Source organism: Vombatus ursinus, unplaced genomic scaffold, assembly GCF_900497805.2.
Source record: "Vombatus ursinus unplaced genomic scaffold, bare-nosed wombat genome assembly UNPS02014818.1, whole genome shotgun sequence".
Classification (NCBI taxonomy): Eukaryota; Metazoa; Chordata; class Mammalia; order Diprotodontia; family Vombatidae; genus Vombatus; species Vombatus ursinus.
The window spans coordinates 34,837,749-34,909,837 of record NW_020954596.1 but is presented as its reverse complement, the minus strand read 5'-3'; positions in this window follow the sequence as shown (position 1 = coordinate 34,909,837).

The following is a 72,089-nucleotide window of genomic DNA, read 5'->3' as shown; positions in this document are numbered from 1 at the left end:
TGGGATAGAAATCCCCAGAGTTAGGTTTGAACCTTGATTTAGGAAACATTGGAAAAACACTTTACAGCTTTTGGTATGAATGAGGGAGATGGAGTGTATGTTGGGTCCTAGTGCCTTCCTGATGGGGGCAATTCCAATATTCTAGGATCTGTGATGAAAAAATTCTTTCAGATTTGGTTTCTCTACTGAAGGTTCAAGGAGTATTCATGGTTGGGGAGATATGCTATTGGACTTAGGGGTTTTTTTTTTGGTTTTTTTGTTTTTGTTTTTGTTTTTTGTTTGTTTGTTTGTTTTTTACCAAATCCCTGATATCAACTTGTTTTGTTCTCTTTCACTGTTATTTGCTAGATGTGGAGTATGACCAGGTTTCTGGCAAATTGATAATCTTGGTGGGCCGAGTTCTAGTTAATTAAAGTTTGACTATGTGGAACAAGGTGACTCAAGAAGTCTGTCTGGATAGATGTTTTCATTGTATAAAGAACTCCTGGTATGTTAATTTCCTTCACTAATGCAGATCAACAACTCCTATAACGTCTAGCCCAACAGTATTACCTGGGGCACAGATGGGTTAAGTGACTTGTGCAGGGTCACAGAGCCAGTACCTGTTAGAGACAGTACTCCAGGACCTCTTGGCGCCAAGACTGATTCTTTATCCATTATGCTTCTGCGAGCAGTTAAGAAGGGGAATTGACACCATCCATTCCACAAAGAACTAGGTTCTTTCACCCTTCTTAGTAATGTGTTCCTTTCCACTGTTTCACAACCCTTAAAATGTTTTTTTTCTTCTGAGGTTTTGCCTAAATTCCCTTCAGGGTACAAAACAACAATCAGTGCCAGGTAAAAATAAAAGCAAACTTGACAGTGCTAGATGGAAGTGTTCTCTTATGCTGTGGATGTCTTGAAAAGGACTATTTTTTTTAAATTTATGAAATTAGTCATTTTAAAAGCCACTGGCAAACCCACTAGATCCTTTTGGGGCTGTGGAATACCCAAGAAGAGAAGTAGTGGTTGGGTTTAGTTCCTCATCTAACAGGGCATCAGAACAGCTCTAGGCAACCTATGAAGAATTGGATCTGCCTGTGGGTTTTCCTGGTATAGGCTGCGATGACACATGATACCAGGGCTGTTGATGGTTTTTTTTTTTTTTTCCAGCTCACTGGGAAAAATTAAAACTCTCCTGACTTGACAAAACTTCCTATGGCCTCTTGGGCCTGTGTTTCCCAGAGAGATGTCACTCCCAAACCATGGATTCTTAAGCTTTTTCGTGTCATGGATCCTTTGGCAGTCTGTGAAAGCCTATGTAGATATGAATATATATATATATATATACATGTACATGTATATAAACATATATACATATATGTATTATGTGTGTGCACACACTTGAATGCTTAGTCTACATTCATAATTAAAAGAGATGCTCACTTTCAGTTAGAGCTAGTAAAAAAAAAGTGTAATTTTTTTTCCCTTCCAAATTCATGAAAATAGAAATCTGTACATTGACTTCAGATCAAAAATGCGTAGTATACAAACTACCTATACTGCAAGTTCCTTAAGAGTTAGGTTTGGGTCTTTTCTTTTTCTGTCTTCCATTTCTGCTCACCACTCCTCCTGAAGCCGATGTAGTGCTCCATACATGAAAAAAAAAACCTCAAAAAATTTAAGTTTTTTAAGAAAAAAATTTTTTTAAAGAAAAACTCAGAAACTTAAGTTGTAGTGTCGACTGACCAACAGTATTACATGGATCCTATAGGTCAAAGGCTCTGGATGAATCTTACAGGGGCTACTATACCCAAATACTCTTGATAGCATTTTAATGAAAATTTAAAACACCTTTTCCCTCTTGAAAAGAATTCAGTTTGCTTAGATAGTGTAATCAGACCCAGATGTTGTAAAATTCATATTTGATCAAAAACCTCAACTCTTGATTTTTCTTGAACACAAATGAAGTATATGCCGGAAAAAAATAGGCATTCTTATTATGATGATCTATTTCAGATGAAGTTGGTGTTTGAAACCAGATTCCTACCCTAGAAAGCATCAATCTGACTTGTCTATCACTCCAATGAGATTAGTCTCTTTCCAGACAAGAGCTGGAATGTTCTGATGAAATAAAATGATGAAGGGATGTATGCCCTATTTTCCCCTGAAGTTTGCCAATTCTGTGAATGGATAAGGGACTCCAGTCTCTGGGAGAGAGAATAGTTTAAAGTGGAAAGAGAGCTAAACTTCCTGCCTCTGATACAAACTAGCTATGTGATGACAGCAAGTCATTTGATTTATCTCTCTCTCTCTCTCTCTTTTTTTTTTTAGGCAATTGGGGTTAAGTGACTTACCCAGGGTCACACAACTAGTAAGTGTCAAGTGTTTGGTCTGAGGCCGAATTTGAACTCAGGTCCTCCTGACTTCAGGGCCAGTGCTGTATCCACTGCGCCACTTAGCTGCCCCCATTTGATTTCTCAAAGCTTCAGTTTCCTCCTCTGTGAAATGGGATTAAAATATCTGTTGCATTTACTTCCCAAGATTGTTTGTGAGTCTTTAGTGAGATAATATATACAAAGTGTTTTGTAAACCTTGAAGTGTGGGATACAAATAGCAGGTATTATTTCGATGATACTAATACCAGAACTCTTCCACCAAAGGCCTGAGAAAATGCAAATCCCTCAGCAAAACTGACTATTCGAAGTTCCCTTAGTGCAGGCCTGCACAGCATAGGGCTGCTTTCATCCACCGAAGGATTTCAGGTGGCTGGTGAAAAAGTATAGAATCTAAAATAGGTCTGTACAACATCCAGCCCAAGGGCCACCTTGAGGCCTGGTCTAGATAGCCCAAATCCTGGGGGTGATCTGATAGAAGAGGTATTTCCTCTGTCCAGAGTTGAAATGATGAAATGGTATCAGCCCCTGTTGGAAGAATATATAAACTATGCACCCAACCCCAAAATGAGCCCAGTTCCAGACTGGCCCCGTTGGGGAGCCCAGTTCTAGGCTGCAGCTCCCATGCAATGCATGACTGCCCTTTTTGAGAGAAATAAAACATGAACTCGAACAATCTAATTCTGTTTGTCTTTCTTAGACCAAACACTGAGGTTGATATGACTATACCTAACAAAAATCTATACCACTGCTAGATGGGAAAATGCATTCTGATTTCTAGCTCAGAAGACCAACAACTTCAGTGGCTTTCCAAGTACTGGTATCTGAGGATTAGAACTCTAATAGAGGACTGGACTTGGGGGGGGCAGGGGAGAGAAGAGGAAAGGAATAGAGAATGTCAGGGTCCCACAGCTCCTGACATAGGCATATATAATATGACATTTTGTCAAAGAACTAGCTGTCATTGGCCTTCTGACTGTCATCATTGCCCAGTGGTGGTGTATTATACATCTAAGACTTCATCTAAACTTACAGCGAAGCTCAATGCACAAGTCTTCCCCCAGGGAAGCACACAAGAGTGGGGAATGGAAACACATACATGCAGCGGAAGCCACCCATGTAACCAGGCTCGCCCTCACCACACTGCTCTACCACAAAGATACCTCACCTGACTCTCTTGTTTGCTCTCCTTCCAAAATAAGCACAGCTCGATCACCAGGTGTAAAGGAATGGCCTAACACCAGCCTGAGAGGGTCAAGCTCTTCCTTCTTTCATAATATGCCTCCCAGGATCCTCATAGTGAGAAAGCCCTGACCTAAAGCCCTTTGCAGGTACTGAAAGGGCTATGTAAATGTTAGCTATTATTATTATCAAACATAACGGTGACAACTGCTAGCCTCCAGGAACACAAAATAAGCCAACTTTGCTGCTTTTCTAGATGTGGATATAGTAGGGCAGACAATCCCGGGCACTTATAACTTGTTAACAATCGTTCACCAAATGTTTTAAATCAAGAGACAAAAGGCAGCTGTTCCTAGGCTCTCCACTTGTCATCTCTCATCCCCCACCTCATTTGTAAACATAGGTCATTTGTAAATAGGATGTTTTATAAATTTGGGCTGGTTTCAATTCAATTCAATAGTAATATCAGTTGCTGTATGCAAAATATTGTACTCTGTGCTGTGGATAATATGAAAAAAATTGTAAGGTCTGACAATCTTTCTGACCTCAAGGAGATTGCATTCTGCTGGGGAAGGGATACAACATATTTACAGATAAATATTTTTCTGGATAAATTAAAGAAGGTAGGGCAGACGTCTTGAAAGAAGTGGCACCCGAGCTGAGTCTTTACAAAAAAGACAAGGATTCTGAGAGGCCGAAGAATGAGTGTGTTCCAGGCAGATACGTGTTGTTTTCTTAATAGAAATAATGTGTTTTGTAAGTGTGTCAGACACATTTGTAGTCTTAGAGACACATGAGAAAGAGTTCTTACAGAATCTTACCCGGTTCTTTAGGGATGTTTTCAGTGAAGTTCAGTCACTGAATCCATTCCATGGATTTAGTGTTTTCATACATCGACTCTAGATTTCAGAGCCTCATAGCAGTAACCTAGAACGTAACCAGTTTACATGGCCTGAAGTGTTCTCTGCAACATTCCATTTCTACTTCAGCTGAAGTGTTCAGACACAAGGCACCTGCTTACTTCTCATCTAATTGTACATCTGGTGAGACGAAACAGCCTATCTCTTGTTCAGTTGTGTCTGACTCTTTGTGACCCCATGGACATTCTTGGCAAAGATCCTGGAGTAGTTTGTCATTTTCTTCTCCACTGTGTCCCCATTTTACAGATGAGGAACTAAGGCAAATAGGAGTCAAGTGACTCACCCAGGGTCACACAGCTAGTAAGTGTCTGAAGCTGGATTTCAACTCAGATCTTTCTGATTCTAAGCCCAGTGTTCTATCCAGTGTACCCTAGCTGCCCCTTATCATCATTTCTTACTCCTTCCTAAATCCATACTTACTGATTTGGCTTGGATTACCCTTTTTCAGATATCAGAAAAGGAAAACCTTATTTATTTTGAAAATAAGTATGTATATACACATATAGAATATATGCACAATATGCATGCACATATGTGTATATCCATAGTGTATTCACTTATGTGTGTGAACATATGTGTGTACATTACATACATACATACACTATACACACACCTACATACACACACACATACACATGCATATTGGCTTATTTTGGGTCAGACTAAACCTTGCCTTGGAGTTGCATTGCAAGCAGAGAGGATCCAAGAATGACCCAAATTGAAAGAACAGTCCAAATCCAATGGCTAGGAATCTAGAAATAGAGGTGGCTATCAGGTCACAGAAACACATAACCTATTTTCAGTTCTTGAAGACCTGCAGGAGGAGGCGGCTAAGAAGGAGACATGATTTTTGAAAGATAACTTCATCTGTCTTCCATTTGTCAACTAGCGTAATGCCATTATTTACTATTATTCATCGCTGACAAAAATTTGCTGTAGAAAATTAGATTGAGTGTATTATCACAGAATCAACATTAGTATGTCATTCTGGGAGAACATAATCTCAGGGCAAAATTCAGAGATCAAAGCCAGGTGGACTGCTTGCTTTTTCTGTGCTTGTACTATTTGGTATCATTTCCGTATTTCACTCAGGGAACATTGCACAACTTCCACTCCCTTCATCATCAAAAAATATTTTTAGGCTTCTCCTTGACAGTAACTCTTTGGCATTGGTTGGTGTTAGTCATCTGGAGGAGAATGAATCCATGAATCTTCTGATATTAGTTGATCTGTAAATATTGGCCAACATATTGTGTTTTTCATTCTACCGTGGAGGTATATTAACTCTCACCCCAAGTTGTAAGGATGAGTTATTTCTGACATAACTTTAGAAAATCAGAGTATGAACAAAGGTTAAAGTTAAACTTAATTCTATAAACATTCATTATTTGTAGTTGTAATATCATATTAAGGGCTTTGGGAGAAGACTACTAATTGGTTAAAGAAGAAGAAATATATTTTCTGCCCTGAGGGAGTTTACAGTCACATTTAAACAAGGTAGCTAAGCATATGGAACTGTGCGCAAAAAAGCCGAGGAAATGATGCAAATTAGTACCAGCACTCCAGCATGCGTGCACACAAGCACACACACAACCCACACGCCCCCCCCCCCTTAGCCTTTGATCTCTGAATCTTGCCCTGAGATTTTTTTTTTAAGAATGACATGCTAACTTTCATTCTCTGCTTATATAGTCAATTCAATTTTCTATAGAAAATTTTCATCAGCCATGAATACTCTTTATTCTCAGAATTATGGCATTACCATGAAAGAAGTGGTCTCTCCTAGTATTTCAGTAAAATCTGAAGGTCTGGAGGGCTGAAGAACAGAAATATTGAAAGGTCAGAAGGAAGAGCTTCCAACAACATCTACCTACAGAACAAATCTAGTCCCTCCTTCACGTGACAGCCCTTCAAATACTTGACAGCTCTCATGTCCTCATTGAGTCTTCTTTTTCCCAACTAAATATTCAAGATTCCAACAAATCCTCATATGACATGGGCTCAAGACCATTTACCATGCTGGTTGCTCTCTTCTGAATGTTTTCCAGTTTGTTAATGTTCTTCTTAAACCATAGAGACAAGAACAGAATACAATACTGCAGAAGAGGTTTGGTGGGTGCAGAATATTCCCTTTTCCTGGAAGCTATGCCCCTCTTTATTCAACCCAAGATCATATTAGCTATTTTGGCTTCCATACCACACTGCTGACTCATATTAAACTTGCAGTCCACTAAAACCCCCAGGTTTTTTTTTTCTTTCAGAATAACTGCTATCTATCCATGCCTTGCTGCATCTAAACTTGTAAAATTGAAATTTTTTGTATATTTTTGTATTTTGATACCAAAGTACAAGACTTTACATTTATCCCATATTGTTAGATTCAGCCGGGTTAAGATTCTTTTGGATCTTGACTCTATTATCTACTGTGCTAGCTGTCCCTGCCCAGCATTGTGTCATCTGCAGATTTGATGAGCATATCATCTATGCCTTTATCTAAGTCAAATCTAAGAGCCATCTCACTACTAAAGAGAACTATTATTAATGCGTGTACCAGACACTTCTGGTGTCTGATACAAGAAATAAACACATTTGTCTTCACAAAGTTAGGTTTGCACAGAATCATGGTGAAACATAATATGGTGTTTCAGATTGGCAGTCAAGAAATCTGGATTCAAGTCTTAGCCCTACCACTCATTAGCTGGGTAACCTCCGGTAAGTTTCCTAATCACATTAAGCCGCAGTTTCTTCATCTGCAAAATGAAGAGGTTGGACTAAACAATTTCTAAGTTCCCTTATTAAGCTCTAAAATTCTATGCTTCTGTGGCATTTTTTGAGGGGGTTCACTTGGCCAAATGAATACCATCAATATTGTCTGCTTTTCCACTGGGAGCACTTTCAGAGAAATGGCTCCCGTTCCATAGGAAGAGCCTCTCAAACCAAGAGTTCATTGAGCAAAATCTTCCTCTGACAAGGGGGTAACCCCTGCACTTCTGCAGAATATTGAACTAGCATGACACATTATGAAACAGGCAGAATTCAAGCAACACCCTTCTTTCTCAGAGACTTAATAACCAGAAATAATTCCCAGTGTATTCCAATTTATAAAACACAAGAAGGGGTAGGGGTGAGGACTTGTTGGAGGAGGCTCTTCAAAGCATTAAACGCCACCTAAAATAATGGCAAATATGCCCAACACACAAACTATGGCTCTGGATGTCTGAGGGAGGGAGAAGAGAAGCACAGGGGTTGGGCTAAGGCTACATAAGTGAGGGAGGGAGACAGCCTTGCTCTGACAGAGAAAATTAAGGGAAAATCTGGAGGGAGGGAGCCTGGCAAGCAAACCTATTCAAGGACACTGAGCACCCAGTTTTTAAATATTGCCTCCCATCCAGTTATGTCTCCACCAAATATTTGTGTGGCATGGTCCATAATGTGGTTAATCGCTGAGTATATTTTATTTGAGACAGGATTAAAACACCTTGTAAAAGTCAAAATAGATTATATCTGCTCTCCTTCAATGTGCTAACACTCTGTTATGTAAGCAGATTGAATTAGTCTAATAGCACTTAGTTTTGACAGAACTGTGCCAGTACCTAGTCCTGATGGATTCAAGTCACCAGGCATAGACAGAACAGATGTCCTATACCCCAAGGTATCGAAGGAACTAGCAGGTGAGATCGCTGAGTCACTGTTAGTATCTCTGAAAGAGGATGGAGCTTGGGAGTGGTGTTGCCTGACTAGACTGATATTTTTAAAAAGAGGGGGTTAAGGGAAAGGGTATATGCAAATGATAGGCCAGTCAATTTGAATGTAATTTTTGGCAAAATTCTAGGATATGTTATTAAAGAAAGACTTTGGAACCATCTGGAAAAGGTGGGATTTATCACCAAAAGTCAGCATGGTTTTCATTCAAAATAGATCATGCCAGATGGAACTATAGCCTATGTGGATCTCAACTAAGCATTTGACAAAGATTCTTATACTGTGCTTTTGAACAAGGTAGCTCGAAAGATAGGGCATAACAGATAGAATGCTAGACCTGGAGTTAAGAAGATCTGAGTTCAAATATGGCCTCAGACACTAGCTGTGTGATCCTAAGCAAGTCACTTGACCTCTGTCTGCCTCAGTTTCTTCATCTACAAAATGGGGATAATGATAGCATCTACCTCCTAGTGTGATTGTGAGGGCAAAATGGTATAATATTTGTGAAGCATTTTGCAAACCTTAAAGTGCTACATAAATATTAGGTATTATCATTGGCAGCTAGGTGGCACAGTGGATAGAGTGCCAGGAAGACCAGAGTTCAAATCTGGCCTCTGACACTTTCGAGCTGTGAGATCCTGGTTAAGTCACTTAACCCCTGTTTATCTTGGTTTCCTCATCTGTAAAACGAGCTGGAAAAGGATATGGAAAATGACTCTAGTATCTCTGTCAAGAAAATCCCAAAAAGGGGGTCACAAACAGCCAGACATGATTGAAATGATTAAACAACATCATTGTTGTTTTTATTACCTTGAAGAGAAAGACTCAACTGAAGAAAGTGCCAAGAAAAAGTCTCCATTTTCTGTTCCTATTTTTGTATGTATCCACATATACTATAACGTCATCTGCTATTTCCTCATGCATATGTGTCCAGTAAACTGGGTTTTGCCTCAACCACAAAGAGGCCGGGGCTAACTAGATAAAGACTGATATAAATGTCAGATTAGCAAGAGAACCCAACTTCTACTTCCATGTTAAGAATTTTCCTAACTGGGTGCTAGGAGCGGCTGAGATCGAACTCATGATGTTTCACCTAAAATAATCTCACTAAAGCCAGAGGAGGGAATTGAAAGGACTGAAAGGACCTTGGGGTCATTTTATTGTCCCTAGGATTAAAATAAACTAATTCCTTTAAGAAGGTTTTACAAATTGTTAACACTTCACTCTCAGCTGCACTCCTAACTCTTTGAATTTTTCTACTTTCTCTCCAGTAGCCTTCCCACCCTAGAGATACCTCCCTTATGATGCCTTTTCCTCCAATAGGTGGATCCTTGGCCCAAACTACCATTCAGGTGCCCAGGCCTTGCTCACTTCACTTCTGGCTTGACTCCCGACTCTCTGGACTGTTCCAGCAGTCTTTTCACTTTGGAAGGTGCCTCTGATTTGTGACCCCTCCTGTGACTGGTCAGTTCTTAGCTTAGACAAGTATTTTATGAGGTGCCGAGGCCATGGTCACTTGACTCCTGGCCCCATTTCTGGACTTTTCTATCTCTTCCCTAGCCACCTTGACCCAATACAACTATCCTTCCCCCTTTCCAACTCCCTTTTATGTATTATCTTTCCCCTCTAAGCTCCTTGAATACATAGGGACTGTTTTTTCTTCTTGTATTTATATTCCCAGAATTTAGTGGCTCTATCTATCTATCTATCTATCTGTCTATCTATCTATCTATCTATCTATCTATCTATCTAATGTCTTTATCCTCAGGGGAAATTTTTTATTTTTCAATATAATGAAGCGTTACACCCATTGCAACGTAAAATATTCCTCCTTTATCTGAATGTCTTAAATAATGGCTAGAAGAAAGTATGCTTATCAGAGATGCCAATATCACAAAATTAGGATGAACTAGTGTGCATTTGGCAAGGAATATGTCCAAAGAATATGTTACCTGTGATTCCCCAATCAAATCAGCCAAATCAAGATTCAGAAAACTCTCTTCCTCTATACTATGGTATGCTAGAATGAAGTCAATAAAATAGAATTATTATATTAATTGATTCATTGAATTTTAGTGTTGGGGAAATCTTTACAAATCAAGAGAAAACTGAAACTTTGGTTAGTTAAATGACTTAGCTAAGGTCACACAATAAGTTAGTGGCAGAGTGGGAACTATAAACTATCTTTAGCTCTGAGGCCTATACTTGCAAAATGTAAATTCCTGTATTTTAGATTCAAAACATCAGCTGTACAAATACAGGATAGAAAGAAAACATAGCTTGGTAATGGCTTATAAGAGAAAGATCTGAGTGGTTTGGTTGACCACAAAATGAGTGTATGTTAATTATTTGATATGACTGCTAAAAGAACTAATGTAATCTTATATTTCAATATATCTGTAACATCATTAATATGGAATGTATTCCCTTGATCAATAATGATGACTACCCATCTACTCCTTATCATATGTGATTTCTGTCTATTTTCTCCCATAGATTCTTGACTAAGCATCAGTCCAGTGTAGTAGTGGCTTTCTTTTAGACTTTTTTAATTCCTGATAGTTTGACCTGTCTGAAAGGTCAAAGAATTTGGGCTGATTAGGGAGGTAGTGAGCTTCCCTCTCTAGAGGTCTTCAACCAATGACTAAGTGACTGCTTGCCAAACATATTACAAAGGAGATTTTTGTTCAGGAGCAGGTTGAACCAGATCGCTTCTGAGGCCCTTCAACTCTGAGATTCTGTGAAATGTTGGAACACATGTTCAAATTCCATATGGAAGAAGAATATATTATTTGTGATATTCGTTAATGGAGAACCAGAACCAATGGGTAGGAATTGCAGTAAAGAGGATTTTAATTCAATATAAAGAAGGATTTTTTTAGTAATTTTTCCAAAAATGGAATTGTTGGTGAATTAGACTGAATTCCTTGAGAGCAAGGACTGGTTTTTGCCTTTCATTGTATCCCTAGCATTTATAGCATGGTGTCTGGCATGCAACAGGAGCTTAACTATTTAATAAGCTAGTTGACTGAATGACCATTTGAAGTAATGAGCTCTGTATCACTGTAGGTATTTAAACAGAGGCATGGTAACCATTAACCAAGAAATGGTTCAGAAGAGATTTCTGTACTGGGTGGAAAGTTGGACTACATGACTTATAAGAATTCCAAAGATTCTTTCAGGTAATTCAGTGAATCAGAGCAATTATAAATCACTCTACAACCTGTCTTCCAATGGCCTAGAATTCTAATCCAAATGGCCATGTCTATAGTCCTTATGGCTTCCACTGCAATACTCATTTCATCTTTCCTTGAAACTGGTTCCTCTTCTGAACTTTTCCAGTTATATCACAGGTACCACCATGGGGACATCCTTAGGTTCAAAAATGTCAACTTATAAGAGAAAAGGTTTTGGACCAGAGAGTCAGGAGATCAGTGTTCCTGCCACGACTCTAACAACTTTGTGACCTTAGGGAAGGTCATATGACCTTTCCAAGATTCAGTCTCCTCATCTGTAAAATGTAAAAAAGATCCTTACAACTCTGTAATTCTATGAATATATGATTAATCCTTCTTCTTCAACTTTCATATGTAACTGGTTACCAAGCCTTGTCGATTTTTCAAAATATCCCTTCAAAATATCACATTCTCTTCTCCTTCATTCCCATTGCCACCTACCTAGTAACAGTGCTCATCACTGTAACATTGGCTTCTCTGCCTCCAGTCTCTCCCCCATTGGATATCTCACCCTCTATATACTGCTACCAAATTAATTTTTCTAAAATTCCATGTCTCCTCTCTGCTCAAGAACTTATAATAAGGTTCTTATTGTCTACTAAATTAAATCCAAAGCTGTCCTGACAGCCTAGGAAGCAGGGATGCTAGGTTCTAGGCTTGGTTTTAGCTATGTGTCCTCGAGCAAGTAATCTAACCTCATTTTGCCTTAATTTCCTTTTTTATAAAATCATGAGGTTCAACTAAATTACCTCTATGCTCACTCTTCCTTCTAACTCCCTCTGACTATGAGTCAAATTGAATGTGCCCTACCTATCCAACCCTGTACTATTACCCAACTTGTACTTTCTTCTATAGTCTCCGTGGGCCCCTTACTATGTCTCCCATCCACTGTCCTCACTCTCACTTCAGTGCTTTCACTTGTGCTGTTTGCCCTGTCTTAAATGGCTTCCCTCCAGATCGCCACATATCCAAATTCTATTTGTCCTTCAGTGTTGTACCATAAGGTCTCGCTTCTTTGATTAACTCATTTCCCAACTGTCAATCAATCAACAAATATCTATTGTCTGTTATGCAATACCTGTGATGTTTTGTGGTTCTTAATCAACCAACTTACAAACATTTACTGAGCTCTTACTCTGTGTCAGGCAGTATACTGGATGTTGGGGATACAGAGACAAAAATGAAACATTCATTCCCTGCCCTCAAGGAGCTCACATTCTATCAAGGGGAGACAACATGTTCACATGTACAAAGACATACACAAAATGTAGAAAAAATAGATACAAAGTGATTCATGGGGGAGGGTACTAGCTGTGAGGAGATCTCAATGGCTTCATTTAGAAGGTGGTATGTAAGCTACTTGAGGGTAAATCAGGGATTATAAGAGGTAAAGGGAAAGAAAGAGTGCCGGTTGAGTATGTGAGATGAGAGGAAGAAGTTGAATTGCCTTGGCTTGACGTGTTGACTTAACTTAGGCAGTGCAATACTTCAGTTTGAATATGAGACAATGTAAGCCTTTGAAAGCATGTGCCATTTTGTTCTTGTCTCTGCATCCCCAACATATTAGGTGTTTGTTTAATGGCATTCAAGAAATATTTATCAAGCTGTTCTAGGGTGACTGTGGTAAGAGAGGGATACTAAAAAAAAGTTAAAAAAAATTATCATTTAGGTTGCTTTCTTAAAAAAAAAAAGTCCCATAATCTACCCCTTGGTGCCTCTTCCTAAGCAGATGTGTAGACAAATCTGGCATAAGGACTTGGTCCACACTTCCTGTCTCCGGTCAGAAATAACACCACATGACAAACCTCATGATAACAACTCCTCCAAGTTTGCTTCCCAGGAAAGAAATCTGGCTTTGGTGGTTTGCAAGACTCTCCCGAAGGCTGACACAGCATGCCTGCCTGCCTGCCTTCTCCTTCTCTCCGGACCATTCGTTCACTGCAGCTGCTTCATCAGTCCAATGAACTGTCAGGACGAGGAGAGCAAAACGACATGACTTGGTGAATGTTCACATTTGCCCTTTTCCTTCCCAAATGTAGAGGAGATCCTCTCAGCAACATGACACTCGTACTCAGGCCGGGGGAAATGTCGCCTGGAGGGGGATGCTCTCCTCCTAATTGCTGACAAAGACATTTCAGGACTGCAAGGAACAGCATGAAACAGAACATTAAACTTTGATGAGCTGCAAAGTCTTAAAAACCCAAGCTTTGAGTCAACAGAGAAGTTCTAATCTATATAAACAGTCTCCATGCAAATGGTCAGCGAGGTTTCAGTCCTTATTTGGCTATTTTCTCCGATGCATCAAGCAGAAGCCCAGGGAATAGGAGAAACAGCAGGGCCCTATTTTTACCTCAGAGGCAGAGGAGACAAATGGCTTTTTGTGATTAGAGAATAAGACCTTGGACAGGGCTTGAAGATTCCTCCCTTCTCCATTGCCACCAGTTCTGCTGCCTCTGCTGATCTCATAAACCATCCCACATGCAATCATCCTTGGAACTAAGCACCAGAGTCCTCTTAACTGAAGGCAGATGCAATCTTCCCATGGGTGTTCCATGATCATGATCATAGTGAGAAAAAAGCATGTCAGAGTTAGGGAGTACCCTAGATAAAATGATCTCGTTTGTCTTTTACTCTCTCTAATTCTTTGATTCTCTCCTCATGCACCTTCGCCATTTGCTGCAGTTCTCTGTGTCTACTCCACCTGACAGGACAGCTTTAGAGCCCCCAAAAGCCACCGCCTAGGCTTTAAGAGATGATCTTCTTTCTAGCAATGATCCACTTTGGCCTCAGAGAAGCTCTTATTCAGCCCTGGTCACTACAGAGCCATAGAATCTCAGCGTTGGAGGGGCCCTTAGAGGCCATCTTGAACAAAAATCCCTTCAACATTGTATAGGTCAGGTGATGAGCAGTGAGCTAACTTTTGCCTGAAGGTCTCTAGTTAAGGAGAACCCTCTACCTCCTGAAGCAGCCCATTTCATTTTGCAGTAGCTATAGTGATTAGGAAATATTTTCTTTATAATTGGCCGAAAAACCCAAAACATCTGCCTTCCTGCAACTTCTACACACAACTTGTTGTTCTGCCCTCTGGAGCCCAGCAGAAGAAGTCTAATACTCTCATACTTCAAATACTTGAATAAAGGCACCCTATTCTCCCTTAAGTTTTCTAGAAGTCTGGTGGACTTTAGAGGTTCTTGAGGGAAGTGAGCCTCAGCAGAAGGGTTTGTTTTAGCAACTTTGAGTACTTTTCCCTTTCAGTTGATAATCAATCAGTAAACATTTATTAAGTGCCTACTATGTGACAGGACATAGTTGCCTTCCTGGAAAGTGAGGGCCATGGTTGGGGATTCAACCAGGGCAATACTATAAGGCTGGTAGGAAGAGAGACTTACTCTTTAGAGACCCTAAGTGTTATCCCCTTGTGTATGTGTGTGTGTGTGTGTGTGTGTGTGTGTATGTGTGTCTCGGGGTGGGGGGGAGGCCAGGGGAGGCTTCACCTAAGAGAGTATCCTACATCTGGTGGATAGGTCATTCAGCACTATATGGAGACCTGAGGAAGGTAGAGGCCTAACAGAGAGGGAAGGAGAGCTGACCTCACTGATGGTGCATTTAGCATGAGTCCTGTACATTTGGTGGGGGGGGGGGAGAGGGGTGTCTGGTTAAATAAAATCTGTCCTATAATCATTTAATGCCCGAGTACTTGCACAGGAGCTGTACCCTTTCCTTTTGTGGTAGAGACCTAAACAGGAATCAAATTTTTATCTCTCCTCCCCCACCACTACCTGGCACCAAATGGTTTGTTGTTGTTGTAATTGTTTGTCCTTCATTCTCGAAGAGGATCATGGCATCAGGAAGGTGATGCCATGACTTGCAAGTGAATTGGATTTAAGTGAGGCAGGTCTGTACAAAGTCACCAGTCTCACTTTCTCTTCCACAGTCTTCTGGATCCAGTGGCCAGATATAGAACAGGATGACTAGAGATGACCCAGGATGCAGTAGCAGACCTTGGCCTTTTAAGTTAAGGTCTTTCTCAGGTCTCAGTTTGTCTGATGCAATGTCCATTCATTGATTAAGGCTAGGTAAGAAATGAGACAAAGAATGGCCTCTTTCTCCTAGTCAAAAAAAAAAAAAACCCAAAATCAAAAAACTAAGTTCAGTCTGGGAGGGGAAGGCCCTTGGGATTTCCCACCAAAACAGAAACAATTGCTATTTACACTAACTCTGAGCCATCAGAGCCCAAGCAATGACCAAATGAGCCACCAAATGGAGGCACAAGCAAAGAACTATTTTTGAGCTACATTCCTAAGATCAAACACAGTCTATGTAAATCCAGAACTTTGGGGTTGCGCTATTGGTTATAGAGCCCAAGCTCACATTGGTTTTTTGGTTACTGTATCATACATACTGTTGACTCTTACTAAGCTTTTATTTCACTAAGACCCTGAAATGTTTTTCAGATAAATTTATCTAACCAAACCTCTTCCTTTTACTTGTAAAGCTGATTTTCTGAACCCAAGGGTAAGATTTTACATTTATCTGTATTGTTTGATCTTTTTAGATTTAGTCTAAAATTCTCCTTTCTTTCATCTTTATGTCTCTCATTTTTCCCTCAAGATATCATCCCTGCATTGGCCATACCCTGCTACATTCTTCTTATTTCTCTGTTTTGGTCCTTTGGTGAATCAATTCAATTCTGCACTATTATCTAATTGCTGATCATGGCTTGGCAAACCACAACCTTGCTTTATGCCCACCATCTGCCTCCCTCACTCTTTTCACATGCTACTAAAAGAAACTGGAGAAGACCACAAAAACATGTTGATTGAATCCACTATAAATCTGTGTCACATAATCTCCACCATGTTTCACTGTAGCAAGGCAATCTGTTTATACCTCCCTAATTGATTCACTATTCTGCTCACCATACCAGTTTTCCTAAGCCTTTTCATTCCTCCTCAAGCTTCCCATGGCACCTCCTCCTCCTACTTCCTCAGCTGAAGACCTCACTTTTTACTTCATTGAAAAAATGAGACCATTTGCCAAGAGTTCCCTCTTGTCTTTTCCTTTCTTTTCATGTCTCAGACCTCTTTGGCCTCTATTTTCTCCTTCACCCCTGTCTCACATGAAAAGGAGGCCTTTCTCCTTATCAAGCAAACCCCTCTATATGTCTCCTGGATTCTATCCCCCTGTCTTCTTCAGCAGATCATCCCCACTATAATATTCACTCTGTGTCTAATATTCTATCTCTTCCTACCTGTTAGCTCCTTCCCTGCTCCCTACAAACACACCCATGTCTCTCCTATCCTCAAAAAACTTCATCCAACTATTCCTGTTTTATATCTTCTATCTCTTCTTCTCTTCTTGGCCAAACTCCTTGAGAAAATCATCTACTTTAGGTCCCTCCACTTCCTCTCCACCCACTGGCTTCTAAACTGACTTCTGATTTTATCATTCAAATAAAAGAGACCTCTCCAAAGTTACCAGTGGTTCTTGAATGACAAAGTTAATGATTTTTTAAAGATCCTCTTCCTTCTTGACTTCTCTGCAACTTTAGCCATTGTTGGTCATCTCCAGCTCCTGCTTGCTCTCTTTTCTTGAGGTTTTCATGACACTATTCTCTCCTGACTCTCCTTCTACCTGTCTGACCACTCCTTCCCAGTCTCCTCTGCTGGATCTTCACTATGGGTGTTCCTCAAGATGTTATCCTGGGGCTTCTTCTCTTGCCCCTCTATACTATCTTCACTGGTTTCTCAAAAACTCTTATAGTTTCAATTATCATCTCATTTCAGATGATTCCCAGATCAATATACACAGCACTGATTTCTCTTTCCTGAGCTCCAGTCTCTTTTCACCAGTAGCTTCTTGGACATATAGGATTTGATGATCTGAAGGCATCTGAAGCTTAACACATCCAAAGCAGATTTCATTATCTCTCCTTCTTGCCCCCTCCTAAACTTCCCTGCTCTTGTTGAGGTCATCACTATCTGACCAGTTACCTAGTCTTGTAACCTCAGTGACATCTTTAACTTCTCACTCAAACTTACCTCAGATATCTAATCTGTTGTCAAATCCTATCCTGAGTATTCAGGGAGACTAGCACCTCTGGTGTGAGGGCCTGCCACGCCCTTTTCAGGGCTGCTCACCCACCTTTGGTGTCCACTTATCATCCAACTCCTACCAGTGGCTTCAAGAAGCTGAAGAGTGCACAGTGGCCACACCCCAGTAAAACTGTCTCAGCAGACAGGCTAAAACAGGTGAGGGTAGCCAACAAGCCTCAAACACATCAATGAGTTAGGGGGATGCCTATCCAAGCATGTGAAAACCTCCCCCAATGGACAGGGTGGATGGGAACAACTTGTTCCAATGGCCATGAAGGCAGCTGAAGCAGGTACTGTGGAGTACTCAGAGCTTGGTCAGACATTGAAGATTCCAAGGTCATCCACTGCATTCCAGGTCATTGCCAGTCATGTTGACTTTTTTTGTCTTGCCCCTGGACTTCAGTGACTTTGGAGGAGAGTGAAACTGATGACATTGCATAACTCTGCCTCACTTAAATCCAACACGCAAGGGAGTTGAGACATCACCCATCATGATGCCATTGGTCTTCTTTGAAAATGAAGGACAAATAATAACACATTCACTTCTCCTGTGTGTATTTCCTTCTTTTCACTCACATAGCCACCACCCTTGAACAGGTCCTCATTAATTCTAGCCTGGACTATTGCAATAGCCTCCCTGATTCTAGTCTCTTTCCACTCCAATCTTTCCTCCACTCAGCTGCCAAAGATGTCCTAAATTGCATATCTGACCATGTCACCTGCCCGTACTCAACAAACTCCAATGGCCGTCTGTTAAATCCAAGATCAAATATGGAATTCTCTGTTGTTTAATGCTCTTCATGATCTGACCCCTTCAAAACTTGCCAGTCTTCTTTAATTTCTCTCTTGTTCACGTGCTATACAATCTAGTTACCCTGGCGTACTTGATGTCCTTACACACCATGCTTTTGCACTGGCTATCCCCAACCCCCCTGGAATTTTCTCCAAATTTACCTCTGACTCTTAGCTCTAATGGCTTCCTTCAAAACTCAAATCAAATCCCACCTTCTGCAAGAGGACTTTCCCAATTCCCCTATTGCTGGTGCCTTTTCTCTAAAATTACTTTCTATTTACTCTGCATGTAAGTAGTTGTTTACATTTGGTCTCCCCCATTAGATTAAGCAGAAACCAAGTTTTGGGGGTTCTTTGTATCCTCAGCACTTAGCACAGTGTTTGGCACATAATGCTTAGTAAATGCTTGTTGATTGCTTGACTGACATTCCCCCACCCCCATTTGGAGTTAAACAGATTTTGGATTTTTCTAGGAAACAAGGTAAGATTGGAACAGTTTGATGTGACAGGAATGGGGAGGAAATTTGGCTGACAAGTGGGAAATATGCAAGTTTCTTCCTCATTTCCTTCTCAGTTTTTCATCTATTAAATGAGGCAGTTGTACCCAATGACCTCTGAAATCCCTTCCAGCTCTAAATGTATGACACTGTGATAACTATTTTTTGCTGTGCAGTGTGGTGTGGTGAATGGGACACTGGATTTGGAATTAAAAGACATGGAATAGAATCTTTGCTACTTACTCACTGTATAGCTCTGAACAAGTCATTTGACTTATCTAGTCCTCAGTTGAACTATATTATGGTTAAGGTTCCTTCCAGCTAAAAAATTCAATGATTACATTAAGACCTTTGCCTCCAAATAAATTCAGAAAGAAGTAGTTAAATGGCCCAGTGGAAGTGCTAGAAGGTCTGAATTCAAATCCAGCCATTGTTTGTCTTTCATTCTCAAAGAGGACCATGACATCAGGAAGATTATGTCATGACTTGCAAGTGAATTGGATTTTATAGGTGAGGGAGGGCTGTGCAAAGTCACTAGCCTCACTCTCTCCTCTGGAGCCATCTGGGTCTAGTGGCAAGATAGAGAAAAGGATGACAAGAGATGGCCAGTTGGGTTCCCAGTGGGGTAGCTACTATTACTCACAGACTGTTGTTTGTCCTTCATTCTTGAAGAGGACCATGATATCAGGAAGGTGATGTTATGACTTGCAAGTGAATTGGATTTTGATCTCTTAAACCTAGCAAGACACCTTGGGGTTTACTGTCTAGACTTCTTTTTTAAGCACTGTGCCTTAAATCCAAATTACTCTAGCTCTCGTTGATTGGTCAACAATAGATCCCAGCCCAAGCCTTACTTGGCCATTGTTTGGCCTCTGATGACCGGGTGTAAATAGCAATTCTTTCTGCTTTGCCCAGAAACACTGAAAGGTTCTTCCCCTCCCAGATTGATTTTGTTTTTATTTTTGTTTTTTGACCAGGTAAAGAGGCCATTCTTTGCCTCATTTCTTACCTAGCCTTAATCCCTGAATGGGCATTACCTCAGTCAAACTGAGACCTGGGAAAGACTTACCTTAAAAAGGCCAAGGTCTCCCACTATATCCAGGGCCATTCCAGTCATCCTGATTTGTATCTTGCCACTGGACCCAGATGGCTCTGGAGGAGAGAGTGAGGCTAGTGACTTTGCATGGTCCTCCCTCACTTAAATAAAAGGTAACTGGAGGGGAAGGCAATAGAGCTGAGTGGAGGGCAAAATTTTTCATTCTGAGGTTTTCGTCTTCTAATATTCCCTTTTCTCTGTATATGCTTCCTACCTAATCTAACCTTCCCATATAAAGTGCCTACTATTCAGGTTCTCTCTGTTAATGCCACTTGGATGCTTCCCATTTACCATCTCCATTCTTTTACACTGGCTGTGCTGGCCTGGAATGTTTTCCTTCCTCATTTCCACTGATTAGATTTCCAAGCTTCCTTCAAGACTCAGCTCAAATGCCTCTGTCCAGTTGCTAGTGCCTTCCCCTATGAAACTACCTTTCAACTACACTATATGTATACATACATATATGCATGTATACACACATACATGTATACACATATATTTTGTATATACCTCATTACTCATATGGAGTCTCCTTCATCAGAATGTGAGCTCCTTGAGAGTAGGGACAGAGACTTCCACTTCTGGGAGCCAAGATGGCGGAGTAAAAAGTAGTTGCTCTCACCCTCCCCTATCAACCTCTGAAAACCCAGAAAATATCACCCCAGAAAAAACCCTGGAACAGCTGAACCAGAAGAAAGACGGGGTGCAGCAGTGCAGTAGCCCAGGTAGCTAGAGAGATTAACGGGAAAGGCCCCTCTTACCCTGGGGGAAGGGGAGCAGTACTAAACTGGGAGTCGCCCAGCCAGCTAGTGGAAAGACCCACTTTAGCACACCAGGAGGAGATTCTGGTGCCTTGGCATTCTACAGGAAATGGGTCTCCAAGTGCCTCAGCAAAAATAAGGGAAGCAGCACTACAAAGGGCCCCAGGGGGGTAAACACCCGGCAGCATTCGTCTGAAAGGAGCTGAAGAAAGCAACCTAGAGGTGCCAAAAAGTTACAGCCTTGTTGATTCTAGCCCAATACCAGGTAAGCTGTCAGAACCCTACTGCCTCCAACTGCCAACCAGGAGGAGATCCCGAAGCCCAGGTGGTCGAGCAGGCAAACACCAACAGCTTACCTCTCAGTGCCTCAGTGAGGGTGGGGTAACTGGTGGAAACCAGCTCAGAAAACTGTCAGGTACCTCAGCATTCTACAGCAAAGAAGTCTCCCAGTGCCTCAACAGAAATAAGGGAGGCAGCACTGCAAGGGGCCCCAGGCAGATAAACACCTGGTAGCACTTATCTAAAAGGAGCTAAACAAAGCTAAAGGAGAGGAAAAGCAGGCAACCTAGATTTGCCTGAAAGTCCCAGCCTTGCTGATTCCAGCCCAACACCAGATAAGCTGCCAGAACCCTACAGCCTCCAATTGCCAACATAAGAAGCCCCAGCTCCCAAAGCCAGTGACCAAGACCTAGGCTCCCAACACAAGAAGCTTGGGTCAGTGCCCTCTGCTCCCAGCAGGAGAGCTTAATCTCTTTAAAGGCCAGGGAATAAAGAAACACCATGAGTAAAAAGAAACATATGATAGATTCATATTATGAGAAGAGTGAAGATCAAGACAGAAATTCTGAAGAGGACAACACTGTCATCAAACCCACATCTGCAACATCAAAAGGAAATATGAACTGATCTGAAGCCCAAAAAGCCTTCTTAGAAGAACTCAAGAAGGATTTTAAAAGTCAAATGAGAGAGGTAGAGGAGTCCTTTAAAAGTACAATTGGCCATTTGGAAAAAAAGTACACTGAAGAAAACAAGTCCCTAAAACACACAATTGGCCAACCAGAAAAAAAGGTATACTGAAGAAAACAAGTCTCTAAAACACACAATTGGCCAACTGGAAAAAAAGTACACTGAAGAAAACAAATCCCTTAAAAATACAATTGGCCAACTGGAAAAAAAGTACACTGAAGAAAATAAATTCCTTAAAAATACAATTGACCAATTGGAGAAGAAAGTACAAAATCTAACAGAAAAAAACAATGTGTTAAAAATTAGAATTGAACAAATGGAAACTAATGACTCTATGAGAGAGCAAGAATCAGTCAAACAGAAACAAAAAAATGAAAAAATAGATGAGAGTAGGAACAGAGTTTTTGCTTTTTCTTATATCCCCAGCATTTAGCAATGTCTGGCATGTAGTAAGTATTTAATCAATGTTTATTGACTGAGCATAAGCAACAATGCATTTCTTCTACCTCTGTCAAAGCTTACTCTCAGGAAAGAATGACACTCATGAATTTAAGTCACTGAATCACCTCTTCCTGGGAGTAGTTGCATTCTAACACATTTTATTTTCCCTGTTGTATTCTTAGCACCTAGTACAGCACCTGACATATAGTAGGTGCTTAATAAATGCTTATGGAATCAAATTCAAGGCTTATTTCTTCACATGAGATGAAAGATTAAACAGGCCTTAGGCATTGTGGAGTTGTTGGGGAGTACTGTGGTAGGGTACAGAGGACTCCCTCTGGGATAGGGATATCAAAAAAAAAACCCTATGGTATGAAAAGCAAAATGCATCAGTAGTTTTTTGAGAAGTTGCTCCTCTCTCAATCCCCTAGGACTCATGAAAAAAGTGTCTGGTCCTCAATGATTTTTTTCTTGTCTGAACTCCTACATCCCTGACTATCTGCCCCATACAATCTGGCATTTGATGGCATGCCATCTTTCTTGCTAATAATTCCATATATGCAAGCCTTTTTTTTTCCCGGCAAGATGCTAGACAACTAGAGGGCATTGCCGGTGTCTTCTACCATTTCCTTGTTGTTCTTGAAATATCCACATACAGATGGCTGCATACTTCAGAGGCAGTGTGATCCAGTGGAAAGAACTTTGGATTTAGAGTGAGAAGAACTGTTTTGAAGTCCCATCTCTGGGACTATGGACAAGTGATTTAACTTCTCTGGTGCTCAGCTACCTATCTCACCTACCTCACAAGGCAATGGGGACAATGCTGTTTTAGTCACTCTCTTAATGGGAGCTATTATTATTTGTAACATGGCATTATGGGATAGTGGAAAAGAACCTTGGATTGGAGTCAGGAGTCAGGAGACAAGTTCATATCCTTTCTCTGCTATGTGAATGTAGTCCATAGGATCATAGGGTTTAGAGTTGGGGGGGAAGTCACTTCCCCTTTATGGGTCTCAGTTTCCTCATCTGTAAAATGAGAGCATTGGATTAGATGATTGATCTCTAAAGGCCCTTCCAGTTCTCAGTCCTATAATGCTCTGTAAAGCTTGCCATGAACAGAAATAACAATGGATAACTGAAACATTGAAAGTTAGCCAAATGATCTTCTGGCCCAGGGAACCAGTTCAGAAGAAAGGAATTGAGCAGATGCAGGAAAGGTCTGGGATTCTGCCACAGTGATAGCTCCTTGGCTGCGTTTTGTGAAGATTAGCACTTCTAGCCAACTCTCTTGATTATCTGTGGGAGACAGGGACAGGATGGATTATTGAAATCTCTCGATAACCCCCAAACCTCATTCTAGCCAACAACTTTAACCTCCTCCCCTGCCAGACCTCTCTCCCAAGCTACTACCAAGGAACCAGATCAGCTGGCCTGGATTTCATCACCTTTCTCCTACTCTCCCTCCCTGCACGAAAGAGACATTCATCAGCAGTGAAGCCCAGTCAGGCAGCAGAAAGGAGAAAGAGAGAATGAGGCCTGAATAATCTGCAAAGCAGTCATTCAGATCTGGATAATTGACAGCTGGCAGAGTGAAGACAAGCAGAGAGGTCGAATGTTTTCATCATTTCTGCATCACTGAGGATGGGCTGATTAAGAGCAAAGGATGAAGCACAGGTCCTTTGGGCTTATATTTTAGATATGAAGTTCACCAGAGATTAGGGTGTGTGTTTAACAAGGATGGGCTCAGAATCAGAATCCTAGAGTTGAAAAGGACCTCAGAGGTTATTCAGTTTAACTCTTATCCAAAGCATAAAGCCTCTCAACAAATCATCATTAAGTGATTATCTGGTTTTTATTCAAACACCTCACTTGACAAGCAACTCATTCCTTTTTTAGGCAATCCGTTCCATATTCAGACAGTTCTAATTATTTGGTACTTCTTGCATAGATTGACACAAAATCTGCCTCAATATAAAGGAGAGATAGGAGCAGACCAAGCTGCCTAGAACATGGAGAAGAGTCAATGCATATCTATGCATAGGGTTCACAGAGTGAAATCAAGAGCATCTAAAATAAAGAAGTAGACTAACCCTAAATTTGTGTTGTTGACATTGTAGCTGTTGGTTTTGTTATTTTTCTTTGTGAAAAAGGAGGCTTCCATAGTGGTGGTGGTGCTGTGAATATAAGGAAAAATCTAAGGCATAAAAAAGTCCTAAATGCTTAAATAAGCCTTTTCTTTTCTTCTTTCTTTATTCTTTCTTTCTTTCTTCCTTCCTTCCTTCCTTTCTTTCTTTCTTTCTTTGAAAGATCATAAGGAAAGAATCTAAACCTATGGTTTCCCACTTCAGTTGGGAAAAGAGGAGAAGAAGCCAGCTCCCTGGACCCATAAGGAATCTTTAGTCATCACCGTTCTCTATCTTCTCTGAATTTTTATGCCCCTGACTAGCTGCCTCCATACAACTGTGTGCTTGCTCCCATGCTTTTTTAGCATGCTGTTTTCAGTCATGTTATTAAACACATTCAATGAGGACAAACACAGCATCAAGGTCAGCTATCACGGTGATAGTAAATTCTTCAACTTGAAAAAGCTACAAGCCAAGACCAAAGTGGAGGGAGTGTTGGTGCATAATTTTTAATTTGCAGGTGATTGTTCATTCAATGCAAACTCTGAAGCTGAGATGCAACAAAGTATGGACTGTTTATCTGCTGCTTATGCTAATTTTGGCCTAACAATTAACACCAAGAAAACACAGGTGCTCCATCAGCAGCACCACCATTACCCATATGAGGAGCCATTGATTACAACAAATGGAGAAGTTTGCATAGAACTGATAGTTGAATCCATGGGTGTTGATGAGATCATCATATGAAATTGTATAGAGGGAGAAGAGAAAGTGGCCCAGGACAGAACCTTGGAGGATATCCACAGACAAAAGGCTCACTCTGGATGAAGATCTAACAAAGGAGACTGAGGGGGTAATCAGACAGGAGGAGAATCAGGGCCTAGCAGTGTTGCTAGGCCCTGATTGCTAATCATTCCATGTACACAAGCCTTTTTCTCTGATGAGATGGTAGATAACTTGAGGGCATTGCCTATGTCTTCTTTTGTATCCCCTAGTTTCTCCAATGCTTGATTTGTTTAACTGGTCTCTTTTCATTCCTCAAAGAAGGAGGAGAAAAATGGCCATTTGTAAGTTTTATGCACAAGTCTCTAAACATCCAGTTCATTCATTCATTCATAAGATCATAGCATTGCAACTTAAGAAAACTTAGAGGCTAAAAATTCCAGCTGGTTCATTTTTGAGTATGAGGTAAACATGACTGCTTGTAGATAGCAAGGAAGATAGGGAGTAGATAGGGAGAGATGGAAGACTAGTGAGAGAGTCGACAGTGGATAGAGTGCCATGCTTGGAATCAGGAAGACTCATCTTCGTGAGTTCAAGTCTGACCTCAGACACTTACTAGCTGTGTGACCCTGGGCAAGACACTTAATCCTGTTTGCCCCAGTTTCCTCACACATGAAAACTGGAGAAGGAAATGGCAAACCACTCCAGTATCTTTGCCCAGAAAACTCCAAATGGGGTTATGAAGGCATGACTGAACAACAACAGGAGATGATACACATTAGCCAGAAATGGTATCCCTACTCTGGATTCACTGTGGGTGTTGTCTGCATAGTGGTCCGATTTTTCTTGTTTTTGTTTTTGTTTGTGAGTTTGTTTGATTTTTTTTTTTTGTCAAAATATAAATTGATCCACTACTGGGAGAGGGAGAGAGGGGGAAGTTAGAGAGATTGGCCAACAAGCTCAGTAGAACCGCTCAGTCTGGCAGGTAAAGTCCTCTCAGTCTAGCCCCCGCCTACCTTTCCAGGCTTATTCCATACTTCTCCGCCTTTCACATGCTAAGTCTTCTTGCCAAAATGACTTTTTTGTCATTCCCTATATGGGACTTCTCATCTCCTGCCTCTATATCTTTGCAAAAGCTGTCCTCCCATGACAGACATGTCCTTTTTCAACTCTGCCTCTTAGAACCTCCTACAGAGGGCCTATACTGATCTCTTAGGTGCTAACCCTTAATCCCACCCCACCCCACCAAATTCTTTTGTATTTACTTTGTGCATATTTTGTATTAACTTATCTGTGTAGAATGTTAGCTCCTTGGCTGCAAAGATGGTTTCATTTTTGTCTTTCTAATTTAGCACCTAGTGCAGTGCAGGCACAGGGTAGGCCCTTAATGTTTCATGAGTGAGAGGATACATAATGTAGTGGCTAGAGTGCCAGACTTGGAGGCAAAAAGATTCAAGTCCCACTTCAGATGTTTATTATATGAGTGACTTTGGGTAAGTCACGTAAGGTAATATACTGTTTTAATCCAAAATGCTACTGCCAGTTGAATTCTCTATCATTCCTACTCACTCACTAATCTTCAATCTTTCCCTGTCTACTGGCTACTTCTAGGCTGCCTACCAATAGTCTTGTGTTTCCCCCATACTCAGAAAAAAACCTTCCATCCTTGTTGGTTATGATCCCCTCTCTCCTCTCTTTCAAAAACTCCTTCAGGGGCAGCTAGGTGGCGCCGTGGATAGAGCACCGGCCCTGAAGTCAGGAGAACCTGAGTTCAAATCCATCCTCAGATCAAAGACTTGATACTTACTAGTTGTGTGACCCTAGGCAGGTCACTTAACCCCAATTGCCTAAAAAAACAAACAAAAAAACCCAACTCCTTCAGAAGGCTTTCTACAATCAGTGTCTCCATTTTCTTTCCTCTCACTCTCTTTTAACTCTCTGTAGTCCGGTTTCTGATCTCATTATTCAGCTGAAAAAGCTCTTTCCAGATTTATAAGTCATCTCTGGTAAACTGCCAGATTTAATGGCCTTTCCTCAATCCCCATTCTTCTTAATCACCCTACAGCCTTTGACACTGCTGATCATCCTCTTCTCTTAAATCTTCTCTTCTCTCTAGGTTTTCCTGATACTGCTCGGCCCTGATTCTCCTCCTGTCTGATTACCCCCTCAGTCTCCTTTGTTAGATCTTCATCCAGAGTGAGCCTTTTGTCTGTGGATATCCTCCAAGGTTCTGTCCTGGGCCACTTTCTCTTCTCCCTCTATACAATTTCATATGATGATCTCATCAACTCCCATGGATTCAATTATCAGTTCTATGCAAATGATTCTCAGATCTATTTATCCAACCCTAGCTTTTCTCCTGATCTTCAGTTTTATATCTCCAATTGCCTATTGGATATTTCAAATTGGACATGTGATAGACATCTAAACTCAATGTGTCCAAAACTGAACTCATTATCTTTTCCCCAAAATCCTCTTCTGTTCCTAACTCCTCTGTTACTGTTGAGGGTACTACCATTTTCTAGTCACTTAGGTTCTCAACCTAGAGCTTATTATTAACTGCTTATTCTGTCTTATCCCCCATGTCCAATTTATTGCCAAGTCATGGTGATTTTGCTTTTGCAACATTTCTCTGATACTGCCACCACCCTAGTCCATAACTTCATCACTTCTCTGGACTTGGACTATTGCAGTAGCCTTCTGGTTGGTCTCCTTGCCTCAGATCTCTGCCCAATCCAGTCCATTGTCTACTAAGCTATCAGAACAGTTTTTCTAAAGTTCAGGTCTGACTCTGTCAACCTCTTATTCAATAAACTCCATTGGCCAAATACAAAATCTTCTGTTTGGCTTTTAAAGCTCTTTATAATTTGACCCCTTTTCACCTTTACAGTCTTTAACACCGGTCTCTTTGCTGTTCTTCACACAATATATTCCATCTTACAATGCCATGAATTTTCACTGGCTATGTCCCATGCCAGAAATTTCCCCCTTCATCTACTGCCATCCCTGCCTTCCTTCAAATTGCAGCTAAAATTCTACTTTCTGAAAAAAAAAGTCTCCTTAATGTTGTTAGTGCCTTCATTCTGAGATTACAGCTAGGTCCTGATTAGTGCAAATAATGAATCCCATTATATATCACGTTATTTGAATTTGCACTATTAGAAGTTATAATTATATGTAAAATATGGTCATTGGTTCCATCCTAGTAGAAATATACAACAAAAGATTTTAAAATAAGGGTTTCCCCCTATTTATTAAAGTAAAATAAGAGCAAAGGATAAGAAAAATTATTTCTGACTGAAGTTTATCACAAAGTAATAGGGTAATTATAGAAAGAAAAATTCAAAATTTCAAAAATTAAGATGATTGAATATTGTCTTTAAAGATAATATGATATGATGATGTAAGGAAAATACCATGATTGTCATTTAAAATATTTTAGCAGGTTAGACTAAACTGTCTTTTCTTTCTTTTTTCATTTGAGAGTTCATTTATGGTTTACTTAATTTCTAATTTCTCTTTCTCAGAATGGAATGTTTAGAACCTTTATTTTCCTTCCTGTTGATTTGGGTATTTCATATTTTTTATAAATATTCATCCATTTAATTTGCATTCAGTTTTGTTGAAATATAATAGGACACAGTAGTTTCTAATTATTTTCTTTATTTCTATTGCATGAATTATAAATTCTCTCTTCTTTTTAATTTTGGTTATCTGTTTTTCTTCTCTCCTAAAATGAGCTAATTATTTGTTTCTTTGGTCTTTTAAATATACCTTTAGCTTTATTTATCTGTTTAATACTCCTTGTTTTCCATTTTGTTTATCTTTTTGTTTTTAGAATTTCAATTATTATTTTGTTTCATACTTATTTATTGATTGAGTTCCTAGTTTTCATTACTTGAATACTCAAATCAACAGTTGTATTTTTCTTTCACTTAATAAATGTTCAGGGACATACATATTTCTTAAAGGATTACTTTAGAACTTCATCTCAATTGTTTTCATTACATTAAAATAGTTTTCAATTAACAAGCATTTTTTTTATTTCTTTTATTTACCTCCCCCCAAAATTGAAAGGAAAAACAAGATATAATATATGTATATAATATAAGATATATATATATATACATATAAAATAAATATTCAATCAAGCAAAACAAATTCAGATAATGGATATATCTAAAATTGTGTGTCTTGTTCTGCACCCTGAGTCTAACACCTCACTTATAGAAGGTGGGTAGCATTCTTAATGTCTGGTCCTCTGGACATCTCATGAATTTTATTTAGTTTTCCTGTAGTTGTTTTCTCTGATATATTGTTTCTGTTATTTGTTCTTTGAACTGCTCATTATTTAGAATATTAGTCACCATTTAGATGTGTGTTCTTTGGCACTGTTTTCATAAACAACTTTCATGTTATCATCTATAAAGGATATATTTATTATTTGTGCTTTTCCACATTTATTTAAGAGTTCTTTATGTTCTATCACATGGTAATTTTTTCAAGGTGCATTGAAATGCTGAAAAGTAGTTATATTTCTTAAGATTCCCATTCAATAAGCACTAAATTTCTGTCATATTCTACTTTTACTAACATTTTGCTCAGATATTTGATATCCTTTTTACTTATCTTTCTGTTATATTCATCTAAGTTTTAAAGAGACACTGTCCCCAACAATTTTTTTTTTTTTACTGTCTAGGTCTTTTTGTTCAGTTAGGCTGTCCTTTATATGTTTTTGCTGCATATATGTTTAATTTTAAATTTTTTTTAATATATGTGGACTTTAAGTTTATTATTTAATGTTATTTCCCTGCTTCACAGTTGTTACTTTTACTGTTGCCTTGTTTCAAATCATGATGGCCTCTTCTGTATTTTGAATTCACCTGATATGTAATAAATTCTATACTACTGATTCCTTTTAACTTTGTGAAAATCTTTGTTTTAAGTATGTTTTTCTTCTACAAAAGATTGTTGGGTTTTGCTTTCTAATTCATCTTGCTACTCACTACCAGTGCGTGTTGTATCATGAAGTTTTTGATTTCTGTCTTTTCCAGATTTCTGTCTTTTTTTTCCTACAGTGTCTACTACTTTGCCGAGGTTTTACTGTTTCTGTTCTATGATCTAATTTCACTCATTATCTCTTCATTTTTTAATTTGGGCTTCAAACCATTCTTGTTGCTCTTGTGGCTATTACAGGTTCTTTTCTGGGGTTCAATTGTTTTATAGCCATTACAGAATTTCTTCATCTGGAGATGAAGCACTCTTAGTACTCTCTTACCCCATTGTATTTCCTTATTATATTAGGAGCTTTTTTTTTTTTACTTGCTCATTTCCTTAGTCTATCTGCTGGTTTTTCTTTGAGAGTGCCTTTCTTTTCCCTTATTTTAGTTGTTGTCCTTTTATTTGGAACATTTTTATTATCTATATTTTATTGGATTTTTATTTACTTTGTTATGTGTTTCCTAATTACATTTTAATCTGGTCTTGGCTGCACTTGGAAGTGTTGTGGATCAAATGTATCAATGGGCAGAGTGTTTGACAACTCTGCTCTAGACCAATCAAGTACTAAGGATGGCCTCCTTGTCCCTCAATAGAGAAACCAGATCAACTTATGCAAAATTGCTGCTGCTGCTACCACATCTGTAAAGAATAAATTAGAGGGTAGATAGCCTGGATAGAAGAAGTTTTCTCAGTCAGACTCATGTCTTCTTTCTCTGGAACTATACAGAGTGGATCCTCTTGAATTTCTATCAGGAGGATTGAGAAGAAAACTAAGGACTATCTTGGGGGCTATGGAGGAAACTGTTTTTATTCAGTGGTCAGTGAATTTTGGCACTGTTGAGGCTTCATTCTGAGCCCCAGATGGGGTCCATAATGGGGATAAATGTGTCCAAGGTAAGTAGTTACACACAATAGACAGAAGCTCAGTTTCTGTAGAATTCAAGAGGCAGAGAGAAAAGTTTTCTTTGGGGCAACAGTGGGTGGCTTTGGGCAGTGAGGTGACCCAACTAGAGCTTGCTTTCCATGTTTTTGCTCTCTTCTTAAGTCCTACTATTAATTAGAAAGGGCTCCTTCTATTCCACCCCACTTTCCTTTGCTTAATCTGGCAACTACAGAAATCACAGAGATGGGATGGAGCTACCTCCCACTCTCAGAACTCTTCAAAACAGGGTTGAAATAGCATGATCATAGGTTAATAGGAGCTAGAACTTTAATGGACACTAAAGACTTTCAAGTTCACCTTATAGATGATGAAACTGAGGACTAGAAAAGTTATTGGACTTACTGAAAACTACATAGAGAGTAAGAAGCAAAGTCAAGATTCAAATACAGGTCTTTTAATCAGAAATATAATAGTCTGCTGCTCACATATTTGTGCTGCTCACTTATTTCCCCAGACTCTCCCTCTCTTGGCCAGGCTTAAGGGTCCCAATAGCTCTAGGTGGCTAAGAGGTGAATCCCAACCTTGTGGGATTCCCAACCTTTCCATTAAATGATGCCTTGAAAATGCAAACATAAGATCCCATTGCAAAGCACCTTGTTCTACCAGAGATTCATTATATTGTGAAGTAGAACCTGTTTCCCATGTACATAATGATTCAATCTTTCCTTCCCAAGAAAACAGAAAACTCATGATATAGGAGTAGTCCCACAGAGCCTACTTCAGTAAATTCTGGCACTTCCCAGAAGCGCAGCCCTGTTACGCTGCATGCCACAGACATAAAATAAGATGATTTTGGATTGACAGAAAGACTTGAAAAGCAGAAAAAAAGGAGTGGGAGAAGAAAGAGAAGGCACAGATTTTGAATGGCTAATGGGAGTCCCAGGTGGCATAGTCACGAGGAGAAAAGCAGCATTTCAATTTGTCCTCTGATTTCCAGAGCCTGCACTGCCAGAGATGGCTAAGAGCAAATTTTGGAGGTGAAATTATTCTGTCTTTGGTTGAGTTGAGATTTCGCTTTATTCCCAAATCGTATCCTTCACTTTTGAGTATTCTATCACCTATGCTAATCTGCATGACTTCCTGGTTTCTGTTTTATTGCTTGCTTTGATTAGCATTTGCTCACTTTCTATGGTTGCTTTTCGTGTAAAAAGTGGTTGGTGGGAGAAAAGCTAAACTAGCAGAGATTAAGTTGTTACCCTACTGGTCTGGGACAGATCAACTTTCCCCATAGAGTAATCAGGGAAAGTGGTTTTTATCCTGAACCCCCAAAGATCATCATAACTTTACCTCTCTGAAAATATTTGCTGTGTAAGACAGATATAACTAGCTCAATATCTCTTCTGAAGACAAGAAAGAGAAAGAGTGATTGCCCAATCACAAACATACTCCTACTCTCCACAAAGATAGAAATTGCAGTCTCCCCATAGATATGAGATGGGGTTTTTTGCAGGCATTTTCCTTTGCTCTCTCTCCCTTCTCCTTCTTCCTCCTTCCTCCAACTCCAATACCAGCACCAGAATGATTTAGGGTACACTATTCAGTTGGTTAAAAATAAATTAATTGAAATACATTTTGTTGGGGGAATTTTTCTTCAAATTCCATAAGAACCTTGAGATAATTAGAGAGGCTCTCTGGGACATCAAGAAAGCAGAACTGGCAATCCCTAACCAGATTGTGTCCAACACATTGCTAGGAGTGTGGGTGGGGCATCACAAGCTACTGTACAACTACACAATAACTCCAACTGCACAATAACCTCATCTCATATCTATTCTGACATACCATCTTCTCTTCCAGAACATGCAATAATAGTAGCTATTCACATTTCTATAATGCTTTTAGTTTCCATTTTCTTCTTTAAATTCCATGTTTTCCTCATCCCCTTTCCCCCTACACTTCTGCCTCTGACTCTCCTATTTGGTTTTCAGAGAATAATCAGCATAAATTTATTAAACAAGTATAAAGTGTGTCATCTTCATTCTCAAGAATCTTCAGCTGCTCCCCATTTCTTTTAGGATAAAACACAGATATAGCCTACCAGTGGATAGACTTGAAAAGAAACACGACTTCCATTCTGCCTTCTTCCTTTCTTCTGAATGTGTAGCTTGGGACTCCAACATCTCTTCCTTGGACTTTCTGTGGCAGAGAAGGAGAGGACTACTCCTTCCCTTCCTTCACAGCAGCTATGACAGTGGCAATGAGAGGATGTATTTTTCCAAGTGACTCTGAGCAGATCCTTCTGCTCTGTGTTTCATTCTCTGAGTACAGGTGACTTAACAGCAATCTTGAGAGATGGACTTTTCAAAGCTGGTGGCTACTTCAACAGTTCATGGGTTTCTTAGTTGGTGTCATCTGCCCTGTGGGAGGCACTCATTGCAGCTACGATAACACTCCTCAGAGGAGAATATAATCACTGATAGAAGAATGAATCATAGCCATGCCCTCACTTGAAAGAAGATTTGCACCTGTAGGGAGTTACTCACAGAGCTGAGGTGAAGGTGAAGATGAAATTCCTGTTCAGCTATCCCACAAAGTGTTTCATATATTACTGTTCATGGCATAAGCATTCCAGTAATGAATGAATGAATGAATGAATGAGCAAATAAATGATAAAGAGGGGAGGAAAGGAAAAAGCATTAATTAAGCATCTCCTCTGTGCCAGGGGACTGTGCTAAGCACTTTACAAATATTATCTCATTTGATTAAACCTTTTATAAATATTATCTGATTTATTAAACTCTTACTCTGTGACAAGATCTATACTAAGTGTTGGGGATAAAGAATAAAAGCAAAAGCAGTCCTTGCCCTAAGGAGCTTACATTGTAGTAGGGGTGACAATACAGAGGAACAGTCACCAGGCAAGAGTGTTTTGCACTGCAAAATTTCAAGGACAGTGAGTGGAGCTATAGAAGATTAGGCTGACACTTTCTGGTAGTAGTATATTAGGAATTATGGGTTATGAGTTCCATGCTGTTATATATTTGTTAATGTATGCTTGTGAGTCTTTTTATGTTTTAAGCATTTCCTTTGTGGTGGAGATAATAAATAGCTGTTCTACACCTGACCATCTTTGTATATTGAGTACCTCTCTAGGTGGGGTCCTGTAATCTCCTTTGGGGAAAACTTAGACATAAGCCAAACCAAGCATTAAGTGGTTATCCTGAGTTCTCTGTTGGGGTGGGCATGGAATGAACTAGAGACAAGGAAGAAAAGCTTGACTCCTTTAAAAGCCAGGCTTCTTCACGACTGAGTCTGGTCCACATGAGCTCAGAACTTTCTCATTCTGGGAGATTTTCTCAGCCCTGCAGTCTTCTCATCTGAATTCGGCACCGCCCTCCCCCTCCCCATTGTGGTTCCTTCCTCTCTCTGACTGGTCGGTCAGGTCTTCCCGATACCTCCGTTTTAAGGAAGGGCGCATGCAACCATGTTCAGTCCTTTATTCTTCTCTGGCCTCTGCAAAAGTCCTGCCTCAATGGATTTTTTCTCCACCATGAGAAGAGGGTAAAGAAAGAAGGGTTTTTCTCATCACCTCCCTGCCTCTTTCAGCTTCCCTTTATGTATTATGTTTTTTCCCATTATAATGTAAGTTTCTTGAAGTCAGAAACTGTGTGTCCTTTGACTTCTGTGTGCATTACAAGGATTTAGAATATTGGCCAGCACACAGTGGCTCTTAATAAATGCTTATTAACAACTTGACTTTTCTTCCTACTCCTCAAATAAACTCTGGTCTCATTATAGAGAAGATGGACTGTATAGTTCTACCAGACAGACAATGTAGTATAATTATGCTTCAGAATACTGAATGGGTATAAGTTTAGTTTGGAACAATTACTATAAGCAGTTCTAAGTTATAGCTGGAACCCATATTTAATCACCATTTATTCCCTCAATTCTGAGGCGTGCCCTATCTGGACTTTGGAATAACACAAGTCACAGTCCTTGGCCAATATACATTACTTATGGACCATGCATCACATGAAAGCAGATGGAGACAAACCACAGATACCACTACTGTAACTCTCTTCCCAGGCTTCCTTGGAATCTTTGCTTATTTTTTCGCCATTTGCTCTGCCTTATGTGACCATTCTGATCAATGGTATACCTTCATGATACCTTGGTAGAAATACTGTAGCATCAAGTAAGGTATCACCCTTCTTCTGTTCCTCACACAGCAGCATCCCATTGATCCTAGTATATTGAGAACTGAAAGGGAGAAAGACAAGCTATTTTCTCCTGCCTCTCCACAGCTCTTCACAGAGAGGCTATTCATACAGGTAACTCCCAGGTGCATTGCCCTCTGGCTATACCACTTGCAAAGAGATGGGTTTTCTAGGAACTCTGAGAAATGCCAGAGTAGGCCATGCAGAGGGGTCAAACAAGTATGGACTTCAATCCATTCCAGTCTTTTTTCAGGGACTGAGTCATTACTAGTAGAAGAAGCACTAAGGGAGGATCTGGAATGATGAGAGAGAAGAGGGAGGCTAAAGACTGCAATCCTACCACAGGATCAGGAACACTGGAACTGAGAATAATTCCAGGGTGTCTTAATCAAAGGCTTCCAGACACAAAGATGAGAATAATAACTGTAATAATGATGATAATATCATAGAATTAAGAAATAGAAGTTACCTAGGGAATTATCTGGCCCACCAATCTTCTCTTTTGGATGAATAAATTAAGGACCAGAGAAGCTGTGTCTCTCCCAACATCGTTACTTCTAGAGGAAGCCCAGCACACTGAGTGGGCCCACTGTGGAGCCCCCGTGGGAGGCCATGGACAAGAGTGGTACCAGAAGAGAAGGTATGGATGGGCTGTATCATTGAAGGACAAGTCCACATGGTAGACTTTGAGCTTCTTGACAGCGGGGACTGTATTCTTCTGCCTTTCTTTATATTCTCAGCATATAACACAATGGCATACAGTAGGTACTTCATAAATGCTTATTGACTTGACAAGGATGAGATAACAGACTCACCAAAATGTCAGAACACCTGCTGTCATGCTGATACCCTTCCTGTGTTTTTTTTTTCCTTTGAAGAGGTCAAAGTTTAAAAAAAAGTTACAACTGTGTGAGGAATAACATGACTGTGGGGTGGAGGCTGCCCTGGCAAGAGCTGAATCCTGTCAGAGATCATTGACGTTTAACAGAGTGTGTGCCCAGCTGGATCTCATGGGATCTCCAAGCCTGATGTCTGTTGCGTTGTTGGTATGAAATGTGCCATGGACCCAGATTTTGGAGGAGGGGAAATGCAGTCCTTTTTTGGTTTTGAACTAAAGGCTTGGCCATGACCACACTGAGACAGCTCTCTAGAAACTCCAGCTGCCGCCTCTCTTCTGCATCTCCTTCCTTTCTCTGTGCACTAAAATAGTGAGTCACTGGGAATAGCTAAGCCACACATCATTTTGTAATTGGAGCTGCCCAGCGCTGCTTGCCAGGACTGAGCTGGCAATGAAACTCTCCCCCTTTAAGGCCCAGCTGACTTCAATGGGAGCCATACACGTGTGTTGTGAGGCCGCATTTGGCCTCCGAATTCACTACTGTTGGTCAAAAGGACAGAGGTGGCCTAAGGCCATGCCACCTCTTACAGGAATCCTGGCAGAGCACACAAGTCAAACAGGATCAGGTTGGGTCATACCTTGGCAGAGATCTCCCTGGCACCTATGTACAATAGGTGGGTACAGGGAGTGGCCTGGTGACTCAGGCCATGGCGCTCTTCCCTCTGAGTTTCTGCCAAAGATGCTGCCCTCGTAGTAATGAGTAGCTGGTATTGAATCCCTGGTGCCCCTTATTTAGCATTCAACAAATGTTGAAGTGTCTACTGTGCACCGAAGAATGTTGCAAGAGATTCAAAAGCAAAATTGACATAGTTCCTCACATCAAGAAGTTTATCGTTTCATAGGGGCAATAAGAAAGATACTGAGATAAACAAACTATAAATTTAAAAGTGATAAATACACATCTAGGATATAAAACGTGCCATGGGTTTAGATGTCAGAAAAATAATTTCCAACTTAGAGGATCAACAGAAGCTTCAGAAAGAAGATAACATTTGAGCTGGGGCTTGAAGTATAATTAGTAGGAAGAAAAATGCATTTGGAGTCAAAAGGCTGAGGTTCAAGTTTCAGCCCTGCCATTTACTGTTTTCCCCCAGGAAAGGTGCTAAATCTGGCCAAGCCCGAGTTTTCTCATCTGTACCATGGGGATACTGATACATGTATTCAATGAACAAGTATTTATGAAGCACCTACTATGTGCTAGACACTGCTGGGCACTAAGAATACAAATACAAAGAATGAAATAAACCCTCCTCTCATGGTGCTAATGCCCTAATGGAAGAGAAAGCAAATACATGTAGAAGTATATGCAGACTAAATGTAGAGAATAAATTCAAAGGAGTTCAATAGAACTCAGGAAGGGAGGACACTACCAGTCATGGGGAGGGGTCAGGAAAGGCTTCATGCACAAGATGGTTCCTGAGCTGCATCTTCAAGGAACAGAGGCACTCTGTGAGGCTGAGGGAGGGAGGGAGGGAGGGAGTACTTTCTAGACCTGAGGGGCAACAAGTACAAAGATAGGAGATGAACATGTACTAAAAGAGGTGCAGGAATGGAGGCCACTCTGAGGAGGAAGGCAATATGTTCCTTGGGAGCTTCACACCCTGGGAAAAGCCCAGCCTGCCCCACCCTCACTCCTGCTCTAGTCCCACTTGTCTTTATATCTCTAGGACTGAACGGAATGGAAGACCATCTCTCTCAGAGAATCCAGGAGCATTTAAGTAACAACTATGTGCCAGGCAGCCAGCAAGGTGCTGAGGATCCAAATACAAAGGAAAAAAGCCATCTCTACGAAGTTTACACCTATCAAGGTAGATCTGTGAGAATTTTCTGCCCAGAGTCTAGGAAGCTCTATGGCTTAAGTCTTTCCAATGGGGTTGAATATTATGAGTTAAACCGTGGAACCAATCAAACTAATGTTTTTCATCATCATCAAAAAAAAAAATCTGGGATTAAGTTCCAGGTCTATGGGAAGAACTGACAATAAAGGCCAGCGATGGTAGAATATGTTATCACTCCATGCATACTGCCTGACCTTCAAATTCTACTCTTTTAAACTAGCTCCATCCTATTTCCACTCCAAGCCAACAGAAAGTTTTGCTCTTAGCAGATAAATTGGGCTTGTTATTATCATGAAGGGCTTCATTTGAACTCAAAGATCAGATTTTTTAAATGATTTAAACATTTGTTTAGCTGATATGCTCTTCTCTAACTTTTAATTCCTGGTAAAAACAAAACTAATTACGTGAAGCATGCATTCAATTTTTAAATAGTCTATACTGTTTACTGATCCTATCTAATTAGTCCAAATTTGCAGCCCAGATAATGCACTCTAACAAGCCTGTGGGTTCAAACAGTGGGCTTAAGAGTCAGAGACCAGAATTCCAAGTTCCAGCTGTGATACTTACTAGCTGTGTGACCTTGGGGAGTAATAATAATAGTTAGCATTTTTATCGTACTTTAAGATTTGCAAAGCTCTTTACAAATATGATCTCATTTTATTCTCACAACAAACTTGTGAGGTTGGGGCTATTATTATCATTTCCATTTTAGAGATGAAGAAACTGAGGCAGAGAGAGATTGAGCAACTTGTAAAGGATCATACAACTAGTAACTTTCTGAGGAAGGATTTGAACTCAGGTCTTCTTGATTCCACATCTAGTGCTCCATTCAATATGCCACCTAGTTGCCTGGGAAATAACTACCTCTCTTAGCCTCATATTCCTCATCTGTAAAATAATGATAATAATTCTGGTACTACCTACCTGACCCTATTATTGTGAGAAAAACACTTTGTAATTATAAGAGCAATGTAAAAATCTGAGTAATTGTGAGTTATTCCTTGAAACAAGTACTGAGCAAGCTGTAAATTCTATCTATGAGGACAATATTCATTTGGAACCAAGAAAGATCAACCTCCTGTCTTTCTAAGGCAGAGATCCTTAACCTGAGATCCATGGACCTGGGATTCCATGGATAGATTTCAGGGAATCTATGAACTTAGATGGAGAAAATACACACACACACACACACACACACACACATATATGAAATTTAAAATTTCCTCCAATTATTTAAAAGCTTCATTCTGAGAAGGTATTCACAGGCCTTACTAGATTGCTAAAGGGGTCCATGATACACAAAGGGTTAAGAACCCTGGTTCTAAGTTGTCTAATAATAGCCTGATAGATGCCCAAATTCAGGGAGAAGGGTAGCAGGAGCAAAAGGGAGCAAGAAACCACAATCAGAATGAGATCATGTCTTTGTACTTCCACTCCACCCCATGCCCACTTAATAATACCAATAATGTTTTGAGTCCCCTTTGGTCCCTATTGGCCCCCAAGGGTATAGTGTGAAATGGTAATACTTTGAAGCTGGGGAAAGCTCAAGAGATGATTCATAGTAGAGCCTTGGGTGGGGGTTCTGGTTAGAATTTAAAGCTAGAGATTTTGGGGCAGCTAGGTGGTGCAATGGATAGAGCATCAGCCCTGGATTCAGGAGGACCTGAGTTCAAATCCAACCTCAGACTAGCTGTGTGACTGTGGGCAAGTCACTTAACTCCAATTGCCTCACCAAAATAAATAATAAATAAATAAAGCTAGGGATTTTAGAGGTCACTCCCCCACCACACATAGTATGGATGAGGAAACTGAGGTCCAGAAAAATTGATCAACTTGCCCAAGGTCCCACAGGTAGACTAAAAGAATTATGGTGTGGGGCAGCTAGGTGGTGCAGTGGATAGAGCACCGGCCCTGAATTCAGGAGGACGTGAGTTCAAATCCGGCCTCAGACACATAACACTTAGTAGCTGTGTGACCCTGGCAAGTCACTTAACCCCATTGCCTAGCCAAAAAAAAAAAAAATGAATAATGGTGGAGGGCAGAAGGTGGAGCCAAGATGGCAGAGTAAAAGTAAGGTCTCACCTGAGTTCTCCCAAATTCCCTTCCAAACATAAAATAATGTCTCAAATTGAACTCTGGAGCAGCAGAACTAACTAAAGGTCAGGGTGAAGCAATTTTCCAGACCAAGACAAATTAGGAGGTCAGCAGGAAAGGTCTGTCTTACCAGAGTGGTGGTTGGGCATGGAGCTTAGTATAGTGCAGGCCATACCCAGTAAGCAAGCAGTAAACCTTGGAAGGGTTGTCTGTATTGGGGGCTTCAAGAGCTCTCAGCCCACAGACAGTAAGGGGGTTGGACAACTGGTCAGAAGGAAATTATAGGGAACCTTTTGCTGGCACTGGGTGCAGGTCCTTATTGCATTGCCCATGTGCAGTTCCAAGTTGTGGCCCCAAGGTGAATAGGAACAATAGTGCATTAAAGCTTGTGGCAGAAGGGTAGTAAAGATGCTAGTCACAGAAAAGAGTGCTTGTATTCAGTCATGAAGAAGCGGGAGCCCTAGTGTCAGGTCTAAGGCAAAAAGGTGCACTGATACTTGCAACTGCAGGAGCTTAGGAGACTGAGTCACAATTCCAGGATCATAAGAAGTGAAAGCATTTGTGGCCAGAGTGGAGAAGGGGCCTTGGTCATGGTTCCAGGGTGGAGAAGAGTGCTAGTGGTCACTTAGAGACCAAAGCACAGACCAGGAGAGCACTGATCACACCTTTCCTTAGATAAGACCACTTTTGGAAAAGCCAAAGACTTACAGCCCCACATAACTAGCTCTGAAAATAGCAGCATGAAAAATCTGAAACTTGGGTCAGTTGCCTCCCTCCCCTACCCCAGGAGCAGAGCCCAACTTTTACATAGAGTTGTAAGTCAAGAAATAGTCTGGGGAAAATAAGCAAACAACAGAAAAAGAACCTGACCATAGAAAGTTACTATGGTGACAGAGAAGATCAAAACACACCTCAGAAAAAGACAACAAAGTCAAAACAGCTATATTTGGCAACTATATGCAAAGCTTCAAAGAAAAATGTGAATTGGTCACAAGCCCCAAAAGAATTCCTGGGAGTGCTCAAAAGAGATTTAAAAAATCAAATAAGAGAAGTAGAGAAAAAATTGGGAAAGAAATGAGAGTAACATAAGAAAATTATGAAAAGAGTTAACAGCTTGATAAAGGAGGCATAAAAAAAAATGAAGAAAGTAACACCTAAAAAACAGAATTGGCCAAATAGTAAAAGACACACAAAAATCCACTAAACAGAGCTACTTAAAAAGAAGAATTGGCTAAGTGGAAAAGGAAGTACAAAAGCTTACTGAAGAAAATAATTCCTTAAAAATTAGAATTGGGCAAGTAGATGCTAATGATTCTATCAGATATAAAGAAACAATAAAACAAAACCAAAAGAATGAAAAAAAATAGAAGAAAATATGAAATATCTCATTTGAAAAAATAATTGACCTGAAAAATAGATTGACGAGAGATAATTTAAGAATTATGGACTACTTGAAAGCTATGATAAAAAAAAAAAAGAGCCTAGATATCACATTTCAAGACATTATCAAGGAAAACTACCCCAATATCCTAGAACCAGAAGGTAAAATAGAAATTGAAAGACTCTACCAACCAACTCCTGAAAGAGACCCTAAAATGAAAACTTCCAGGACTATGCTGGCCAAATTTCAGAGCTCCCAGGTCGTGGAGAAAATATTGCAAGCAGCTACCAAAAAAAAAAACAAACAAACAAAAAACAAAACCCCAATTCATAAGGCCAAGGTCAGGATAGTACAAGATTTAGTAGCTTTATCAGAGGTCTTGGAGTATAATATTTAAGAAGTAAAAGACCTAGAATTACAACCAAGAATAACCTACCCAGCAAAACTGAGTATAATCCTGTAGGTGAGAAAAATGATATTTAGTGAAATAGAGGACTTTCAAGCATTCCTGATGAAAAGATCAGCGCTAAATAGAAAATTTGACTTTCAAATACAAGACTCAAAGAGAAGCATAAAAAGGTAAACATGAAAGAGAAATCATAAGGGATTCAATAAGGTTATACTGTTTACATTCCTACGTAGGAAGATGATATTTGTAATTCCTAAAATCTTTACTATTATTAGGGCAGTTAGAAGGAGTATACATAGACAAAGGGTACAGGTGTGAATTGACAATGATAGAATGATTTCAAAAAAAAATTAAAAAGATGAGAAAGAGGCATGCATTAGAAGAAGGCAGAAGGGAGAGGTAGAATGGGGTAAATTATCTCATATAAAAGAGGCCCAGAAGGGAGAGCTTTTACAGTGGAGGGAAAGATGGAGGGGTAGCAGTCAATGCTTGAACCTTACTGTCATCAGAATTGGCTCAAAGAGGGAATAACATACATATTCAGAATCTTGCCCTACAGGGAAGTAGGATGGGAGGGGGTCAAGAGAAGGTAGGGATGGGGCAGCTAGGTGGCACAGTGGGTAGAGCTCTGGCCTTGGAGTCAGGAGGATCTGAATTCAAATCTGGCCTCAGACACATAACACTCACTAGCTGTGTGACTCTGGGCAAGTCACTTAACCCAACTGCCTCATTTAAAAAAAAAAAAAAAGATCCCAGCCATACAAGGATCTAAGACATCTCCAGAGGCCTCGTGATGGAAAATGCTATCCATATCCAAAGAAAGAACTATGGAAGTTGAATTGCAATTTTTTTCCTCTTCTGTTGAGTTTTGTTTCCTCTTTCTGATGGTTCTTTCTATTGGTTTTAATTTTTACTTACAACATCACTAATGTGAAAATATGTTTAGTAGGAATGTAAATGTATAGCCTATATCAGATTGTGCACCATCTTGGGGAGGGTGGTGGGGAGGAAAAGGGAGAAAAATTTTAAACTCAAAAGCATATGGAAGTGATTATTGATAAATCAAAATAAATTAATAGAAAAAGAAAAAAGAAAGAAAAAGAACACGAAAGCAGGGCTGATAGAAGTGAGGACAGAATGGGGGAGGTGGTGGTCAGAAACAAAACACACTTTTGAGAAGGGATAGAGTGAAAGGAGAGAGAGAAGGATAAGTGGGGGAAGACGATAAAGGAATGATGGTGCCTTTGAAAGAAATAGAGAAGTTTGGATCTTTGAGATTTGGAAGTTTGTATGACTTAGCTCACAGGGCTGTTATGTGGAAAGTATTTTGGAAACCTGAATGGACTTCAGAAGTATGAGTTATCATCATCATCATCATCATCATCATCATCACCACCACCACCGTCATTATCAAAGCAGATATTTAAACAGGAGGAGATCAATCCAAGATTCTAGGGTCTATAGACCTGTCAGACACTTGTTCTCTGTTAGGTTCCCTTGTTGCCATCCCCACCCCACCAGCCCATGATCTTGTCATTTTCATAGACTACAAGCAACTCAGAAACCTACCATTTAGATGCAAGACAGAGTCTTACCAGGCTTCTCATTGTGGGAGTATGGGAGTAGGGTGTTGAAATAGGGGACTTAAGAAAAAAAACAACAGGCCCCACCCCCCACATATACTCTTACAAGCCCCAGGGAATGCTAGAGGCATCCATACATGTATTCTGACAGACATGTATTCTGAGGGTGGAGGATGCCACAGATACAGGCAAACTTCCTGGGTTCCAAGTACTTCCCACACAATGACTGTCATGAATGCATTTTGTTTTTTCTTGAACACACTCAAATTCTGTGCAACAAACCTCAGCACAAATGATATGAACCCACAGAGGCTCATGGATTTAAATCTGGAAGAGACTTTAGAGACCATCTGGTCTGAATACCTCTTTTTATAGATGAGGAAACTAATACCCAAGAAATATAAGTTTCTTGCCCAGTGTCACATAAGGGGCAAACAGCAGAGGCAGGATTTGAATCCAGGTCTTCCAGTTTTAGAGCCAATATACTCTTTCCAGATCCCCATTTTGTCTCCCCACAGATAGTCTCTCCACAGTACTTAACAGACTCAGAAGGATATATCTTGATTCCTCTTAAGGAGGCCCTTGGCATGAAGCATTTTTAAATCATTAAAGAATTTTTTAAAATACACAAAAGAGAAAAGAAAGAAATTATGAAGAAGAGATAAAACAAGTAGTAGTAAGCTCAGAAATTAATGTGTTGAATTCATTTTACATACATATAAAATTTTTATTTATTATATATTAGTCAAATATACACACATATGTTTATTGTCTATTATATTATAATTACATACTGCTATAATATAAAACATATTAATGTATATAATAATTATTTATTATATATTATATAACAATATATATATAAAAACTGCATAAAACAGAGATTCTAGGTTTCATATATAATCCCCTTTTTCTATTTGTATTTGGAAATATTTATTGGTATTTGCTAGGTTTAGAAAAACAAAAAAGTTTAAAAAAAATACTTAAAAAAAGAGGCCTACAAAATTGAAGGCAGTTGTGTTCTCCACATGTCAACCTGGGAATTCCCAGTAACCAGCATGAAAGTAATGTCAAGTTGCTGCTTCTGCTCCTACATAGCCTACATAGATATCTCCCTTCAGCTTTTCCAGCTCTTTTCTGATACCTGATACTGGCTCTCCACCCCCATAGTATCCAGTTCTCCTCCTAATGAGAAATCTTTCCTGATCCAAGACCATTCATTATGGACCTTCCAGGCTTCTCTCCATTTTGGGAGATTCCTAATAGCCTTCGTCTGCTTCCCTTATCCACTATTTTCTAAAGATATTTGTAGAGTGAACTGGTCCAGTGGATTTCCCCAAATTAACTTTTTGTTTCTCACCCTCTCATCCTCTCCTGAACTCTTCCCTGAGGTCAGAAAGAGCAAGTTATAGCACATGTCGGAACCCAGGATCAGGGAGAGTCAGGAGAAGTCTTGATTCCAAAGAAACAGAGAGTCCTGGGATGAAGAAAAAGCTGTAAAAGCCATCAAAAAAATCTCCAACTAGATTTTATGCCTTATTGGGATTTGAACTCTCCCCAGCCTTGGTCTGCAAACAGCTATTCCTCTGATTAGCACCCCAAATTTTAAGACAGTAAATAATTTGTGTTCATTCAATTTTTTAGTTTTGTTTTAAAGGGGAGTGTTCAGGCCATAGGAAACAGTGTGAGTAAAGGCAAGGAGGATGGAATGCTTAGGACACATCTGGGCTAAGGAATCCTGTTTGGGCAAAGCAAAGTATATGAGGAAGAAGAATGTGACACAAGACTGGAAAACCAACATTTCCTTAAAGACTGCCTTTTCCATGAGAGTGCTAACAAAATTCAGCCACCAAAGTCCAAATTTGATAAATTCATTTGTTTTCCCTTCCTTTAGCCCACAAAATCATTGCTTGTTCTTTAATAAACAGTGTTAAAATCTAGGGGTTCCAAATTGCCCAGCCATTAGGCAAAACAAGGGTTGAAAATTAAGCATGGAAGATACAGACTTCAACACTGGTTGAGGTTAACAGTTTGGTAGGGATTAGTAAATAGCAGCTTTTCTCCATCTCTGTGGAGGATACTTCAAGAAGGTATTTTTTTTTTAATGTTTTCTTTAATAGCAGGAGGGATTTCAGTCTCAACATGATTTGTGTTGCTTTGAAAAGTACTGAGCTTCCCACTACTGAAAGTGTTCAAATAAAAGGTAAATGACCATTCTTTAAAGAGGTTCCTGATACTTCTAGATAACCTTCTAGCTATTTGGAATAGGAGCATAAAAATAGAATCTTTACCCAGCCCCCTTCCACTACCACTACCCCTTAATGTAAGCCCCCCTCAAAATGTACTAGAAAAGTGGGCAAAATTTGTTTATGTGATTGAATTAGGAAATCTATTCTTTTTTTCCAATTTTTTATTAATTAATCTTTTTTTAGTTTTCAACATTCACTCCCATAAAATTTTGAGTTCTAAATTTTTTCTCCTTTCCTCCCCTCTCCCCTCCCCAAGACAGCATGCTATCTGATATAGGCTCTACATATTCATTCCTATTAAACATATTTTCACATTAGTCATGTTGTAAAGAAGAATTAGAACCAATGGTAGGAACCACAAGAAAGAAGAAACAAAAAAAAAAAGAGAGAGAGTCTGCATTCAGATTCCATACTTCTTTTTCTGGATATAGATAGGATTTTCCATCATGAGTCTTTTGGTGGGAATTCTATTCTTAACAAGGGTTGAACTTCATCAGTTCAATACTATCTTTTCCTTTAAAAGAGCAGTATCTTCCAATTACTCTCAAACATGACTTTGAGGGGGCAGCTAGGTGACACAGTGGATAGAGCACTGGCTCTGGAGTCAGGAGGAACTGAGTTCAAATGTGGCCTCAGACACATGATACTCACTAGCTGTGTGACCCTGGGCAAGTCACTTTACCCCAATTGCCTCATCAAAAAACAAACAAAAAAGTATGACATTGTCCTTGAAATGCAGGTACAATTTTGCCTTTAACGGTGAGGGGGAAAGGAAGAGAGTTCTAAAGAAACTTCGGTAAGCCTGGACTAACCCAGAAGCAATGGAAAGATGCACATAGGATTTCTAATCTCTTTCTCTCTTGATCTCTGGTGTTAAAGCCACACCAGAGGCCTCATTACACCTTTCTGGCCTCATGACAGAGGCTGTCTCTCACTCTGCCACCTGTGCAACCTTTCATCAAGTTCAGAAAAGTAAGAAAGGCACTTTATTTCTAATTTAATTCCATCCTATTTGCAAGAATGCTTGTATGCCTATATTTTTGAGGTTGTCATTAAAAATCTTATTCTCAATTTATGAAATGCATTTTGAAAAGCATGTTTGTACTGAATTAGAATCTTTTCCGAAGTTCTATGTCCCATCAAGTTTTTATTAAATATTACCATTTTTAACACACTGGTGGAGATCTGTGTCTGTCTTACTGAACGAGATTCAAACTAATAGTACCCATCAGCTACTTACTAAAAGGGCCCCAGAATTCCTGGTTGGGAAAGGAAGATGCCTCTAGGATGGTGGTCCTCATAGACTGGCAGTGATGGTGGGATTGGTATTGACCACAATCCTTAATCAACATTACAGAGGGTGGTATAGTGGAAGGAAATTGCATTGAGAGTCAGAAGATTTGATGTTACAAGCTGATACAACGCTGGTTCTATCTACAAATTGTGTCCCTCCTCCCCTCCCCCCACCAGATGTTCGCTTCCCCATTTAGAGACAACTGGGGGTTTAGAACTGTTCCAGTCAGACGTAGCATCTGTCAGGGCTTGTCATCATTATCCCCAGATGCTGGAATCACTCTGACTAGGACAAGTATGTATTCAGTATCACTGGCTGAGTACACAGGCTGGCAGCATCTGCTTCTGTGTGGTATGTTAATTATCACTTCCTCCATGCTCTCTAATTCTAGGTTCACCTTAGGGGTACCCCCAGACCCTCGTGGATCTGTGACTGGAACTGCCCGTGAACTTCTAGGGATTTTGTTGTCAAAATACATTCTAAAACTGCTCATGAATCCATACCTAATCATACCCTGCCCCTCTTCTTCACAACCTATACTGATTCCCTCCCTCAACTTCTACACAATTGTGTCATCCATTCTCCTTGACTAAGACCAGTAATACTCCAAGCACAGACTTCTGTATCCACACCCCATTTTCCACATAACTTATACAGCAAACTGGTCAGATTGTCCAGTTTGCTAGCTATGGTATCCCACAAATCACCATAATCAGGAGAACATTCTGTCCTCTTTTTTATATCCAAGGTGGGCAGTCAAACATTATCAAGAGTTTCAAGATCTATTCAACATACAGAGGCTACATCTTTGGTGTCTATTAGTATGCCCCCTTTCTTTCTGCCCTTCCTTCCCTCCCTTGCCCCACCCCAACCCCCAGATGTAGGGCTGATACACTATAGGAAACCCAGAGGCATTCCTTCCATACAATGCCAGTGAATCTTATAAGGTTGACTCAGTTTCTCATTCCTGCAAAAATTGTCCCTCATTCAACTGTAGCAGGCCTCTCCTTCCTCTAGGGAGCTTCATGTCTTCTTGAAGCTATTCCTTCTCCCTCCTTTTCTGAGCCTAAGCCGCTACCATCTCTTGAGCTATAGCTTTTTCCCCCGACCAGGTACTATTGTCTGTCCTCTTTCTCCTCACCCACTTCCTTCTGCCTATTCTTTTCTATTTTTGCTTCTGGTTTTTCTCAGCCTTAGTATTTCCCACCAAAAGTAGTTTCTACTGTGCCTGCTTCCTCTTCTTCTCCAATGCAATCTGCCCTTCCATTCCAATTGCTGCCAGAGAATAGTCCCCAACTCCCCCTGGCCTGTTCCTCCTGCTGAAGTTTAAGTGGGATTATTTGATATTCTGAATTACAGACTCCTTGAGCTCCACCTCTTGGGGCCAGTGGGTTGTTAAAACACTCTTTCCCACCCCCAAAGCCTATCTTAGCCCTGACAGCCTCCACCCACTAACTGCCCTAGGATAGAACAAATAAGTAGTGGTCAGCTTCTTAGCATACTCTACCAATTACTAACATTAAGAGAATGTCCTGACCAATCCTTTGTAGCCTAGGAAGAGAAGGTAGTTATCAATCACTAAGGAAAGCTTTGAGCCCTCCTTAATGCTGATCCCCAGCTGTGATTGCTTCTATATCTATCACCTGGGTTTGAATCTTGGCTCTGACTCCAATTTGTTATGTCTTGTTCTCAGTTTTCTCATCTCAAAAAGCAAGAGGTTGGCCTAGAATGAGGGTTCTTAACCTTTTGTTAAGGGGTTGCCAACCTTTTTTATGAAAAAAAAAATCTTGATAACTGCATTTCAATATGATAGGTTTCCTTTGTAATTCCGTGTAATTTATTTTATGCATTTAAAAAAGTGATTCTGAGAAAGCATTCATAGACTTCACCAGATTACCCAAAGGTCCTTGACATTTAAAATGAGTTAAGAAGTCCTGGTTTAGATGATTTCATACATTGGGTGGGAATTGGATGAGATGACTTCTAAGGTCCCTTCCAAATCTAACATTCTACTACAGTGTGGTGAGATGAAAGGTGCAATAGATATGGAATTAAGAGATCTGAGTTGCAATGCTGGCTCTGACATCCACCATACACCTATCATCAGCTGGATGACTGGGCAGCTGAATCTCAGTTTCCTCACAAGTCAAATAACATTTGACAAACAACATAATAACATTTATAGTATCTACCTCAGAGAGCTAGTGTGAGAAAAGAGCTTAGGAAGCTTTAAAATGCTACATAAGCCTCCTTATTATGGTTCTATCATTCGTTGCAAGGAAAGTGTCATTCTTCTCCTAACTCCCCCTTCTCTGAACCTACACCTTGTGCTGGGGCCAGCTTTTTCTGCTTCAAAGCTGATTGTTAAATTTTCAGTGTTAGCATTTACACATCGGAAATGTGTAAGCGCTATGAATCAGGGCTTGATTTAATGTTTTGTTGATTGTCCAGACTTAAGAAAGTAAGGGAGAAAATATCAGTATTGTAGATTACACTTAAAGGGATGTTGTAGGTGGCTCTTTTTCCTCCCCAGAAAGCCAGTTAAACATTTACCAGCCAACCCTGTAAATGACACAACTCTTTGATCTCCACCCCCAAGAGAAACACCTGGACTATTTCCCAGACTTAATGTTAACCTGTATAGTGAACTGGCATCTTTTTAGGGGCTATGTTTGTCTCTGTGTGATATCATTCTGTCCTTTTTCTGGATTATATAATTAAAGGATCACAAAGTTCAGAGCTGGAAGAGGTCTTAGGGATTAGCTTCTCACAAAATCATAGAATCATAGAATAAAATCCCTGGAAGGGATTTTAAAGGCCATTTAATCCAGTCCTCTCAATGTACAGATAAGCAAACCTCTCAGAGACTTTAAATGACTTGCTTGAGTTACATAGCTCTGTCAGAAGCAGGATCTAAAACTAAGTCTTCCTCACTCCAGGTTCTTTATTTCTTCTGCTAAACTATCTCTCAATCCTTTATTTTATAGATGTGGAAATTGAGGCCAAGAGAGAAGGAATTCCTTACCCAAAGTTATGCAGGTAGTAAGTGTTAGAGACAAGAATTGAACCTACATTTTCTGATTCCAAGTCCAGCATTCTTTCCACGGCATCCTAAGGCTTCTCCACAACCCCTCTGTGGAATAGGGTTGCTAAGCTCCTGAAGGGTTTTCTTTGCAGTACTTAGCACAGCGCCATGATAACCAGAACACCAAACCTATTCTTCAATGTTGGGACTGTGGTCACATAGACATACAGATGAGAAGGAGGGGGGAAACCCCCCAACTAACAGCCTATCAATTATCTAACTAGTTCCAAATATCCAGATGTTTGGCATCATGGTTATAGACCGAGAATTGAGAGAAACATTTTTCAATCTTCACACAGATATGTGGTGGTATGTAGACATGGCCTTAGTTTTTCCTACTGGCAGCATTAAAAGGATAGAATCTTAAGGGCTAGCAATACTGAGTAAAAAGATTATTGATGACCTGGGTTCCAATGTTAGTTATGATCCTTAGTATCTGTGTGATTTTTGTAAATATAAATTTTGTCTTTGAATCTACTGAGTTTGATACATAGCAGATGCTTGGCTAACAAATGCTTGTTGGCATAGACCAACATCTTACATCTTATTCCAAGATAAGATCAAAATGGGTATATGATTGAGACACAAAGGGTGAAAGTATAAGCAAATTAGGAGAGCAAGGAATAGTTTACCTGTCAGATCTATGGAGAAAGGAAAAATTTAAGACCAAACAAGAGATAGAGAACATTATGAAATGCAAAGTGGATAATTTTGATTACATTAAATTGAAAAGTTTTTGCACTAAGCCAATGCAATCAAAATCAGAAAGTAAGCAGAAAGCTGGGAAACAATTTTTATAGCCAGTGTCTCTGATAAAGGCCTCAGAAAATATATAGAGAATTGATTCAAACCTATAAGAATACAAGTCATTCCCCAATTGATAAATGGTCGAAGGACATGAACAGGCAATTTTCAGATGAAGAAGTTAAAACTATCTATAGTATATGAAAAAATGCTCTAAATCACTATTATTAGAGAAATGCAAATTAATGTAACTCTGAGGTACCACATCACACCTATCAGATTGGCTAACATGACAAAAGAGGAAAATGATAAGTACTGGAGAAGATGTGGGAAAATTGGAACACTAATGCATTGTTGGTGTACTTGTGAACTGATCCAATCATTCTAGAGAGTAATTTGGAACTACGCCCAAAGGGATATCAAAATGCACATACCCTTTGATCCAGCAATACCACTACTAGGTCTGTATCCCAAAGAGATCATAAAAAAGGGAGAAGGACCCACATGTACAAAAATATTTATAGCAGCTCTTTTTGTGATATCAAAGAAATTGAAGGGAAGCCCATCAGTTGGGGAATGGCTGAACAAGTTGTGGTATATGAATGTAATGGAGTTATGCTCTAAGAAATTATGAGCAGGATGGTTTCAGAAAAACCTAGAAAGACTTACATGTACTGATACTGAGTGAAGTGAGCAGACCCAGGAGAACACTGTACACAACAACAGTAACATTGTGGATGATCAACTTTGATAGACTTGGCCCTTCACATCAATAAATGATCTAAAACAATTCAAAAGACTCATGATGGAAAATGTTATCCACATCCAGAGAAAGAACTGTGGAGTCTGAATGCAGACCAAAGCATACTACTTTCATTTTTTTGTTTTTTTTTTCTTACAGTTTTTCCCTTTTGTTCTGATTCTTCTTTCACAACATCTCTAATGTGGAAATATGTTTAATGTGATTGTACATGTATAACCTTTATCAGATTGCTTGCCATCTTGGGGAGGGAAAAGGGGAGAGAGGGAGGGAGAAAAAATTTGGAACTTAAAATCTTATAAAAATGAATGTTGAAAACTAAAAACAAATAAATAAACTTATTTAAAAATTTATCCTACCACAATGCATTGCAGATGGAGGAAGATAGCTCAAACAGCATTAAAAACCAGATAATTGACAATAATCTGACATTTGCAAACTCCAAAATCCAAGCTCTCACTCTGAACTGTGTTGAATCGCCCAAAACTTATTCTATTCCACATAACTAACAATTCTTCTGACAAAATCCAGATGGGGGATGCTATATGCGAAATGGTTCATAATCCACTCCTTTTTTTTTTTTTTTTTTTTTGCTTTTTGGTGAGGCAATTGGGGTTAAGTGACTTACCCAGGGTCACATAGCTAGTAAGTGTCAAGTGTTTGATCTGAGACCCTTTTGACTTCAGGACCGGTGCTCTATCCACTGTGCAACCTAGCTGCCCCCACAATCCACTCTTGATAGTAGAGTAGTACAATAAAGAAATTGCAACAATCCTGAGTATAGAGGATGACATCTTAGAGGATCACATCACATCACATGAGAAATGACATATGAGCTTGGTTATGTACTAGGGTTCTCACCTATACAGGAAGCTGAAGCAAGATTCTTGCCTTCAGAATTAGATGCCTCATCAATGAATGATGCTAATTCCACTATCTCTAGCCTAGACAGAGGGCTAGCTCTCCTAAGTCAGAGAGACAACTCGCCTGTGAGAAGGTCTAAAACTATGTCTACTACAGTGGAAAGAGATAGCTCATTTGTATATGGGATGAAGGGGGTCAGAACACTAGATTCCTTGGGTTGTACAGAGAAGTCTCACCAATGAACACATCTCAGACAGATTACCTTGTTTCAAATAGCAAAGATAAGTTAATGATAGGAACTGTCTCAGGAAAGAGCCTTTACTCTCCTAAGGAAGACTCTGCGGAGGTCTGAGCTGGGTATGCAACAGAACTTCAGGAGTGATGGCCTTCTCATAAGGACAAGATGAATTGTTTGATGAATTGTACCAGTGGCCCCACATTTGAACATCTTTGAGGTCTAAGGACAAGAAACCCTGGGTTCACATCTGAAAAATGCATACAAGAAATCCAGTATGGTTCTGGTCTATTAGCTAGAGGACTTTAACTTAGGTTGGCCATACCATTCAGTAGAAAAAGTAATTGTCATCCCAGTTCCTGCTGCCAGTAAATATACTCATATCCAGTTTGGTAGTAAGAGGTATGATAATCTCCATGAAAATGAATATATGACCAGAATAATACAAGTAAAGGATCTGTGGAGGTGGCTTGATTTAGGAATATTTTTAAAGAGTGTTCAATTATTAAAAACAATCATTGAACTATCAAGGAATTGATAGAACTTGAGATCATTTGAACAATTAGAAGGGAGTTCACAAGATACTCTGTATTGTATATACCCAGCCCCAGTCACCACAAAGATATCTTCTTTTATGTCATCCAAAGAAATCTAAGAGGGGAACTGCCCTTCAGGTATAAGGCTGACTGAAGAAATGCCAAGAAATTCTATGAATCCATGGACAAAATCATTCTACTTGGAAAGGTAATAGGACAAGGGAATGGAGGCCATATCAGCCTTACATGTGAATACCACCATTAGAAAGGCAGAACTCTTTATTGCAACTGTGGGGAAAGTGGCCATTTGTAGGCCACATGATCTTGAGAAGCTAATGTAACTTTGGTAGTACAGAAGCTGAAGGATACAAGATCACCTTCAAGAAAAGGAATTGGTACCAGGGAAGGAGGTTATCTCAGCTCCCCAAGAGCACTAAGTATGTTTGTTTTTGTTCAGTCCTGTCCGACTCTTAATGACCTCATTTAGAATTTTATTGCAAAGATACTGGAGCGGTTTGCCATTTCCTTCCGCTGCTCATTTTACAGATGAGGAGATGAGGCAAATGGGGTTAAGTGACTTGGCCAGAGTCACACAGCTAGTAAGTGTCAGAGGCCAGATTTGAACTCAGGAAGATGATTCTTTGGACTTCAATCACTCAATCTACTTTACCACCTAACTGAGCATGACATTAGCAGAAATACTTTGTGGGTCTTTTCTACTTGGACTCCTAGGGCTTCATACAGCCATTACAGTAAAGAGGAAAGATGTGGACTACAGTGCTGTCTTAGACAGCAGAACCCAAGTGGCATCATGTTGCTGTCATTTTATGAGAGACATTTGGAGAAAATGCCATCATAACCTCCAGAAGGATTTGGCCTTGGAGGACTGATACAGGCCACCTGGGGATGGCTGAAAGGAGGAGTTGGGAAAGAGTAGCTCCAAACATATAAAAATATGGTCAGCCAAGGGGGAATAGCTAGTATTCTGTTAAACTCACCACCTCCAAACCCACACGCTGCTAAATCATTGTTACCTGGTGGTTCCATGTCTAAGAAGATAAATAATTTTTATTACTTTTCTCTTTGTAAGGGGCATGACTTACACCTCAGGGCCCACCAGATAAATGGCATGTTCAGTTCAATGTGACAAATATTGATTGTGTAAGTGTCTAGAAGGTGTCATAGGATCAGGGTTCCCCTGTCTTCCTGTAACAAAGATTAGTTTTTCCAAAAAAGCAATAAAACTATCTCTTGGACTGGATTGGCTCTTGCTTCCATTTATAAAGTTTCCTGGTCACTTAAGGGCATAAAAAATCCCATCCACATGGAGTTGGGGGTCCCTCCTACTCAGTGAATTTCGGAAGACCACACATATCATGCCACCATACCCTGTTTTCATATGGATATGAGTGGGGGGGGTGGGGGAGTATATCTAGAGAAACTATGTGCCACTCTATCCTTGTTGCATATCCTTATTGTGTTAGGGCAAAGTATACCTCCTTTTGTTAACTGTTCAATGACTTTTTTTCAATGACTTATTTCACCCCAACATTGAACATGAACTAATAAGGTGCTGGTAGAAGCATACAAAACAGTCTCTTGCTCTCAAGAAGCAATCTTGCTGGGGAATAATCAATTTCAATACATGAAATGACTAGAAAACATTAACAGACAGAAAAGAATGACATATTCAGTGTCCTGCAAATATCTGAAGCTTCAGAATGTTTGTTGAACTGAATCTGGGGGAAACAAATTGAAATTAACAAAAATTATTAAAATTGTAATATAGACAATGAGCATCATGTTAGGTAAGAGAGGGTAAGGGTTCAGTGTGACTGTAGTTCCTGAGTGTCAAAGGAGTCTTAGAAATACAAGTAAATCTTGACCTAAGACTTGAAAGAGAGGTAGTGTGTTTACAGGTAGACATTTACAGGAGCGAGTAGGACAAAGTGGTTGTTTTAGGTGAAGGATACAAAAAATGGCAGTACAGGAGTAGAATACATCACAGGGTTCATAGCTAGTCAGTCCAGAATCAATGCCCCAAGGAGCAAAGAGAGACTGTTGGGATTCAGCCCACTGGTAGCTGAGACAAGGATTCATTTGATAGCAAGGCCTCTTTGGGCCTAAATTTTGTGGGACCAATGCTACATGCAAAATGCATTAAGTCTGAGCCTACTTCCTTCATATATGGAGGTGGTATAGGGGTGAGTGTACCCTTGTGGTATTGGGGGAAAAGGTTTGTACTTCTGTCCTTGCTATACATTTAAAGTATTACTTTGTAAAAGCTAATCTGGCTGTTAAGCAGTTAAGTGGAAGGGGATTATGCCCCCAAAATATTAGGGGAAATGTTTTTATATTTGCTCTTATTATACCTTTGAATTAAATATTCTTTTGCAAAAGCTAATCTGATATAAGCATTTAAATGCAACTGTGGTGCTAGTCACTGGCCTCTAAAAAAAGAGGAACAGAAATAGTAGGGCCTTGAGCCAATGGAAGAAAAGAGAGACTCCCCAGATGTCTTCCCCAAGGTACTGTCTCTGAGAAGGGGAAGGAGAACAGGTCTACAACTTAGCTCAGTGCCTACAGAGCATTAGTCCTACCTGGTACCCTGGTTGTTCCTCAAGGCTTTTTTACTGGGCTAGCTGCAAAATCCAGCCTGGAATCCTAGGCTCCAAGATTTCTGTAGCTTGAGCTCTTGGGCTGGGGTTGTCTTTCCCTGCACCTAGAACTGAAAAGAACAAAAGAAACAGGCTAAAACCCCAAACCCATTGCTCAGGACCATAGCTCAAGGGAAGGGGGAGGAGGCCCAGAGGGTCTCCCCCAACCTTATCCCAAGGTATCACCTTCTGTGAATGAATAAATTCTTAACTTTTAGATGTAAATGCCAGAAAAGAACAATTATACTTTAGCCAGGTAGTTTTAAAGAGGTGGAGAATTCTGGCTACAAAGACAACGAAAAGAGGCTACTTCCAACTGTAAGGAAGGCCAACACAGAATGTCTATGTATGTACCAGTTCTCCTGTCCCTCAGAAGTAGGTCAGCAAGCACCTCCCATGCAAATGGTCTGGGTGTGCAACAAATCAGTTACATGTAAACATTGGCTATTATTGTTATAAGCATAAGATAAGAATGGAACAAATTCCAGACATTGGACATAGCCTATGCAAAGGTGGTGGGAGATGGAATGGATGGCAAGTAGGCCAGTATGTTTGGAATGTGCAATGTGCAAGAGAGAATAATGTGAAACAATATTAGAAAAGTAAGCCATTATGCCATACATCCATCATCTCTTCTAGATGCACGAGGCTACCGTGTGGGCACTACAATTGAACAACAGTTTAAGGACAAACAAAACAGCCTCCTCTTTTCTCAGACTCATCCACTGAAGTCATTGCTTAGGTTAGTTGGCCCTCTGTAGTCCACACAGCCCAAGATCTGACGTACATATCATTGAGGACTTGATGTATTGAAGGTGCAAAAGGGTAAACCTGTCAAGGGTTGAAAGAAAAAGACAGACAAGCATGGATAAGAGCAGTTGATGTCGATTTTTCAGTAATTCTCCTCTCCGACAGACCTCTTTAGTCACCTGGGAAAATGGCATGGATAGTCTTGTCGCTCTGGGTTTTTTAGGCCTTGAATATTCTCATCATATCCAGCTGGCCCCAGTCATTTGGGAGGTTCTTCCCAAGATATCTTCAGTCCTACTGGAAACAGGAAATACTGGAAACCTCACTAGAAAATCATGTAGATTTCTGGCCTAGTTTTATTGAGGTTTTGATAAGCATCCAAAATTGTGGTTGTTTATACTAATTGAGCTTCTGAAACTCTAGAGATTCACCCCTCTTGTAACTTGAAAGCCAATAGCCCCATAAGAAAAAAATGCGCATCTTCTAACCTCTTCTTGGAAATTCTTCTTTTTTCTTTTGCCAGATTTGCTAATTTACACGTGCTCCAAAGCTGATGCCAAAATGAGGAAAACTTGAGAGATGATTTTATCAGCTAAAAAAGTCCAATGATGATACTAAACTCAACCTTACTCATTCTCTCTATTAGAGAATGAGAGATTTGGTAGAAAATTAAAATGTATAAGGGATTGAGAAAGAAAAGAAAATATGACTTCACAAGTCTATGAAGACAAAACATTCCACAGTATCAAAGCTACAGATTATTAATTCATGTCAGCAGGGAGTGATTAGATTACAGAATCATAGCACTTGGATTTTGAAAGGGCCCTAAAGGTCATCTTGTCTAACCTACCACACAGATGATTATCCAAATTCAGCTTGAATAAATGGGCCATTACTATAAATACAGTTTATTATTTCTCATACAGTGTTAATAAACATTAACAAGAATGTGAAAGCATCTGTATTAGACACAGACAATAATGGTCTCACTAGATAGAAAGAAAAAAAAAACTCTTAAAAGTTAAGATGCCAGTTTATAAGCTCCTTCTGTCATAGAATTTCCACTGACTTCAAAAGAACATGAAACTCAGAAGGGCTGTTGTACTGATAGTTTACATCTATGTAGGGCTTTATGGTTGCAAAGTCGTTGACCTATATTATCTCATTTGAGCCTTTCAGCTACCTTCTGAGATTAACAATGGAGAAATTATCCCCATTTTACAAATAAGGAAACTGAGTCTCAGAGTAATTAAGTAATTATCCAATGTTGCATAGCTACAATCCTAGAATATTAGAATTGGAAAGATCATAGAGATTATCTAACACAGCCTCTTTTAGCAATAGTGGCAAGGCAGGATACAAATTCAGGTCCTTTTGATGGGGATGGGATCTGAACCCTGAAAGGAAAAGACCATGTCTTTGGGATCTGTATCCAAAAAAGAAAATCCCTGGACTTTTCCCAAATCTCTGGCATTTGCCTGAGGCTGTAATCTACTCAAGTGGCCTTTCTTTGTGGCTATACCAAATCTCCCAATTCTGCTCTGTTAACTCCTTATTGCCCCTGGCCACTTCCCACCCTTAATCCTATCTAGACTCCATTCTCCCTTGGCCACGTTATCCAGGTCCCTTGTGTTCTGTTCACCCCAAGTTTATTGGCTACTCCCATCCAGATCCTCCTTAGATCCCTCCTCCAGTCACCCTGAGCTACCTGGCTACTCCTGGATCCCTCCCACAGTCTTTCTGTATATAAAATTCATCTGGAGTTCATTAAAGTGCTCAGATTCTTACAATCTAGCCAAGACTGAGATTCTTAAAGTCTAGCCAATGCTCAGATTCTTAAGATCTGGCCCACTTGCATTAGAGAAACAAATGCATAGATTTTTTAAGAGTCTGGCCAATATTGTGGATCTTTAATAAATCTTGTCTTTGGCTGAATGAGGGCTTGGGTCGAAATCATTTAAGAAGGATCTGTGTGTTGTGATTTTGGGGTCCCAGCACCCCTAAACCTCTAAACCTCAACACTTTGATTCAAAGGTCAGAGCTTCTTTGCTACACCTCATTCACTTCAGTAGAATGTAAGCCCTTTGAGGACAGGAAATATTTTATCTTTTGTCTTTGTATTGCCATTGCCCAGTAGAGACTTCATAAATAGTTATTCAGTTAAATTGGATTGGATTAGATTGTCAGGTAAAGCACATAATTAAATATGAAAAAGTGGGCTGATCACTTTTAAAATACCTAAATATATTTTCATTGACCTCTTTTATGAAAGAATACATGCGCATTGTTTTGTGAGTGTTTTAATGATGTGGGAAGGTAGGAAACAAACATTTAGTAAGTATCTACTATGTTAAGATTTAAACACTGTGTTAAGCACTTTTACAAATATTATTTCATTTGATCTGAACAACAGCAAACAAACTATGTATTATCCCATTTGATCCCACAAACAACCCTGTGATGTAGGTTCTATTGTTATTTCTCCATCTTATAGATGGGGAGACTGAGGCTCCAAGAAGATAAGTGACTTGCCTGGGATCACACAGCTAGTAAGTAACTAGGATTTGAACTCAGGTGTTCCTAATTCAAAGTGCAGCACTCAATTGACCACATCACACTGCATCTGGTAATAACTCCTAAGGGATAAAACAGATACTGTTTTAATAAAGAAGAAAAAAAATTCAGCCATAACAATACACTTCAAAATTTTTTTTATTGTTGTAATTCAATAGGGTTCCAAGATAATGAAGAAATTGTGTAAGGGTAATGTCAATTATATTAGAAATTTAATTATAGCCTCTTTAGGCAAGATAGTTTTTTTTTAATTTATTTACTGAGTTTATCACACTTTCATGATCAAATCATGCCTTTTTTTTTTAATTTAACCAAGAATATACAGAATTCATTTTTTTTTTCTTGAATAGCAGTTAGCCCCCTGGCACTTCACACATCAGTAGTTTTGAATTAAAGGTCCTGTAAAATGCAAGAAAATAGGATCCAGACAGACAGACAATGGAGCCAGATACTGTTTGATAAAATTATTTGTATTTGTTCAAATACCCTGTTGACACATGTGAAAATCAAGTTGCACTAGCTCTGGAGAAATGATTTTGGTCAATCTCAGAGCTAATATCATCGAGCTGAAATGCGTATTCCTGTTTCCTTCATTTTGGTCCCTCCACCTAAAAGTATAGCATTTGGCTCTGCATTTTCCAATTAATCAGAAGATAGTTCTCTCTCCTACCTTTGCTCCTTTGGGACTTGTATGACTGAAGTGGGGGAGGGGAGGAGTGAAGAAAAGCTGATGAGAACCTAACAAAATACCACTAGAAACCTTTTCTGGATGATCCTAGGTGGAAATCAGTTCCCCAACTTTTACTCCCCAGAATTTACCCATAAAGAACACCACATCTCAAAACTGAAATTGCCCTACATGTTATCATATTCAATCACAGCCCTATTCATGCATTTTAGAAGAAAGGGAAATATGATTTAATGTAGGGATTTTAAAACTTTTTAAAGTTACAAAATATTCATATAAAAAAATTATACAAGTCATAACAATAATAACTTTCATTCGAACATTTGTATAAAGGGGCCCCAGTCCTGGAAAAGGTATCCCAGGTTCAAGGTACTCTGCTAGCCATCATCTAATTCTACAGGAAGCCTTTCCCCACCCCTCTTAATTCTAATGCCTTCCTTCTGTTAATTATGTCCTATTTATTCTGTATATAATTTGTACCAATTTATTAGCTTGTTGTCTTCTCCGATTAAATTATAAGCTCCTTGAGGACAGGGGCTGTCTTTGGCCTCTTTTTTGTATCCCCAGCACTCACTGTAGTGCTTGGCACATGGCAGGCATTTAATAAATGGTTATTGACTGACCAACTGAGTCAACACTCTCTCTAAACCATAACTCACAAGCTTCTACTGATGTTTTTACTTTTACTAACCAAATAGAAGATACATTAATTCAAAACAATGCAACTAATCAAATAGCAAAGCAGAGTAATAAGGAACTCTATCCTCATGCATACATGAGGCACAGTCTCCAACAGGTTATCACACTACTTAAGTGAAGGCACACATGCTGAGGATATGTGTGACCTGGAAATAAACATGAGGGGCACACAAATAGGGAATATGTGTCCAGAGAACACAAGTGAAGGGGGTACAGTCCAGGAATCCATACGTCCAGAACATTCCCTTTGTCAGGGCAACAAAAACTCCAGTACTGCAGGAATGCCAATGTCATCATGCTGTTCTCTGCTACGAGTTACATCTTCTCTTACTCTGCAATGGCTCTGTGCATTGCACTTTTTCCATCACCTGATTTTTAGTGACTGTCTCCATGATCTGTACTTTGACCCCTCAGGACAATTTTCTGGGTTCTCTGTTCCTATCTGCTGAGGTTGCATTGATGAGGATGGGTGCTAGACCCCAAAAAGGAAAAACCCTGGACTTTCTTTCCCACATGGTCAAATCTCTGGCATTTGCCTGAGGCTATAATCCCATCAATTAGCCTTTCATCATGGCTATGCCCATTTCTCTGTTACCCTTAACCTAGCCTAGCCCTCCATTGTCTTACCTCCCTATGGCCACTTCTTAATCCTATCTAGGCTCTGTTCTCCCTTGGCCACATGGTCCAGGTGCCTGGTTTTCTACTACCTCACAATCCCATCGTCCCCCACCCAGATTACTTGGCCACTCCTAGATCCCTCCCACAGTCTTTCTGTATATAAGGTCCATCTTATCTCCATTAAGATGTTCTGATTCTTATAATCTAGCCACTGCTCAGATTTTTACAATCTAGCCAATAGCCCACAGATAGTCAGATTCCTTAGGAGTCTGACTAATATGGTGGATCTTTAATCAACTTTGTTTTTGGCTGAAGGAAGGCTTGGGTCGAATTCTTTTGGACAGGACCTGCATGTAGTGATTTCAGGGTCCCAGCACCCATTAACCTCTAGACCTCATCAGACTGACTACAATTCTTCTGAAGGATAGGTTGATAACCCTATAGTCCCTAGCAGAAATTCTGAGCCACAACATAATAAGGGTGGAAATAAGAGCCAGCCACAGGGCCAGTAGGCTAAGATTTAAATCTTTTTTGACTTCTGCAGGTGCTGGTTCATAGTCTGTGCCTTTATGAGGATCCTTTTCCCCAAAAAACTCATTTTAGGGACACCACTTAAAAAACCCAATGGGAACCAAGGAAAGGTTGGAATGAGGAATCCCATTTAATAACCCAAATCCTCACTGATTGGTATGCAAATATGGTTGAGCAAGAACAAGCTCCAGAAGTCAAGATAGTTGTCCTCCCTTCTTTCTGGCCAGGTGTCTGTGCTGGCAACAAAAGTCTACTTCACTATTGGGCTTTATCACATTCAGCACAAAATTTCTCAACATCCTTACCTGTAATGCTTTAAGGTTTACAAAGGACTTTCCCCCCAACTGCCTTTTGAAGCAGTTTTTGCATTTACAAGTAAGGAAAAACATGGTATAGAGATGTTATATGACTGGACCAATCAACAACAACAACCAAAACAACAAACAAACAACAACAATAACAACATCTCTCTGGGCCTCAAAATCAGAACCAGAAGTTCTCTTTCCAAGAAATGTCCTTTCCACTCTACTACATTGCTTTTAAACTGCCAATTATACAAAAAGCAAATGATAATTCAACACCAGAAAGGTCCCTGATCTTCATGTGTATTTCCCACAAACCATCTTCCCCACTGGGTTGTGGTGATTACAACCTAGTGACTCTTTTTTATCCTCTTTGATTCTTCTCCATGTCTTTCCATCTGTCCTCCGTAGAGGATCTAAACAATATAAGGAGGGTCTTCCTTTGGTCCACAGACAATTAGATGGCATCTGGTCTGTTATACTTCATTCTTGCTGAGTATGTCCATTGCTCGTCACATGTGCCATTGATGTCTTTTATGCCACTTCTCACACAAAAGTCACATTCAGCAAAGAGCAGTGGCCTCCTGACAATGCCCAATGTATCTTTGTTCCTCTGCTCTGTGTGTTGTCTCTGTATTGGGCACTGCATCTTTAGCTAAACTACTAAGAGACTGGCCTGAGTCAGGTCCAGACCATTTCAATCAGTCTGTTGGACTGATCAGAATGATCTCAGTGTGATGGGGTGGGTTATGTGCCAGAAACTGAGACCTTTGCCCCTTTTGCCAAAAGGAATTTGGCTCCCATTTGTCTTCGGGTCCCAGAACACCCTTAAACTTTTAGATTCCTTATAGACTGCCTTTATTTCCCTTTGAAAGCCTTAGCCTTACCTTTTAATCTTACTTATCTCTTAATCTTACTCAGATGCACCTTTGCCCCTAGCCCTAAAAATAATCTGGCTCCCATTTGTCTACGGGTCCCAGAAAACCCTTAAACTTTTAGGTTCCTTATCTACTCTCTTTATCTCCCTTTGAAAGCAAACTTCTCCCTTCCAGCTCCCTTCATTATCTATTCCCATTGTTTATTCAATCTCTCAGACCTTCCAATCAGAATTCTCACCTAGACCTTATTCCCAACCACCCCCTCTCCCCTCCTCTGGCCACCCAAAATTACTTTAGTGTATAAAAGATCTACCCTGGCCCCCATTAAAACGCTGAGAATCTCTCATGCCTAGAGGTTGAGTTTTTCTCATGCCCGCTCATCCTTATGGGTGTCACCTGGCCTACATGTTTTATCTCTAATAAACTTTTTCTCTGGCTGGAAGATTTGAGTTGAATTCTTTCAGGCAGGGCCTGGCGCTGTGATCTTGGGGTCCATCCGAGCACCCCAAAACCTCTAGACCTCTTCAAGTGGATTGGTGGTGTCCAGCCAGATTGACCTTCATGCTATCGGTGGTGTTTAAGTTGATACTTCTGGCCCTGATATTTGCTTACTGTGAGACACTCCATCTTCCCTGGGAGATTAGTGAATGAAGAGTCATAGTCATTTAGTATGGCAAGATTGATGTGAATATGCTCTGTGTCAAGATCATCTTCTTGTCCCTGGGCCTTCTAGCATGGTAGTTTAATCCTCCCTCAAGGTCCTACTAGGATTTCCTTAGAATTTGGCTTACCTGGAAAGCAGACAGGGGGAATTGAATTTTTAGAATTGAGAGTTCTACTTTTTCCCCAGTCGAAAAGGCCAAATTTAGAATCTTGGTGGGACCTGATGCTTTGGTATTGCTAAAGATAATTATCTAAGAAATCCTCCCCCAGCTTTAACAGAGTTATCTAAGATGTAAATCTGACATCATTGTATCTTGGTACTTTAAAAAGGAATGGTTTTTGTCTTTTGGACTTCTTTTGAGATTTGTGCTTAAAGGAAGAAAGAACTGGGATTTTAGAAGGCTCTTTGGAGATGACAATGCAATTGAGTAGTCCTCAATCTTATTGTTATTCAAAATGCAAACCAAGGCAGGTCCTTGGAATTTTAGGATCATCTAACAACTTTGTTGAAGGAAACATTTGAGAGTTTTTGTAGTTGTTTTTAGTGGCATTTGAAAAGTTATTGATAATTGCCTCTTGGACTTTGTTGTGAGTCTTTGGAATAAAACACTAGGAGAGGCACTTAAAAGCACCAAGTTTCATTTTCCCAACAAGCTCAAAGACCTTTCTAGAATTGAAGACATGGACAAATGAGCCAATTGTACTGTAGTTGCTCTGCTGAGGACAGGAGGAGCTGCAGCAATTGAAAAAAAAATTCTCTGTCTTTGTCTCTTTTTCCCTCTTTCTCTCACAGTCTAGCCAGGACCCCAGCAGAGCTAAGGCTTAGAGGAGACTTTGCCCTTATGACTTTTTGTCTTTGCTTTTATGTTTCTTTCTTGAGTATAGGTAGGTGATCCTGAATCAGATATCTCTAGCTTTGGTAGTAGCCTTCTAAGTTCAAGAGGTCAGAAACTCTTGGGTCCCTCAGTTTGGGCCAACTGGCAGTGGGAGGGATTTCCTGGATTTTGAAGAGGATCACTGACAGGAAGAGGAGTCCAAACCCTGACATGATAAGACAGAATCTCTTGGATGCCCAGATGCCTGGGCCATCCCATGGTGACTTCATTAACTATGGTGGACCAACAAGGGGCCTGAAGCACCTGACCATATTGGAGGAGGGGGAGGGACAAGTCAGATTCTAGCATAGAGAGGCAGTGACAGAATAGCTATTTCCCATAGTAACACCTTGCTCCAGCTTGGGATTTGGGGGGCATGGGAAGGCAGAGTCAAGGCCCAACAGTGGCAACTCAGACTATGGCAATGCTCTGCTCCAGCATAGGGTGACAATGTCTGAGGGGCTAGATTTGAACTCAGGAAGACTGATTCCAGGGCTAATACTCTATCCACTGTGCCACCTAGCTGCCCTAAACCTTTGCTCATTATGATCTAGAATTGATTGGACCCTCCATGAGGCTGTCAAGACAACACCTGGTGGACTTATATAATTGTTCCCCAGGAAGGGTTTGAAGGACCAGGAGTGGTATTAAGAGATGATTTGATTTCTGGTGACAAGAGGAAATTGAGTCTACTCAGTCCCCAGAGAAAGAAGGAATGTTCCTCAGAGGCCTTCACTGACCCGGTATTCTCCCCGCCCAGTGGAGTTCTGAGGACATGGGAGGTCCTGGCTTGTGGACCAGGGATTATTTAGTGGGTGGCATTACAGGGAAATTGTTGATACTGGCCTTGGAATTGGGACAGGTTGCATGTAAGAGAACAATGTACTTTTAGCAACCTTACTATAGATAATAACGACCTATAAAGAGGATCTCTGACTATGCAGGAAGCATCTTCATCTTCACTGAAGTCCTGATGCTCCTGGTACTGCTTCTGCTCATGGTCAGAGGACCTAAGGTTGAAATCCCACTCTGCTGTTTACTCTCTTGGGCAGAAGTTTGCCTTCTCCAGAGGCATCAAGGTGGCACACTGAATAGACTGCTGGTCCTGAAGTCAGGAAGACCTAAGTTCAAACCTAGCCTCAGACCTATGTGACCCGTGGCAAGTTACTTAACTCCTTTCTGCCTCAGTTTCCTCAACTGTAAAATGGAGATAATAATAGCACCTACCTCTCAGGGTTGTTGTCAGTATCAAATGAGATAATAATTGTGAAGTGTTTAGCAGAGTGCCTGGCACATAATGGTTGGTTGCCATCCGTTTTTGAAGAGGACTGAAATGACATCACTATGTTGGGGTGTTTGACTGTGTTGGACGGTACAGTGTGTCTGACTGTGGCTAATAAGACCATTATCAGCTCAGAAGGCTCCACCATAGGTTGGGCACAAATAGTCCATATGAACATTTGGAGTGGAGATGTCTCTGAATTTGCGCATCTCACTATTTTTTTTTAAACTACGGAAATTCTGCTTTGTTTGTAGAGCACAGCACCTTCTTTGATTTGAGCACACTGTGCTGGGTGATCCTGTGCCAGTCTTCTGTGTCTCACGATCCATTCCAAAGTTTTTCAGAGAGATGTTAAGTCTCCTTGTATTGCTTCTTCTGACCTCCAAATGAGCACTTGCCTTGAGTGAATTCTCTGTAAAATAGTCTTTTAGGCATGTCATTTGAACATGACCAGCCCATCAAAGTTGCACTCTCTGAAAGAGTTTGAATGCTTGGCAGTTTGTCTCAAGAAAGGACCTCAGTGCCCCAGTCCCTTATATTGCTAGACGATCTTCAGAATCTTACCAAGACAATGCAAATGATAGTGATTCAGTTTCCTGGTATGGTGCTGGTATACAACTGTCACAGGCATACAGCAACGAGGTTAATACAAACCTTCAGTTACCTCTTCTCTCACATAATTTCCTCCGGATCCTCCCAACCTCCCAACATGTGCATCAATCTCATCATCTTATATGTACATCCCTGGAAAGTATACTGCAAAGGTAAGTTAACTTATCCACAGCATTCAAAATTTCTCCATTTACTGTAACCAGTGGTTCCATATGTGGATGGTATGATGCTGGCTAGTGGAGAGTCTCAGTTTTCTTGCTGTTAATTGTCAGGCCAAAATGAGCACAAGTGAGAGAGAATTGATCCATACATATTCTATTGCATCTCAGTTTCAGAGGCTGCATTGAATGAGAAATTATCTGCCAACAAAAGTAGTGAACCAACTCTCCCTGCACTTTAGTCTTGGCTTGTAGCCTTTTCAAGTTAAATAATTTACTGTCAGAGCAGTAGCTAACTGATGCCATTTTCATCCTGAGGTGTCCAAAGACATTACTGAAAACATCATACTAAAAAGCATGGGAGAAAGCACACAGCTCTGCTTCACTCCACTGTTGACTGAGAAAATGTGAGAATGTTGTCCATTATCCATAACCCATGTGAGCATGTTGTCATGAAACTGATGTACAATACTGATGAACTTCCCGAATTTTGCCATGATCTTCCACAAGTCCTCCTGACTGACAGCAACAAAGACCTTGGTTAGATCAACAAATGTTGTGTATTGACCTCTGTTCTGCTCCTGCCATTTCTCCTGGAATTGTTGGGCAGCAAACACCACACTGACCATTCATCAGCCCTTTCTGAAGCCACATGGCTCTCAGGTGGATGACCATCATCCAGGTGAAGGATTAGCTGATTAAGGAGGCATTGGGGTGGCCAGCAATGACTATGAGAGAAACCCTCACACCCCACACCATGATGGTCACAGGACAACCTATTTATTTTTCCTTTATAGTGATGGACAATGGAGGCATTCTTGAACTCCTGGGGGATAACCTCTTCTTGCCATATAACCCAGAAAATTTCCATCAGCTTTTGTATGAGCAATGGACCCCCTGCCTTGAAAATCTCAGCTGGAATAGAATCAGCACCAGGTGCTTTGTCACATGAGAGGAACCCAATGTCTTTCAGAACCTCTTCTTCAGTTGGAAGTTTGGCTAGAAAGTAATTGAATTTAAACTGAAGTGTATGGTCAGTGGTTTCAGTATTGATTGATGGTGATCTGTTGAGAACACTACGGAAGTGTTCAGCCCATCTCTCCTGGATCATGTCCTTATCGATAATTAACGTGGCTCCATCAGCACCGAGTAGTTGAGATACACTACAGGTCTTTGTCCAATAAATTGCCTTCAGGGCATCATAAAAATGTTGTGGGTTGTTACTATTAGCATAAAACTGAATTCATCTGCCTTTTTACTGAGCCAAGAATCTTGCATTTCTCTAAGCTTTGTTTGGTTTTGATGGAGTTAGACGCTACCTTCTTAGAATTCAATGAACTATCTTGCTGGTAAACCCTGTGGAGTTCTCATTTCATTTCATTTTCTGAATTTCCGCATCATTTTCATCAAATTAATCTTGATGTTTGTGAGTATTCTGGCTCAGATGAGTAATTGTGGTGTTGTCCACTATATCTCTGAAAGCCGTCCACCCCTTTTCTGCTCCACTGCTGCCAATCATGGGGTGGCTCAGCATTTCCTCCAAGTTGGCACAAACCATTCTTGCTCAGAGAAGTAGTCTAATCTGTTGACATTCAGTTCTCTGGTAGTCATCTTACCTTGGAGCTGCTGCCTTTGTTGAATGTGAATGCTTAGCTTGGAGAGGATAAGCCCATGATCAGTCCAGCACTATGCACCACACATCACCTTCATTACTTTCACATCCTGTCTGTCTCTTCTTACAATGATATAGTCTATTAAATGCCAATGTTTGCTGCAAGGATGAATCCATGAAGTTTTGTTGTATTTAAGTAAATAGAAGACTGCATTGGTGATGAGAAGGTCATGAGATGCCCAAGTCTTCAGTAGTAAGTGACCATTGCTATTGCAGTTTCTCACTCCATTCCTCCCAAGGACTCCCTGCCATGCCTGATAGTCTGTGCCTACTCTGGTGCTAAAGTCACACAGAATTACAAGTTTGTCCTCTTTCAGCACATTGATGTTGAGGGTCTCCATATCTTCTTTTATTTTTTCTTTGACCTCATTTGGGTTTGTCGCAATGAGAGCATTAGCATTGACGACAGGGGCGTGGTACTTTTCTGCAAGTGTAATTGCATTGTTATGAGCCTGTCATTCACTCCTTTTGGGAGACATACAAACTTGTTCTCTAGATTAGTTTTGATGGCAAAACCTATGCCAGCTTTATGGCACTCCCCATCACTGTGGCCACTCTAGAAAAACATGTATCCAGCTCCAACTTCAGTCACATGGCCTTCATTTGCCAGCCTTGTTTCACTCAGGGCTGCTATTTGGATGAGATATTTGCTGAATTCTCTTGCAACAAGAACTATTTATCTTTCAGGTCTACTGGATTTTGTGTTGTCCATAAGCATGCACATATTCCATGTACCATTGATGAGTGGAATCCTCTGCAAAAAAAGTTTTGTACATTTGTGTGTGTGTGTGTGTGTGTGTGTATGTGTGTGGGTGTGTGTGTGTGTATGTTCTGAGGACAGGGTGGGATTCCTGCTTACTGGTAAGCAGGCCAGAGTTGGGGTAAAGCAGACAATTTTTAGGGCACCTTTCCTAACTCCTTCCTCACACCAGGAGGTGAGCTGTGTGGTCTTTAGGGGAAAAAAAAAAGTTTGCTCAGACACCAGGGGGCTGCCAAATCCCACTGCTACTCCAGTCTGGTGATAAGAGGACCCTATGGCCTGGACTGCCTGTATGCAGGGTTGTGACTACAGCTCTCATATAGCCACACCTGTTCCTTAGTCACTTGCCTGTCACCACAGGACTTTGAAGTAGGTAAAAATGGTAAAATGGAGTAGGTAATGTCTTTTGACTTACACATAAATTGGATTTAAATGAGGCAGAGTTGCTGCCTCACTCTCTTTTCCAGAGTCATTGAAATCTAGTGGCAAGACAAAGTCAAGATGACTGGTGATGGCTCTGGATGCAGTGAATGACTTTCGCCGTCTTTAATGTCTAACCACGCTAAGCACTTCACAGCACCTACTTCAGCTGCCTCTGTGGCTGTTGGAACAAATTGCTCTCATCTGCCCACTCTGCCAGGGGAAGTCTTCACACACTTGGGGTAGACACCCCCATAACTCACCAAAGGATTTGAGACCCTTCAGTTACCCTCAACCTGGGTTAGCCATCTGCTGAAACCATTTACGGTGGTGTGGCTGCTGCACATGCTACAGCTTCTTGGAGACACAAGTGAGAGTTGGGCGAATCAGGAAAACAGCAGTTGGAAAGCAGCCATATACCAGAGGTACTACTCTTCCTTCCTTCCTTCCCACCCACTTCCGCTTCCCCTCAACACCCCTACACCAGGTGTAGATGCTTAATAAATGTCTTTTTCTTTCCTTCCTCTGGAACTCAGCTTCCTCATCTGTAAAATGGACATGAACTTGAAGATTCCTTCCACCTCTAAATTCTATGATCCTATGGGATCCCATAAATATAGAGAGATATCACAGGACTATTCATACATTTTATCATGTTAAGAGTGCCTTAAACTTTAGATATTGGTTCATAAGATTTCTAGGATTTACAAAACATTTGGGATTTGAGATCATCTTATCCCCTTCCTCCCCACCCAGTTTTACAGATGAAGAAAACTGAAGCCCAGAGAGTTTGAGTGATTGGTCAAGTTTACTCACTCAGGTTGTAAATACTAGGGCTAGGACACTATATAAAAAGTGTTAACAATCTATAACTCTTGTTAATTGATTTGTAAAATATTACATTTGATCTCACTTATCAGAAATAATTTGCATTACAAATTCATTTGCCTTGCTCTAAATCAGTCTTTTCAGTGTTATAGCTTCCAAACTTTGTTGATTCTGCATCTTTCTCAATAAAAAAATTTTCAAGCATACCCCAATATGTATTCACTTATAAATCATATTATGTGTAGTATTGTATCAATAACATTGCACTTAATATAAAGCGTGCACAAAAGTAGCTATTAAAGGATGAGATAAAAAATGAGATATATTTCCAAGATAATGTTATTTTACTTATTTAATGGTTCAAAACATTTTTGTTCTCACTGAAATATTAATTTTTTTAGTGAGAGTAGTATGATTGCACATACATTATCTTTTTTTTTTTAATAAAACTGTCCCTTAAGGAATGCCTACAGACACAAAAGTTTTATTTTGATATTTTATTTTAATGCTATCACAGTTGAAAGAGACACTTCACAAACCTATATAGATCCAAACGAAAGAAACCCATCACTGGCTGCACTTACTAAATCACCATACTCATTTTTCCAATCCCATTCACCACTTACGGAAAGGTTTCTGTTAAAATTCAGCTAGTACTTTTCCATTTTCCCTGATGTCAGGGAGGATATATCGTGCGTGGTTTCGCCAGGTCTGGAGGATGACTGTTTTTTTGTTTTTGTTTTTTGCTTTTTGGTAGAAGGAAGGAAAAGAGGCCACAGCAACACAGATGGCAAGATGCTCAGATAGGTCACGATTTCTTTGTGTTGTACTTGCTTCCAAGCTATCTGATAGTTTGTCAGATGTTAGTTTGTCTTGGAAGCAGGGTTGCAAACTAGAGTGAATTCTGTTCTTGGCCACCTGATCCTCAAGTTGACTGGCAGCAGCAGCAGCAGCAGCAGCAATCTCTACTTCTTGCCTCTTGCTAGACATTACTGTTGCTTGCTCCCACCTCTATTTCCACTGCTGGTGTGCATTACCTCTGCTTCCCAGGTTCACCTTACTTGATCTCTTCCCAAGCCTGGTTGGAAGCTATCTTGTCTTCCTGAGGGCCACTGAGAGGAGGGAAGAGCCGGGGAGGAACTGCTTTGGAATCCCTTTCCCCCTTGTCCTAACACTAAACTTCTCTTGCTAGACCTCAGCCCTAAATTCCTCCCACCCTTTTTCCTCTACTCCTCTACAAGAGTTGTTGAATGAAACTGGAGGATACCCCACAACTGAGCATCTTGAGAATATCACAAATTCACGTTATCCAACTTCAAGGGTCTTCACTCCAGCCAGCTTGTCCTTTTTTTCTTCCCTAATTCATTTCCTATCTCCCACCTCACAGAAGGTATTCCAAACCTCTTTCCTCCTCAAGCTCTCCACATCCTTTTCTATCCCCACTCTCAGCTGAAGACCTTGCCTCTTTTGCTTTACTGAAAAATGAGACCATTTGATGTGAACTCACTCTTCCCCATTCATCTCAAAACCCACTGACATCTCCCACTCTTACCTTCTTTCCCTAGTCTATGAAAATGAGATGGCCCTTCTCCTTGCCATGTGCCCAACCTCACTCCTCCAATCTTCAACCTCTCCCTATCAACTGCTGCCTTCCCTACTGCATTTGAACATGCCCAAGTCTCCTCTATCCTCAGAAAAGCAACAACAACCTCTGTTTTCTTTCTTTATTTTTTTCGGTGAGGTGATCGAGGTTAAGTGACTTGCCCAAGGTCACATAGCTAGTAAGTGTTAAGTGTCTGAGGCTGGATTTGAACTCAGGTCCTCCTGACTCCAAGACCAGAGTTCTATCCACTGCGCCACCTAGCTGCCCCTAACAACTTCTATTTTCAATAGACCCTTAAGCTATCATCCTATCTCTTTTCTCCCTAAACTCCTTCAAAATATTGTCTAAAGTAACTAGTTTCACCTCCTCTCCTGTCACTTCTCAACCTTTTACAGCCTGGCTTTCGACCTAATCATTCAACTGAAATTGTTCCCACCAAAGTTACTGAATGATCTCTTAATTACCAAATCTGATGACCTTTTCTTAGTCCTAATCCTTCTGGAACTATTTGCTGCATCTGACACTGCTGACCACTC